Source organism: Elephantulus edwardii, unplaced genomic scaffold (genome assembly GCF_000299155.1).
Source record: "Elephantulus edwardii isolate Elephantulus edwardi_28Jun2011 unplaced genomic scaffold, EleEdw1.0 scaffold00003, whole genome shotgun sequence".
In the NCBI taxonomy this organism is placed as follows: domain Eukaryota; kingdom Metazoa; phylum Chordata; class Mammalia; order Macroscelidea; family Macroscelididae; genus Elephantulus; species Elephantulus edwardii.
The window spans coordinates 21,483,273-21,545,108 of record NW_006399753.1 but is presented as its reverse complement, the minus strand read 5'-3'; the positions used below and the strand labels follow the sequence as shown (position 1 = coordinate 21,545,108).

General features: G+C 41.8%; 1 protein-coding gene across 1 annotated transcript; it reads left to right on the top strand.

Annotated features, from left to right (window-relative positions):
- The first annotated feature begins 9,952 nt into the window (after positions 1-9,952).
- Positions 9,953-17,917, top strand: NOV (nephroblastoma overexpressed). Its single transcript, XM_006879476.1, has 5 exons — positions 9,953-10,036; positions 10,147-10,372; positions 11,435-11,686; positions 14,589-14,803; positions 17,621-17,917. Exons 1-5 carry the CDS (start codon positions 9,953-9,955, stop codon positions 17,915-17,917), a joined length of 1,074 nt encoding a protein of 357 aa, XP_006879538.1.
- Positions 17,918-61,836: the final 43,919 nt, after the last annotated feature.

The following is a 61,836-nucleotide window of genomic DNA, read 5'->3' as shown; positions in this document are numbered from 1 at the left end:
TATTTCTATTTCCAACTTTTTGAGAAAGCTCCATACTGCCTTCCACGTGGTTGCACCATTTTACACTCCCACCAACAGAGAATAAGGGTTCCAGTTTCTCCACTACCTCGCCAGCATTTGTTGCTTTCTGTTCTGTTAAATTTTGCTATTCTTACTGGGGTGAGATGGTATCTCATCGTTGTTTTGATTTGCATCTCTCTTGGAGGTATTTTCTGCTTCCTTGTTTGTGTTACTCTTTGCTGCTAATCCAAAAGTCGTGCCTCTCTGCTAGCGCAAATGGACAAGTGGTTCCACAGGTGAATATGGGCAGTCTCCTCCCGTGAGTTTTACGCTTTTGGAAATCTTCTGGAGGATCATCTGTGGGAAAGAGTTTTACCCAAACGCATGCCTCTATGAACGTTCAAACCCACCAGTGACTCCAACGGTGAAAGATGGGCAGTCTCTTCCTGTGTAATTTACAGACTCAGAAACCTGCTGGTACCAATGGAGTTGATTCAGGCTCAAAGCAAGATTAAATCATTGACAATTCCAATAATTTCTCTCTATATTATGATGTTGCCCATTGTCCTAGTGGTGAGAAACTTTATTTTCTTGATTTTGAGATGTAATCCATATTGTAGGCTGTAGGATTTGATCTTCTGCAACAAGTATTTAAAATCCTCTTCAATGTTTAACAAGCAAGGCTGTTGTCATTTGCATAATGAAGATTGTTGATAAGTTTTCCTCCAATACGAATACCGCATCCTTCTTCATAAAGCCCAGCTTCCTGGATGATTTGCTCAGCATAGTGATTGAACAGATATGGGGAGAGGATACAGCCTTGATGCGTGCCTTCCATGCATTGTTCCCTTGTTCTGTTCAAATAACAGCTTCTTGGTCTAAGTACAAGTTTCACATAAGACAATTAATTGTTTTGCAATTCCTATTTTCCTCAGTGTTAGCCATAGTTAATGATCCACAAAATCTAATGCTTTTGCATGGTCAATAAAACACAAATAGACATTCTCCTTGTATTCTCTGTTGTCAGCCAAGACTCATCTGTTATGAGATCTTAAATGTTGTTGTTGATTGCCTTTGAGTCAAGCACAACTCGTAGTGATCCTATGAAAAAAAGGCCTGAGCAAATAATCCGAGAAGGTGGGCTCTGTGAAGAAGAGTATGGCATTAGGATCGGAGGGAGAGTCATCAATAATCTGCATTATGCAAATGATACAACCTTACTTGCTGAAAGTGAGGAAGACTTGAAGCACTTGTTGTAGAAGATCAAGGAATGCAGCCTTCAGTATGGTTTGTGTCTCAGTATCAAGAAAACAAAGATTCTTATGACTGGACCGATAGGCAGTGTCATGATGGATGGAGAGGAGATTGAAACTGTCAACAGCTTTATCTTGCTTGGATCCACAATCAATACCTCCTCTTATTATCAAGCCTAATTCCTAGAGAATATTTTATAAATATAGCTCTGTTCAATTCCTTTCTGCAAGATAAATAGATAAAATTTTGAAATAACAACTGAACACTGGTTTGACATTTAGAATCTTTCAAACTTTGGCAGCTGAAGTCTCATTTTCCAAACTTGCTTTTCTCTGTTCCAGATAAATGAAACCACTCAATACTCTTCAAGTTCTGGGTTGACTCATTCTTGTGTGTTTGTTCACACTGTCCTATTGCCCTGAAAAATCCTCTGCACACTCCTTACTGCTATAATGCAAAGTTGTCGTGATGCTTGATCCAACTCAGTGCCATTTGGTCTTCAAGGTAATGTGGTTAAAGAAAAACAAATAAGCAAACATGGAATTATTCTTTTATTTCCCCAACACTCATTCTCATCCCTCATATTCACTCACAATCTCAAGGCAGAGAAGTTAACTGTACCCTTTACTGGTGGATGGCTCATAACAACAACAACAACAACAACTGGTGGCTTAGTAAGTCGGGACTTGTACTGCCAACCTCAGGGCAGGCAGTTTGAACCCACTAGCTGATCCACAGGAGAAAGACGGTCAATTTACAGACTCTGAAAACCCTCTGGAGAAACTCTGGAGAGTCAGTTCTAACTTGATGACAGTGACTTGAGTTTGCTGTGGTCTCGAGGAAACACTTTTGGTGGAGTCCACAGGAAGTTGCACTGTTAACTCAAAGGCCACTCTCTCTAAATCCATCAGCAACAAGGTAGGAGAAAGATGGGCAATCTCCTTCCATTTACCATCTCTGAAATCCAATGGGGGATCAACTAGAAGCTGGTAATGTCTTAACAGTAATGTCTACAGGACCATGATTATTTTGCTTATGTATCTTTATAGGAATTATCACATTCTACCTTATACTATAAGTGGAACAGATTATCCGGGAGGCTGGGCTCTATGAGGAGAATTGTGGCATCAGGATTGTAGGTAGACCCATCAACAATATGCATTATGCAGACAACGTAACCCTGCTTGTTGAAACTGAGGAGGATCTGAAGCACTTGTTGCAGAAGGTCAAGGACTGCAGCCTGCAATGTGGATTGAAGCTCAACATCAAGAAAACAAAGATTCTCACCACTGGGCTGATTGGCAGCATCCTGATAGATGGTGAAGAGATTGAGATTGTTGACAGCTTCAATTTGCTTGACTCTACAATCAACACTCTTGGTACCAGCAGCCAGGAAATTAGAAGACAAATTGCATTGGGAAAGTCTGCTGTCAGAAACCTATCCAAAGTACTGAAGAGCAACGATGTCAGTCTGGAGACTAATGTGTGTCTGATACAGACCATGGTCTTTGCAATTACTTGCTATGCATCAGAGAGCTGGACAATGACTAGGGATGATAGAAGAAGAATTGATGCCTTTGAGCTGTGGTGCAGGAGAAGGGTATGGAATATACCATGGACTGCTAAAAGAACAAATAAGTTCATCCTGCAGAGGGTGAAGTCAGGATGCTCCTTGGAGGCAAGGATTCTGAAGCTTCATCTGACATACTTAGGATATGTTGCAAGGTAGGAAGCAGTCCTTGGAGAGGGACGTCATGCTTGGGAGGGTGGAGGGACAGCACAAGAGAAGAAGACCCTCAGTGAGATAGATTGATTCAGTCACTGGGGTAATGAGGATAGGAATGTCAGAGACAATAAGATTGGCAAGGGATAGAGCAGGTTTTAGGGCTGTTGTACATAGGGTCGCTATCAGTTGCAGGTGACTCAACGGCACATAACAACAACCACCTTATACTGTAGTTCTTTTTCATTTCACTTCCCTGCATAATTTCCAAGCAGTTTCAGGGCACAAAACATCCTATCACTAGGTAAAAAATAGTTACCAGGAATTGGACACAGATCTATGACCATGCTTCTCCTAAAAATTTTATCACTGCTGAGAATAGAGAAAGTATGTGGGAATTGAAGCTCGTGGAAATCCTTGGAGAATAGCGATGCTCTCAAGAAACTAGCTTATTGCTTGTTTGTTTGTTTGTTTTTTCTTTCTCCAGGCACCATAATCTGAAGTTATTCAGGACGATGACTGTAATCAAGAGAGAGTGTGTTTCAGTAACAGTAATCTATTCTCTGTACTTACTTGACCAGCATTCGTGAGCTGGTCCACTCTCTTCTACTGTGGAGCACTCAGAGAGGCTGTCGACCAGCCTAACATCAATCCATACGGATTTTGGTTTGTTTCTGGCACCACTCCAGAGTCTAAAGGGTTCTGCTCAGGGAAGCAGCTTTCTGTTCCCCTCTTCTCAGCTGTTAGAAGCCATAGACAATTGACCTAGAAATAACAGCTCAGCTGTAATCGTCATCAGCTGCAGGTGGGGGTGGAGAGTGCCTGAAATTTGGGATCTGGTGTGTTGGTGCATTTAAACTTTATCAACTCCATTCTAGCCCAGAAAACCTTATAAAAATTAGCTGACTCCCCCCAAGTCCATTCCCCTGTGCAGCCTTCATTCTGGACTCCTGTCATAACAATAATAATTAAAAAGTTTTTCTTTTACTTTTCAAGGAGAAGAGTAAATTTGGGGGGAGGGGGTTGGCAGGGCAAAAAGTGCAAAAATGAATGATTGGAAACCCTAAGTCTCTCTAAACTTTCATTAAAATTAATAAAAAAAAAGAAATTAGCCGACTTTCCAGATCTCATTTACCCACAAGGAGGCCATGTAATAGTAAGGAATAAAACAGCTTATTTCTCAAATTTGTAGTTCAGTCTCATACTGAATGTCTTCTCACTTAATCCTCCAAATGTTTAAACATGATAGTACAATGTTTAAGTATGATAGTACTATGTCTCTAAAGAAGATAACATTAAACATATGCATTTAAATGGTACCACCCATACCACTTCTCTCTGCTTCATGGTTTCTGGGATCTGTCAGTGGGTGTGACTGAAACTGGCCACATTACTTAGACTCTATGGAGGGCTGGTCTGCCTAGTGTGTGTAAGAATTACCTTGTGCTCTACCAACTTCCCACGGCCCCAGAAAAGGGGCGTATGAAAGAAATTCAGAAAGGAGCAACAAAATTATTAAGGAGCTGTGAGGTTGATTTATGAGGCACATTACAAGAGCTCAGTGCATGTGGCTTGGCTAAACAATGACTGAATGAAGACGTGGTGGATGTCTATGGGTTTATAGAGAACATGATCACTGTGGAACGCAGAGGGATAGAGGTGTTTTTAGAAGCGATAACATCATAGTCACTATTTTGTCCTTTTTTTAATATGAAAGACTAGTGTTTATATTTTAACTGACTTCAAAGTTAATATTAATTTTTTAAAATCCCTTCTGAATAGCAATGAAGACATTGTAGCATTTTACCTTTATAAAAGCTAGGAATGTTTCTAAGCACACTATGATAGGAGTATTGGTTGGTATATATTGGTAGCATATAAATTAACAATATTATAAATTAACAGACTACTTAAAGACAGAAAAGTGCCTCCTGGCTACCCCTGAGTGGAAAAATGAGAAGAGAGAAACTAAGAGGGTAGAGTGATTTCACCAGAATCCTTGCACTCTGTAATCTCATGGGTTTGCCATCTGGGTTAACAAACAAGCCCAGTAAGGCCTGAAAATTCTTCAACAAATTCTCTTCTGATTGCACTAGAGATCACAGCTAGTAAAAGTGTTATGAAGCAAGAGATTATCATCCTGTAGTCTATCCTTAGGGAGCTCTGCAAGCCTGAAGGCACATTGTTCGAGGCCACCAGCTGTTCTGTAGAAAGACGGGCAATCTCTTCCAGAACAATTAATTGCCTCTGAAAATCCCTGGAGAGTGAGCAATGGGTCAGTTCTGACTCTATGGTACACAACAACAAACAAGTCTATCTTTAAAGCGATTAAGATATATTATATGATTGATACAGTAACTGGATTAAAGAGATAACAAGTAAATGGCATAACGTGTCAAAGACAGCCAGATTGGCTCAGGATAGAGCAGAATCCAGAGCTATCATGCATAAGGTTACTATGAGTCTTAGTCGACCTGACGACACATAACAACAATAATGTGCTTTAAGCTATGCTTCTAACCCCAAAGTTGGTGGTTCAAAAATCTACCAACTGCTTCAAAGAAGAAAGATGGAGAATCTCCTCTTATCAAAAGTTATAGCCTAGAAAACCTGATGGAGGGTCCCTAAGAACAAGAATTACTATGGACTCACCAGCACTGAGTTTGGTTTTTTGTTCTTTAATCTATCCATTAGTCCATGGTGTCAGCAAAAATTGAGAAAAGGTGGCTATCAGTGACAGATGAATGGTGAGTGACAGAACTAATTCGACATTGCCAACACTGTAAACAGGAGGTCTGGGGATCCAGAGGGCAAGGAGTTGCACTGCCAATCCAAAAGGACAGCATTAGAATCCACCAATTGCTCCAAGGTAGAAAGATGGGCAGTCTCCTCCTGTGCAATTTACAGCTTGTGAAAACCCACTATAAGGTCAACTCTGAGTTAATTCCAACATCACTACAATAAGAGACAGAGACAGAGCAAAAACATACAACCTACAAATCTTCTTACTTAATCATCCACAGAGCAATGACAAGTTCAAAGGAAGGTTTCCAGGGTCTCAGAGGGTCCAAGAAGAGTTGTCCATATCCCCCCGCCCCTTTGAAGTCAGTGCTGGGGATTTTATGGTGATTGTGGAATGCTCCTCCCCTCCTAGCAGGAGGAGATGACCACAAAACAGACACATCACTACCATGTAGAGAGCTGAACAGAAAGATGATAAGACAGTAGACAGTAGGCCTTCACAGAGCCTGAAAATCTATCTTGTATTGTTGTTATTAAGTGCCATTGAGTCAAGTATGAGTCATAGCAATCCTATGAACAACAAATCTGAACCCTGGCCTATCCTGTACCGTCTTCGCACTTCCTGGCACACAGGAGCCCATTGTAGCAGTCACCATGTCAATCCACCTGCTGAAGGGTCTTCCTCTACTTTGCCAATTCAAAGAATAGTCCCTCCTAGCAACATGCCCAAAGTATGTAAGACAAAGCCTCATCATCCTTGCTTCCAAACAGCACTCTGCTGCACCGTCTCCAAGACGTTTGTTGTTCTTTTAGCTATCCATGGCATGTTCAGTCTCTTCTCCAACACCGCGGCTCAAAGGCACCAATTCTTTTTCTGTCATCCTAATTCATTGTCCAGTTTTCAGATGCATAGCAAGTGATTTGAAACATCATGGCTTGAATCAGATGCACCTGAGTCCTCAAACTGACACCATTACTCCTCAATAATTTGGAGAGTTCCTTAAAAGCAGACTTCCTCAGTCCTAGCTTAGAGGAATTATGGGCAAGCTTGCTGGAGAAAGCAAAACCTAACAACATGGTTATAAGAAGGGTCTTCACTTTCTATTTCCAAGTGATTTCATGCATATACTTAACTAGAGCCATTTCTAGCAGATGTTAGAGTGGCTATTTCTTGTTTTGCCTGCCAACCTTGCTTTCTTCTAAAAGAATCAATCCTTCTTTCCTGGGAATAATTACCTTTCAATGCTCCATTCCAAAGATGTGGTTTACCTAGTTCTTATAATTCATTGATGGATCCAAAGTGAGTCCATCCAGCTTCTTGCTCAGAACTTTGAAAAATGGGTCTAATAAAGAAGGACACTTGTTTTATAATGTTAAAGTCAGAATATAAGAGGCTTGGGGTCATTTAAGGATGATATTCATATGGAAGATGCTGGTCTTTGGTTGGGTGGATTAATGCTAACACACCAAGGAACACAGTGACATAGAAAAGGATATGGAATTTGGTAGTATTTAAGACTCTGATTAGTGAGTCCTAATTATAATTAGTCCTGTGAGGCATAGTTATAATATTCTATGCATCAGAGATCTGGGCAATGAATAAGAACAACAAAAGAAGAATCCCTTCAAGTTGTGGTGCTGGAGAAGAGTATTGAACATACCATGGACTTCAAAGAAAACAAACAGATCTGTGCTGGAGAGGGTGAAACCAAGCTGCTCCTTGGAGGTAAAGACTTTGAAGCTCCTTCTCATATACTTTGTGGCCAGGAAGGATCTGTCCTTGGAAAAGGACAACATGCTTGGAAAGGTGGAGGGACAGCACAGAAGAGGAAGACACCAGATGAGATGGATTGGCAAAGTAACTGGGGTAATGAAGGTAGATGTATCAGAAACAGTGAGATTGGCTCAGGATAGGACAAGATTCAGAACTATTGTACAAAGGGTCACTATGAGTCACAAGCAACGCAACAGCACATAACAACAATTCCATTACTATGTGAAATGCTATAGTAATTTTCCAGTAAGTCCTTTTTCACTAAAACTAGTGAAGTTCTGTTTCTGTCAGTTGTAACCAAGAGTCTACCTCACAATAGCAGTGACTTCTTAATATTTCATCCTTAAAATGACATACTCTCCCTTCATGAGAAGACTACTCAACTTCAATAAGATTCCAGTTGCTTCTTATTCTGTCTCACTGTTGAAAGCATGGCCAATGCTCTTTCATCTGCATTAACTACGTTTCTAATCTGCTCCATAACCATTATTGTTAGGCACCGTCAGTAGATTCTGACTCATGGCAACCTTACAAATAACAGAAAAACACACTGCCCAGTGCTCTCTCTTCATGACCATGCAGTTTGGGTTCACTGCGGTGACTACTGTATAAATACATTTCGTGGAGTGGTCCTTCATTTTTACGGGTCCTCTTCTTTCCTAAGCTCCGTAAGAGCCAGTCTTCATTTGAAAGTACATTAAAATGCTGTCTAGTAAGAGTTACCTCCAGAGAATCCAAATGGGTGGCTTGTATTGAGTGGAGTTGAGTTGAGTTGAGTTGGGCTGAGCTGGTATCTACGAATCTGTTTTCTCAATGTATAAATAACCTGGTTGGTTCTAATGCATACCTGGGTGATGGCATCCCTATTTACTAGATGACTTCTAACATCCATCAGCCCAAAGTTTAAGGGCCAAAATTAACTACTCAATCTCTACCCAATGCCAGAACACCCTTCAGTATAGGTGTTTTTTTTTTCCTTTGGTTTTTTTTTTAAAAAAAAAGGCAGAATTTAGGGAGCATGGCAGTGCACCATGGCATCTTCAAGCTGCTCATACAACTACATAGATTACTTCATCACCCCAGCAGGCGTTTCCTGGGAAGGTCTGCCCCTTTCACAAGCTGCCTTTCCTTCCTGCTGGAGAGGGCAGTTGGAGAGGTAATTAATTTCCTTATAGTCTAGGGTTACATCACTGGCCTGTATAACTTTTCCTATAAAGCATCTTTCAAAAAGCAGCTAAACTGGAAGGAGTTGAGCATGGTAACCTCAGTGGTAGAAATGGAGTTTAATTGCAGGGGTTTTTTAGTTTGGTTTGTGGTCGTCTCCCCCCCCCCCCAAATCCATCAAATAAAGTCACTTTGAAGTAATAAAACAGCTCTCTAGTCTACTGAGAAGGGACAAGCATCTGAAAGCAGCTATTTTCTGAAGGTGTGTGCCAGGTAGGAGAGGGAATTTGGGGGTTGGAGGATGAGTCAAATATAGTAACCTCCTTCTTGACACTTGTCCTCTTCAGTCACAAAGGTTTCCGCAGTGGCTGAGGGGGGCCCATGTAGAAAATGTTCAAAGACTCTGGGATATCTTAATTGTAATTTGAATGAAAATTTACAAAACCGGTTGGTTCTTGGATTTTTAGAGTGCTGTCTCACATTTGGCATAGGACAGAAGTTGCCTCAAGCCATTACCATAAACGAACATTTATGCACTCAAAGTGGAATGTTATGATATTTTCTTTTCCTTGAGCTGTGGAATATGGGTGAGCAACTCAGAGAGTCGTCGAACGATTTGGATAAAAAGAACTTGGGCTTTTGCCAAGAGCACCCCGCATTCTAACACTGAGTTGCTGTTTCTGTGTCTTCTGTTTCCATCCTCCCTTCTATCCATGCATCCATTCCCCAACCCTTTTCAATGAGTGCCCTAAATGGTGACAAACTCGCATGTGCTTCTCTTATGACTAAGCTCCTGGGCCTCTCGCCAACCCCGCACAGATGGCCCCCAACTCTGAGTGCCCTGTGAAGAGCCCGCGGCCGCAGGCCTGGTGGGAACCGCCTGGGCGGAGGAGTGTGCAGGGAGTGGTGGTGTCTCTGTCCTGGGGGAAGGCAAAGCCGCTTCCAGGAGGAAACGGGCGTTTCCTTCCCACGCGCTCGAGCGGGCCCTGGGGCCGGCCCCGGGACTCCACCCAGCCCCTCCCCGAGCCCTGGGAAAAGCCATCGCCACACACAGGCACACACAGGCCCCAGTGCCGCGCCCCTAGGAGAGCAGCACCCAGGCCAATTGCCATGGTAACCCCGAGGCCCGTTCCACTTCCCCACCCCGCCGATCCCCCTCCTCCTGGCGCCGCAGCCAACCGGCTTGTGCGCGTCCCTGGAGCGCGCTATAAAACTTGCGCTGTGGCGCTGGCGGAGCTGCAGGGACACCGGCGCCCTGGGTCCGGTTTCTGTAAGAGCGCACAGAGATCGCGAGCATGCCGAGCGGGCAGAGCCCGAGCCCCGGGCAGAGTCAGCAGCGCCTCTGCCTGGCCTTCCTGCTCCTCCAACTCCTGGGCCAGGTAAGGCACGCGCCCCAGGACCCGGGTCCTTCCTCCAGGCACATCCCCTGGTGCCTCCACCCTCTGTGGTCCCAACGAGTGTGGCTCATTCTCATCCTGCCCGCCCACAGGTAGCCTCGGCTCAGCAGTGTCCCTCACCGTGCCCGGCCCGGTGCCCCTCTGCGCCGCCGTCCTGCGCCCCCGGGGTGCCCGCGGTGCTGGACGGCTGCTCATGCTGTCTGGTGTGCGCCCGCCAGCGCGGGGAGAGCTGCTCGGAGCTGGAGCCCTGTGAGGAGAGCAGCGGCCTCTACTGCGACCGCAGCGCTGATCCCCGCACCCAAACTGGCATCTGCATGGGTAAAGCAGCCCCCTGGACATCTGGCCCCTTCTCCCGGGGCGCACTTGCCAGGGCTGCCTCTCTTCACCTCTGACCCCCACAGCCCAGCGAGTGAACAAGTGAACAGTGATAGTGGGTGATGGCTTTGGAGCTGGGCAGAGTTTGGGGGTGCACAAAGCTTTGGGGAGTGCCACGAGTGAGAGAAGAAACGTATCCAAAGAGGTCAAAAGCATTCAACACTGGCCTTCCAAGAGGAGAATCTAGATGCATGGGGAGCGAAGCCCAGTTAAGCGCAAGTGAAGTCATTTCCTTTGGTATTTCCAGGGACACATTTAGGGGGATGGAAGAGCAGGCTTGCTCATACCCACACAGCGCCCCAGTGCTGTCCAGCGAATTTGTTTTCACACCTGTAATCGCCCCGTTTGAGCCAAAGAATCGCTAGTTCACTGCACTGGGACAACCTTGTAATCCTTGCCGGAATGGCAGTGAGTAGAGGGGGAAATGCAGGCGGCTGGTTAATGTAGCTAGGCTGCTGAATTTCAATCGGTCAGAGGTGAAGTGTCCACCGGTGTTCTCACTGAGGGTAAGGAGCTGGCCCTACCTCTGCCCGTGGGGCTTGGGAAAGCCCTTACTTTTTCATTTCAGCCAGTATTGATTTATTTACTCCAATTGGATGCCAAGGAATCCCAATAATCTTCCCAATGTGAGCAGCTAACCTATTCGGCGACTGGAAAGCATAACACCTCACCTCCCTTTTTCATTCTGTGCTCTGGAGCAGGAATAGAAAAAGGTTCTTGCAACATGGCTTTCTGACCAGAAAGGATAGTTATGAAGCTTTGGCATCTCACTTTGTCACCTGTAAAATGCCAGTTAGGGTACGGTGGTCAGGAAGGTTTCTTCAGACTGCAAAGCGCCCCCATGAACACAGCTCTATTGGAGAAGGATAAGAAACCTGGCCATTTGAGCTGGGAAAGAGGGACTCAGTGTGAACTTCTCTGCCAATCCTACCCAGCCTCCTTAATGCACCATATCCCTCTTACCTCCCTCTCCCTCCTCTCCCCTCTGCTTCTCCAATACTCTAGTGCTAGAAGGAGACAATTGTGTGTTCGATGGGGTCATTTACCGCAGTGGGGAGACCTTCCAGCCCAGTTGCAAATATCAGTGCACCTGCAGAGACGGGCAGATCGGCTGTGTGCCTCGCTGCAACCACGACCTGCTGCTGCCCCGGCCTGACTGCCCAGCGCCAAGGAAAGTGGAGGTGCCCGGGGAATGCTGCGAAAAGTGGATCTGTGACCCGGATGAGGAAGAGGGCTTGGGAGGCCTTGCCCTACCAGGTGAGAGAGAAACTCCCTTGTCCAGGGAGTTGGTCACAGCACGGGGACTTCCTCCCAAAGGCCCTTCTCCCCTTAGGGATTTGAGTAAGAACATTTGCCTCCAGTTTCTGGTCATTCCAGATTGCCCACTGAGAATGAGAGAAGTTATTAAAGTACAAACACAAGTCCTTCTAAAGTTGTTGTCATTAGTCCAGTCAGCTCAAAGTCAACCTGTATGTAACAGAGTGCAGCATTGCCCTGTCCTCTGAACCTTCGTTGCCATCAGTGCATTTGAGCCTATTGTTTTGACTGTTCCTTCTAAAGAGGATCTTCCTAATGGAGCAGTGAGACTGTACTTGTCTTATTGGACAACTATTATCTGATTTTTTAAATCAATAACCAATCCATGTTGACTCTTAGAAGTATTGCAGCGACAAGAGTGAAAACTGCCTTGTATTTACTAATTGCATATATGACCCAAAGGAGCCTTGGTGGCTGAGTGATGAAGCACTAGGCCACTAACCAAAAGGTCATCAGTTCAAATACACTACTACATCCTCACAAACTCAGCTTCCAGAAGGATGTCACGCACCCTGACAGGATGTCACTCACCCAAACAGGTGTCACAGAGGAATGGCACTCTTCCAGATCTGGCAGGAAGAGACAACAGTTTTTGGTTTTCTTTCTAATAATAATATTAAGGAATAATATCCAGATATTTTGGAACATGGGAAATTGTCTAGCTTGAAATGAACTCACCATCAGGTCTCAACTTTCCTTCAGACAATAGACATGCTATGCTTAATAGGAGGTGAACCACCACCGCCCCAGGAAGCATGCACTCCTTAGAACAATCAACCATACGTAACAAAAGGGGAGCATTTACCCAGGGAGAAAGCTCAAAATGCAGGTGGGAGGGGAACGAAGGAGAAATGGGAACAGTAAACACAGAGAAGAAGGTGAAGGGTACTATTACCTAGCAGCAATCACCATCAGTGTCACAAAATAAAATTGTGCAAACCTGTTGAACAGAAAACCAGTTTGCTTTGTAAATTTTCACCCAGATCATAATTTTTAAAAAAAATAAATCCTCAGGAGTTGATCTGCCAATGAGAAGCCAATGATCAGTCAGATCACTTATGCTGTCTATGAGTTGTGTTTATTTCCTGGTTAAATCCTTAGCCGATAACCAAAAGGTTGGCAGTTCAACTCCATGGGGAAGTGCCTCAGAAGAAAAGCCTGGTAATCTATTTATGAAATATCACAGCACTGGAACCTGGCGGAGCACTGATGTGCTATGATTCACATGGGGTCACCAGCAGTCAGTCAAACCTGCTGGAGTACATTCTCCTCTGGCTCACATAGGGTCAACCTACTGCATAATTACTGGGGATGCTTTGTTTGAATTACTCAACTTCCATAGATTTTCTGCCATCAGAAATTATTAATCTGGCCTTAAAAGATAAGAAATACTACCTTAAATAAAATATCTTCATATATCTTATATATTCGATATATTAATATATTGAATATATAATAATATTAATATAATCAATATTTAATAAATATATTAAATATTATATATCTTAAAATATAAGAAATACTACCTTAAAATACAGCCTTAAAAAATAAAAAATACAAAACCAAAAAATAAAAATTTAAAAGAGAAAAAAGTATGAAATAGAGCCTTAAAAAAATAGGAAATACCACCACTCCTTGCAGACAAGGAGATGTATTCCAGATCATGCCTATTAGGTATGACAACAGACCCTTTTGCAAGGTCCAGGTCTCCATCTCCTGAAGTAAATGACCACTTCTACTGCCTAAAAGCGAAGTACAGTTTTTGTCACAAACTTGAAATTTTACCATAATCCATTTTATGTATAAACTGTTGTTTAAAGGGTAGTTCTTGGATACTTTAATGTCCCCTATTCTTAAAACCAGGAGACTTCTTAAAGATAGGTTCTTTTAAGCTTCCTAATGATATGTTGGCAGCTCTTGTGGCCTAGTGGTAAGAAGCTGCACTGTCCACTCAAAGGCATGCTGTTTAAATCCACCAGGTGCTCTGCAGGAGAAGGATGGACAGTCTCCGCCCATGCAGTTCACTGCGTCTGTAAACCCACTGGAGGGTCAGCTGTTGTGTCGGTTTTGACTCAATGTTACATGACAATGATATGTTGTACAGTCCAGGCACTAAGATTTCCTGAAAGCCTACAGTGGGTCAGGGCTGTGACACCTGCTGGTGGCATTTTTTATTGCTGTTAAGTCCACTCTGACTTACGGCTACAACAGAATAAAATCTTGCCCTGGGGAGCAACAACATCATTGAGTCTTCTCCCCTAACCTGTTACCACTGAGCTGCTTCCTGTTCATAGCCATGCAATAACTAACAACTGCAGTACTTTCTCCAGCCCAGAACTCGATGGTCATCTGCTTTCCATTCTCGGAGCAAGTTGGCTTAAGTCCATTGCTGTGGCCACTGTGTGTTTTGAGAGCCTACTGACCTGTGGAGCTCACCATGCACTGCTGTAGTGGACAATATGCTGGTAGAATTCATAGCTCTGTCCCTGGCTAATCTTTGGACATCAATCACTAGTTCTTTCTTTCAAAGTCTGTCTTAGCCCGGAAGCTTTCCTGAAACTCTGTCCACCATGAGTGACCCTGCCAGTATTTGAAACACTGGTGGCATCACTTCCAGGGCCATAACAATACACAACCCCAAACAAAGCACAAACTCCCAGGTCAGTCTTTGTTACCTGATATGGCTTGGTAAAGAAAGAGGTCCAGTTCGACCCTCCTGGAAGGTCCTACTTAGCAGGTACAGGAACAGGATAAAACTTCCTTTCTAACAAAGATTAAAAGGACCACGTTGTGATGGCTATGTTTCATTCACTAGAGCTGTCTTAACTTCTGCATCCCACAGCCTACAGGCCAGAAGCCACCCTTGGAGTTGAAGTCTCTGACTCAAGTATCAACTGCATTGAACAGACCACAGAGTGGAGCGCTTGCTCCCGGAGCTGCGGCATGGGCTTTTCCACTCGGGTCACCAACAGGAATCGGCAATGTGAAATGGTGAAGGAGACCCAGCTCTGTATGGTGCGGCCCTGCGAACAAGAGCCAGAGCCCCCCACGGAGAAGGTAGGGGCCCTACACAGAGACATCACCCGCAGAGGGGGAAGGGCCCCCTACACAGAGGCTTCACCCGCAGAGGGGATAGGGCCCCCTACACAGAGGCTTCACCCGCAGAGGGGATAGGGCACCCTACACAGAGGTTTCACCCACAGAGAAGGTAGGGCACCCTCAGAAGCCCAGCATCACAGGGCACTTGGTTTACATCATTGGGCCTGGGCTTCAGAACATCATCGTGATGGTGGCTTTTTCAGAGGTCACCTGTGGCAGGGAATTCAATTCACCCCAGAGAGAAAGCACAGAGAACTCGCCTCCAGCCTGAGCAAATTTACGCCATGTTTCCCTTTAATGCTTTGTAATGTATTCACTCATACCATCCAGAAGCGATAGAAGCCATACAACTAGAACGCCCATTGCCATTGAATTGATAACTTCAAAACCATCCCATACAGCCGTTATACTTTGTCCAATTCAGAACTCTCCAGACATCCCCATTGCATTCCTGCAGTTGGCTACAGAGCCGTCACATACAAATGATTTCAGAACGGCCAGCTCTGAGCTCAGTTCCCCTGACTCTTCAGGGTTCATTCCTGTAGAGAACAACAGGATTTCGACCATGGCTGTCCGCTCCACCCTTCACTATCCTACAACCTACCCAGTACACCCTGGTGCTTGACAAACAAATGTTGGTGAATGAAAATCTGGGAATTCATTTCAGGACTTTTAGAGGCCTAGAGGAAACAGTACATTTGCCAGGATAAAGCTCTCTGGGCCAAATTAAACACTGTGTTTCTTTTCTTGTTAGATGGCATTTTATCAGTTCTGTTAATGCTGAGTATAAGACATGCTGATCAGAAGCACTAATTGGCTCTTGATGATATCACCAACTTTGTTACCAGAGTCCCATGTCACATAAATGCAGCATCCAAGAAGAACTGTAATGTGCACCCTTGCATAAGCCTAAGCTTCAAAATAAAGCAGACTCCAGCCATAAAGCACTTACATATCTCTAGACTGAGGCAATACCATCTAATGCTTAAGGGTGCAAACTCTGGAGTCAGACAGGCTGGCTACAAATCCGGGTTTAACCTCTGGGCCTCAATTCCGTCCTCTGGGTAATAGCTCCGTTGCTAGTCTCTAACCCAAGGTGGTTGTGAGGATTAAGTGGAATGAATTTGCAAGATACTCGGCATGTACTCAGCACTTGTTAGCATTAGCTAGCCTTACGGTTTCTACCTATTAGTGAAATGAAAGACATCTCTGCTAGTTGTGCTAATCAGATCACTGCTGAGCTGTACTTGGGAAGGTAAAGGACAATAGAAATCTGTGGCAAATTTGCAGATGAAGAAACAATTCTTTCTTTCGTCAATTCTCAATAATGGATTTCTTCATTATTAATGTTGCTGTGTACCGTCAAGTCAGAACCTACCCCTAGCTCACCCTCCAGTGAATTTTCAGAGGCAGTTAATCACACACGAAGAGATTGCCCATCTTTCTCTCATGAAGCAGCTGATGGATTCAAACTTCGCGCCTTTGGGGTTGCACCACCACTTCTTACCACTAGGCCACAAGAGCTATCTTGTTAGTAGTAGAAACTTTAATAAATCCCAGATTTGCTTCCCCTTTATAGAAAACAGCCCTGCATCTCATCATTTCCTGTAGTGCTGCAGTCAGATAACTTCAAAGACTAGGTACTTGCTTATCCCTTTAGCCTTTTAAGCTTCCGTTCCTTCATTTGTAAAACTTGGCCAGTAATCCTATACTGAGGGTGGGCAGAGATGGCCCTCTGATCAGCCCCCATGTGCGTCCCTAACCTCATGCCTGCTGCTTGGTGTCTCGACCTGCTTGAGTCCCTATTCCCCCACCAAATCTCCACAGCTTCAGAACGGGGATCATACCTGCTTTCATCTTCAGCACCTGGTACAGGGCTTGCATGGTAATTGTTCTTGGATGAGTGAATACTGTTAATAAGGATGGAGAAGGTTGCTGTCAGGAAGTATTTGAGACATTGCAGGTCTGCTACAACTATTGTTGTTGTTATGTGCCATCAAGTTGCTTGAGACTCATACAATAGCTTGGAACCCTGCTCTATCCTGTACCAACCATATCATCTCTGGCACACCTGTGTCCGTTACCCAAGTCACTAAGTCATTCCATCTCAGTGAGGGTCTTCCTCTCCTGCACTGTCTTCCAAGGCTTACATTCTCTTTCTCTGTATAACACCTAAGGGTACACTTGGCTAAAAAGAACACCAAAACACTTGAGAATAATTTTTCAAATGATAGAATTTCTTTATCACCCTCATGTCTGTCACCTTGAGGTCCAAAGATGGCCGTGGCATCATCACCTCATGTGGTCGCAGCAGGTGTGGTGTCCACAGTCCAAGCAGAAAGGAAGCAGATGCAGGAAGCACACATGAACTTGTAGGAAAGACAGAGGAGTTCCAAGAATCCATTAGTTTACTGGCTAGAGCTTTGTCACAAGGCTGTCCCAAGTTCACAGATAATCAGGGGAAACAAATGCTTTGAACTGAACACATTTACCAAATTTTGCATTCTGTTAGCAAAGAGGAGCAGTGGGAACTGGATAGGCATCTAGAAGGTGTTTGCATGCTCCCAGATTATTCCTTAGGGAGTGCTGGTGACCTTGTTATGCTGCCAACGCAAAGGCAGCTGGTTCGAATACATCAGTTTCTCCAAGGAAGTAAGATGGTCAGATTGCCACCATGCAACTCGTAGCCCCTGAAAACCTACTGGAGGGTCAGCTATGAGTCAGTTCCTTCCAAAAACAGTAGACGTTCCACGTTTGCTCTTGTTTCTTTCCTAGAAAGGGAAGAAGTGTCTCCGCACCAAGAAGTCGCTCAAAGCCGTCCACCTGCAGTTCAAGAACTGCACCAGCCTGCACACCTACAAGCCCAGGTTCTGCGGGGTCTGCAGCGATGGCCGGTGCTGCACCCCCCACAACACCAAAACCATCCAGGTGGAGTTCCGGTGCTCCCCAGGACAAATCGTCAGGAAACCAGTGATGGTCATCGGGACCTGTGCCTGTCACACCAACTGTCCACAGAACAACGAAGCTTTCCTCCAGGATCTAGAGCCCAACACCAGCAGAGGAGAGATGTAACAAGCGTCCCTGCGAAGTCCACCTGCAGAGGCCAAGTGTAGCTACTGCGTGGCCCACCACCACATGATCAGAGGGAAAAGAATCAAGTCTTGGTTTCATCCCCGAGTCTTATGCATCATGTTTTCCGCAGTTCATTTGAGGTCATTTATACCTGTGTTTTGGGGTCCTTCTGATCTAAGAGATGATTAACTGTAAACTTAGAAGTAAGCTCAGGATATAGTTTCGGAATGACTTCCACGTAGGTGGTAATTTTTACAAATGCAAATGTCTATGAATTTAAGAAAACCAGATATATGTTTTACTTTCTAGAGTATATCACATTACACTCATCTTATATCATGTAGACTAGTTTGATCCCAAGCAAATATCACTGTAGTGGATGGCACAGCGGAGGTGAAGGTCACACTGACCATACTTGCATATGACTGTTTCACCTCATGTTATAGTTCATTGATTGGAGGGTTCTCGATTGAGAGATTCAGATTCCACATGGTTAGCTCATCTCTGAACTTTCAAGTTCAAGATCTTCAACTTGAAATCCAAAGACTATGATGTGTTTTGTATACTAACAATTATACTGTATCTGCAGTAAAGAAGTATTTCATAATTAAGTGGACTGATGTCACAAACTACAAAATTGACACCTTTCCAACAGAAAGAAGCAGAGAGATCTCCTACATACAGAAATGATAGCACCCTAGCATTCTCTGTCTTGGAGGTGCTGGGATTTACTTGGTTTGGTTTTGGTTTTGGTTGGTTGGTTGTTTAAATTCTGCAGACAATACAAACTCAACCCTCTGCCAACTGAGTAGATTCTGACTCATAGTGACCCTCTATCCAATTTTCAAGGCTGTGAGTGGAAACTGCCCAACTTTCTCAAGGGGCATCTGGTAGAGTCAAACTGATGACCTTTCGTTTGCAATGAAACTGCTACATTACCAGAGCTCCTTTATGCAATAGAAGCATAGCATGTCAGCAGGAATCTTTTCAATTTTCTGATGAGTAAACTGAAGCCCAAAGCTCTTCAAAGAATAAATATTTTAAGCTGTAATGACTTCTAATTATGTGTTCTAGTGAACTTTTGAATAAGAACAAAAATCAGCAATTAGAGTAAAAATAGCACAAATTTGATGGAAATTTAGAATCATCATAGACATGCCCAAAACTCAGCTGTGGGTCATAGTTACAAAAACTCACAAACATGATATATGTGTATAGAGACACGTATCTAATTTGTCAGGACACAGCATAGACCGCAGAATTGCATCTGTACATTTTTTTAATGTCATCGTGAATATATTTATGTAAATTAAATTGTACATTTTGTAAAATACTCTTTTTCATTTCACTTACCTGTCAGACAGCACCAAATAAACTTGATGTTATTCGTGTAAAACTCAGCTATGGCTTTGTGCTACTAAGTTTTACATTATATTTTATAGAAAATAAAGAATCACATGTTAAATCGGATAGCAGTCAATGTTGAGTAGAAGCAAAATGATGAGATTTCTCTTACTCATTGCCTTCAAGTTGAAACCGACTCATAACTGACTCTCCAACAGATTTTCCAAGGCCCATCTCTCTTGCATGGAGGGGCTGGTGGACAGGAGTACTGAATATCCTATGGACTACCAAAAGAATAAACAAGAATGTCTGGAGAAAGTGTCACCAGGGTATTCCTTAGAAGGGAAGATAACAAAACTTCTCACATACTTTGGGCATGTTGCTAAGAAGGGCCAGTCCCTAGAAATGGACATCATGCTTGGTAGGCTGTAGGGTCAAGGCACCTCAGCCTAGACTTGAACTTCCAACTTTTCACTTAGCAGCCACATGTAGTAACCATCTGTGCCACACAGGGATATCTGACTAAACACTTCTGTTTATTAAAAGTTTTGTGTTTTGGTTTTTTTTTTAACTTACCGATCAAAGCCAAACTGACCTCCTTGGTTTCCTTTACTCATTCAAGAGCTTTCCATCTTTCCAATCATACAGTTTAAACCATCAGCATCTTGACTAGCCTTCTCTTGCTACTTGCTCAGAAAAGCGTATTTCTGTGGATGATACAGGAAAGAGAGTGTCCGAGCAGTTGTTGTTATGTGTCCTTGAGTCAAATATGACTCATAGCGACTCTTTAAACAGATCTGATTACTGTCCTGTCCCGTGCCATCCTCAATCTCTGACACACTTGAGCCCAATGCTGCAGCTACTGTGTCAATCCACCTGGCTGACGGTCTTCACCTCTTTCGCTGTCCCTCCACCTTCCCAGGCTTCATGTCTCTTTCCAAATAGTCTCTCCTAGAAACATGCCAAAGTATGTGAGATAAAGCTTTATCATCTTTGATTCCAAGGAGCACTCTAGCTGCATCTTCTCCAAGACATAATTGTTCTTTGAGCAGTTTAGAACTCTTCTCCAACACCACAGTTCACAGACGTCAATTCTTCTGTCACCCCTACTCATTTTCCAGCTCTCAGATGCATAGCAAATGATTGAGAAGAACGTGGTCTGAATCAGGCACAGCTTAGTCTTCAAACTAATATCATTACTCCTCAATAATTTGGAGAGAGTCCTGACTACAGACTTCCGCAGTACAATACATCTCCTGATGTCCTGACTGCTGTTTCCAAGTGTATTGATTGTAGATCTAAGTAAGGTGATGTTGTTGACAATTTCAATCTTTTCTCCATCTGAATATTAGAGTCTTAATTAATATCAGTTCAGTTCTGAAGGCTGGGTTGACTGACTTAGTGTGGGTTTAAAGTGTTATTAAAAAGGAAAAAGCTTTCTGTTCCAACCTTCACTCCCTCTGCAACCTCATTCCGTTCCATCTCTCTTTATTTCATTTCTGTCTATCCTTTAAGGAAGCCCAGAAAGCAAATTTTCCTCCCAGGGATTTAATACCAAGGAAACTCTTAAGACTGGCTGACATTCTTCACATACTTCCTTTGCCCTGAGCATACTACCTGCAGGATATTGTTTCATTTTCACAGTATCCTCGGAAGGAGGCACTCCTCGTGCTCTCATTTCTAAAATGAGGGAGCTAGTTCTAAATGAGAATCTTAAAGAGTAAAAAGAACATGGTGAATCTAAAATGTAACCATTTTTGCTTCTTCCTTTAAGCTACTCCATGGACTTGTGCAAGGGTCATGCACTGCCTGACTCAATGTTGTGCATAATTGTCAAACATTCAAATTGTTCAAGGTCCAAAAATAAGTTGTTGCTATTCTTAGCTCCTGACCCAAGTCAGGTAGTGTTATATTGTTAGATCCCCATACTGGGGTGTGTGTATAGATAAATATAGGGTCCTGATGGCAACAAGGAGTTACACTGCTAACCTAACATCAGGTGTTCAAATCCACCAGCTATACCACAGGAGAAAGAGGGGCAATTTCCTCCTGTGCAGTTTTCTTCCTCTAAAAAACCTGCAGGCAGGTCATTTATGACTTGATTCCAATTCAATGGTTTATAATCATAACAACATACATACATACATACATAAACATACCCTAAGTTTTCTACACTGACATTTACAAAGTTTATAGACAGAAGGGAAAATAAGACTGAATACAATTACCTCTTCAAGAATGACTCTTCTCCTGCCCCTACCCACACATACTAAGTTAACTGTTCCTTCTAGGACCTGGAACATTTATTTAATGCATCCATCTACTTTGTCTATTTAGCAGACGTGTACCAACTGCCCCCGTGTTTCTAGCCTTGTTTTATGTCCTGAGAATGCAGGTGGGAAGAAAACAAAGGGCCTGTTCTCCCTCGAAGTTACACTCTGTTAGCAAAGGCAGGAAAAAGCAATAAACAAACAAAACAGATAAATATCATCAGGAATAAGCAAACACTCTGAAGATCATCAACACAAGGGAATATAGTAGAGATTTTTTTTTTTCTGGGTCCCTAACATAGCATGAAGTGCCCAGGAAGGTTGTTCCAAGGAGGTGGCATTTTAGTTTAAATCTGAATGACAAAGATTAGGAGAATCAGGCTGCCAGACAGAGGGAGTGCGATAAAAAAAAACCCAGTGTTGGAAATAGACTTGAATCAGTGTGGCTGGAAGCAAGGGGTGCTGGAAGGTGAGAAGTGATTCGCTGGCAGGGGCTGGAGCAGGAGGCTTTGCCTCCAGCATTGTCGTTCCCACACTATTTTAAACTGTTTCTGCAGACTTACTTTACCCAGAGCATCTTGGGGTCATTGTTGAAGTCTCTGTTCTTTCTGTGCAGCTGCCACAGCCCCTGGTGTTAGGTAGGACCTAACTCTATACCTGTTGAATGAATGAAACAACTGTACCTTGACAAAGGGTGGAACATTCTTTCAAATAAATGTCAGACTTTTACACGCTCCTTTGGTTACATCTTTGGAACAACCCCCACCCTGAGACATACATAAACACGCACTCATGCATTCCTGAAATTGTAATTCAAGAAAGTTGGAAAAATATGAGCTGATGAATAAATATTTGCTACGTCCAGAACTTTCTGTAATTCCGCAAGAGAAGCAACATTCACTGAGCAGCTTAGGACAGAGGAAAACACACAGGGTTTAGAGTTTGTTGAAATTAAGTTTGAATATCAGGCCTACTCATATCAGCTGCGACGCGGCAGGCTGGTCACACACACCCCCTGTGAGTCTCAATCTCCACACAGGCGAGCCTGAAACCGATAGGCTGATCCACTGCCCTGATTTGCTCTCAGCTGAGGAGGTCTCTGAGATGAGGGGCTTTCCATTTTAAAACAAAAACAATCCCAGGCAGGGGAGCTAGTGGGTTGTTTTGCTCACCCAAAGGCTTCTCTGTCACTTTGAATTCACCCTCAGAAAAAAAGGTAGTCTCTTCCTCTTGCAATTTACAGCCTCAGAAATGAAGTGAGGGTACTATGTGTCTGAACCGACTGCAGCGAGTGTACTATGAGTCTGAACCGACAGGATGGCAGTGTTTTGACTCCTCAACAAACCACGTTGAACTGATGACCCTAAATTCCAGCCTCATAGTGTTGTCAGGTAATATATGTCTCTGTACTTGACTGCCCTGCACACAGTTCAAGAGGTCTGGTAGCCGAGACCATAGGCAACCCAACATGGTGTCTCCAGCAGTTCGAATCCACCAGCAGCACTGCAGGAGCGAGATGGATAATCTCTTCCAGTGCAATTTACAGAATTTGAAAAAAACACTAGAACATCAGTGAGGAGTCTGTTCTGATTCCACGGCAATGGCTGAGTGAGTGACTGCACCAAACAGACAGACCCACAAATAACGTGAGCATCTAGCAGAGATACCTTATAAATCTCTTTTATGAGGGAAGTAAAAAGACAAGGCAGTAAGACACCAGAGCTCCTTCAAAAAAGATGAAGGAGCCATTTTTTTTTCTAAAAAATCTTTTCACTTTAGTTTATTTGAACGCCTATGTAAGTACCTTGTTTATAACTTGACACAAACAAAAATAGTTAAGTAAACAGCACAAGTTTGTTTGTTGTTTTTATTTTAATGAACTTTTACAGACATTTTGGATTTCCATTCACCCATTGTTGTCTTTTTCTCCCTGCCCAGCACCCCCTCCCCAGTTCGCTCTTCTCTTTGAAAAGTTAAAGAAAAATTCCTTCATTGGTGTACAATTCCCCCGACTATGAAGGCACGATTAAAGAAGGGAAAACCCAACAGCGACCGGTTGAGTCATTCCCAGCATGGTGGCCCCATGTATGCCGAAATAAAACAGTGCCATGTCAGGGTTACAATGATTAATCTTTCAAAAGTAGAACAACAGACTTTTCTTACAAGTCATTTCTGGGTGGACTCAGACCTCCAACCTTTCCGTCAGCAGCCGAGAGCACTGTTAGCATCACTAGGGGACTCCCGATGGCCTATGAAGGGCACAGTCGATGAAGGATTCAAACTCAGGGTCCGCTGGAGCTCCGAGTCAGAGCTCTTTGCACAAAACGGCAGTCGCTGAGGTCAAGTATATTTTCAGGAACCAAAACAATTCCACCAGTGTTCATTTTTGCACTGTTTTCTCAAACTCTAAATGTTCTCCTTTAGAAACGTCCTTGTGAGTTTGCTGAGCGGATTCTGTGCAAACTGTTTGCTGAACCTGCAGAGAACGAGCTTAGCTGTTGATGTAATAAGGCACATTTCCCTGAAAAGGCTTGGGGGGATTTTTCTTTCTCCACTGGATGATTCAATTCAGTAGTGGGGCAAAAACATCTTTAACTACACGAGCAGTTAATTTGTCATACAAAAGTTCTAAGGACCCATGCTTGATGAGATGATCAACAAAGCTATTTTTTTTTATTGTATTATTTTTACGTGTACCGTCAAATCAGCTCTGACTGGTACAGGAGGAGATTGCCCCCTCCTTCTCCAGTAGAGCATCTGGTGGATTTGAACTGCATACCTCTGGGACTGCAGTACAGCGCCTTGCCAATTATTATGTGTGTACCATCAGATCAGATCTGATTGGTACAGGAGGAGATTGTCCCTCCTTCTTCAGCAGAGCATCTAGTGGATTTGAACTACACACCGCTGGAATTGCAGTGCAGCTTCTTGCCACTAGGCCACCAGAGCTTGCCACACAAAGCTATTATTGGTATACGTTTCTGGGTAGTTACGTTTCTCCCCCAATATCTTTCTTCTAGGTACATATTGCCATGCTTCCAAACCGGTTCCACTACCAAGTGCTCAATATCATAAGTCAAATTATCAAAACAGTATGTCCTTTTGGCTGTGTGTTCTCAGGCTCTGTTTGAAGATTCATTATGGCAGGGAACATATTCCTTCTAACCACACCACACGGTTTTTGCAGGTATTACTATGCTGTCTTGACCACAGAAGGTTCACAAAATTCAATTACCACTTCAATAACACTGCTGGCACTTGCTGAACTCTCAATAATAAAGAACGCTCTGCAGTAATCCAGCTGAGGACTGTGAATTACTCTTACATTAAGCCAGCTATTCTGGAGATAATCAGGAGGTGGAGAGAGTGAATATGGAGAGGTGGTACCATTCTTCATAAAAGATGTGTGTCTCTCTCCTTAGGACCAGAGATGAAGGTCTGAATTACAGCCTGGGGAGCACCACAAAAGCATATTCAACTGCACTCAACTGGCAGGGATTTCCCAAAATGAATAGCACACTCATTCCATCAGAAACAGCATGGCTATAAAGGTTTCATTCTCCATAAAGATGCTGCTGCTTGGGCTTTCACTTCACTGGTGAAATCTGAGAAGACTCTGCTTGTAGCCGAGATTCAAAAGTTTGGAAGAGGTTATTCTGAGCTTGGCTTAAAGAATGGCGTGCTTAAGGTGACCTAGATTTGTGCTGTGAAGGAAAGGCCCTCGCAAGACCCTTGCAAGATCCTGACAGAGCAGACTCAGGAGTTCTCATGCTTCTAAAAGGTCAGGGGTGAGCATCTTCCTCAATGATCGACAGCTATCTCCTCCCAACCCTAGAAAAGAGAGTGAAAACTTCAAGGATAAGGGTACTCAGGTCATCTCTCCAAAGTCCAAACATTGTTGAAGAATAACTTGGAAGTTCAATTGTAAATTCGTCTATTCTAAGGAAATGTCTTGATTACTCTCTTGCTGCAACTTCCCATTTTGTGCGCAAACTCTCCTTGTAACAGTTGCCATCCAGGCATATAAAACATCATTTGTTTTTAGGTCTGTCTTCCACTATTCTCTAAGCTCCTTAAGAGCAGAGACCTAGTCGGGTGTTTTCATTACTGTTTGACATAAAGTTTCTCAAATGTTCCCATCACCACACCCTGAACACCTAAGCATCCAAAACTCCCCTACCACAATTCCCACTGAGCATGTAGGACAGGGGAGAACAGCTCAGGGGGTCCCTGAGGCTGGACGTCTTTAGAGAAGTGGATTGTCTCCTATTTGTCACAAAGAGCAACTAACAAGTTCAAACCTTCAGCCTTTGATTTAGCAGCCAAATACATCAACCACAGCACCACCAGAGCTCCACCGCTGAGCACAATGAATCTACAACCTATGGACTCATTTCTTCTGCTATATTGGCCATATCCTCAGTTACATGTAACCCAGTTGGAGAAGCTTCATATCACATGCTTTGGACTTGTTGCTAGGAGAGGTTATTACTTAAAGAGTGACATCATGCTTGGAGAAGTGGAGGTTCAACAAAAGAGAAGATACTCAACCAGATGATTGACACTGTGACCAGCAAAGAGCTGAGAGGTGCCAGATTGTCAGGACAGCACAGGATAGGACAAGGTTTAGATCTGTTCATCCGAGGGCTGCTGTGAGTCATACTTGACTCCACTGCACCTGTCAACAACAAATAACAAGTTGGAGAAGAAGGGAGTGAGTGCTCAGGAAAACCAACTGGATAAATACCACAGAGTTTGAGGAATTTTGTGTTCTTTGCTTTAGTAGCACCTAAAGAATCATCTCAACAGAAGGTGTGTAGGAAAGTGTACCGGTCTTTGCCAAGAAAATTACTGACTTTGGGTCACAACTCTAAGATCAAGAACTCAAGCATGGTCAGGACTATAGTCTTGAGCTTTTCTTCCAGTCATTGGGATTAAGATAACTAATCAATTGCTGTCTTAATTAATGGATAAATTAAGACAATAAAATACTTTGACCATCTATTAAATTTCTTATAACATCCTAGAACCAATAATGAAACAGCAAACAAGGCAAGTATTGTCTCTGTCTTTATGAAACTTCAAGTTTGGTGGATTGAATGAATTTTTCCATAGACTCTGATTCCTCAGAATAAAATACCAAGCTTTTTAGATTTCCCTCTGCTACTTATGATTTTAAATAAGTCAACCCCCAGATTCCAGAGGAGATCCACAGAAAGTGCCCTAGATCACACAGTCGAAAGTCCTCTAAAAAAAGACTCCCATTCTTATAGAGGACAGCTCTTCACTGAATCTTCCTCTGATACAAATTTCTGTTGGAAAGAGTACCAACTTACACAGGTACCTCTACAACAACAAAGAGGAAAGGAGTCTCTCATAGCTCCTAAACACATACCTGGAAGAGTCCAAAAGTACAGAGAAGCGATGGTTTCAGACTCTTCAATCTTCATTCATTAACAAAAACATCAGTTTCACAACAGTGGCCCTAAGTCTCTGTAAACTTTCATTAAAATTAATTTAAAAAAACATCACTATAGAACAGCCAATGGATCAAATAATAAATTGTAGTGGAAATGAGAAAACACTTAGAAGGAACAAGAAAAGAAAATGAACATGTCATCCTAAAACTCCAGGCTTCAGTGGGGACAGTGCTCTGAGGGCTACTTAAAACAGAGGCATCATTGGTCCTCATCTTCACTTCTCCTCAAGCTTCTTTGCCTCTGTACACTTACTGTTATTATTACATTTCTGAAATGCCCCAGCTCCTTCAACTTACTTTGTGAAATCAACTCTATTCCTCAAAGCGCACTCAACTGATGACTCTTATTGCTGCCCAGTTGGACTAGACTCATAGCTAACCCTCCAGTGGGTTTTCAGAGGCTGTAAATTGGACTAGTCCACCTGAGCTTCTCAACCAGATTAAGTTGTTTTTGTTGTTGTTACATGCCATGGAGTTGACTGTGAATTCATAGCAACCCTATGAACAATGGCTCTGAACCTTGCACTACCATGATCCACCCTCACCACTTCTGACATACCTGACTCCAGTGCCACAGTCACTGTGTCAGTCCATCTCATCCAGGGTCTTCCTCTGCTGAGCTGACCCTCCACCCATCCAAGCATGATGTCCTTTGCCAAGAACTGCTTCCACTTAACAATATGTCCAAAGTATGTGAGACAAAACTTCAAAATCCTTGCCTCCAAGAAGCAACCTTGTTGCACTTTCTCCAGGACTCCATCCTTCTTCTGTCATCTTTATTATTTGTCCACCTCTCGCATAGCAGAGCAAGCAACTGAGAAGATCATGGTCTGAATCAGGTGCAAATTAGTTTCTAGACTGACATCATTGCTCTTTATCATTCTGGAGTGGTCCTTGACAGAAGATTTTCCCAATGCAACTTGTCTTTTGATTTCCTGACCATTGGTGCCAAGGGTATTTGTGGTGGATTCAAGCGAGATAAAATTATTAACATTTTCGATGTTTTCTCCATCTATCATAATGCTGCCTCTCAACCTAGTGGTGAAGATCTTTGCTTTCTTGAGGATAGTATCCATTAAATTCTTCAAAGCATGATAGTCTTTTCCAAGGACTTACTCTAATAACATGCGTAAAGTATAGATCTTGTATATAAGAATAACTCTGTTTGCACTTCTTACAAGACAAATTTGTTTGTTCTAAGGCAATCTACAGTATATTCAATATTCTTCACCTACACCAAAATTCAAAGATGTCACTTCTTCTTTGGTTTTCCTTATTCGTTTTCCAACTTTGGCATGCATATGAAGCAGTTGAAAATACCATGGCTTGAGTCAGGTGCACTTTAATCCTTAAACTGATATCATTCTTCTTCAGCACTTTAAAGAGATTCCTGACAGCAGACTTGCTACTGATGAGATACGTCATTTGATTTTTTTAACTGCTTCTTCCATGGCTATGTATTGTGGATGGTGAGAGAAAGAGAAGAAAACCTTCATGGATTGCCATAGTGACTACAACAATTTTCTGATGCAGAGTGGAGAGGGCAAGGATGGGGTAGACTCAAATAGGATTTTGTTCTATTGTATACCAGGTTGTTATGCACTGGAGTCAACTCTACAACACCTAATGGTGTTTTTTAAATCTCTGCCATGTCCCTTCAACCAAGACAAAAAGAGAGCAGCAGCAGAACATATTGGGACTTACTGAACTTTGAATTACACACAGAACCATGTATTGCTTGACTTTTGGGATTCCATGACTACAAAATGACCATGTTTCACTTGACAATGTCTTTGGTACCGTTTATGTTAACACTATGGAGTATCTATTATGTGCCATGACTTTACAATTCCTACTTCATTGTCTATTTTTTTTCCTCACAAGTACTTGCAAGATGAATATCAGGGCTTGATTTTCTAGATGAGTCTAGTAAGTACTCAAACCCAGGGACACTTGGCTTTAGAGCCTGGATTCCACACCACACTGCACTCCAAGGAGTTATGAAGTCCTTTCTTCTTCCTTTCTTTTGGCCTTTCACAACAAAAGCTGAGCTCATCACAGTAGATGCCACTCTGGTTTGGGATCAGAAAATCATCACCATAGCCTCCAGATTTCTTTTAATCTCTTTATGCACCATGGTGATGAGATCAGCAATGAAAACATCAAGGAAAATTGCAACTATGCAACATCCCAAGAACTTGTAGAGCTAGGAATAGTCGTTTAAAAAGCCAGATGTTAAAATAAAATCTCATCAATCAAAGATTTGACTTCTCCTTTTATGAGACCCCCCTGCCCTGCTTCATCACTCAAATGAGATATCAAGCGTGTCCTTTGAGAGCAGGTTTTTAGACTGATACATCAAATTGATCGATTATTTTTTTTTTTTGCAAAAGATCTATGTCAAACAACTGGATTGTAATGTACATTACTAAGTAGCTAATGTCAAATCAATCTATTAAGAACAATTTATCCATTTAGTAAAGCTTCAGTAACATTTCAAAATGATCCTGAACTATAAGTCAAAGAGGAGCCCTGGTGGCCTAGTAGTAAGAAGCTGGCTGTAATCCCAAAGGCATGTGTTCTGAATCCACCAGTTACTTTGTGGGAGAAGGTTGGGCAGTCTCCTCCCATACAATTAACTGCCTCTGAAAATCTGCTGGCAGGTCAGCTACGAGTTGATTTCGATTTTATGGTACACAACACCACATAGTAAAGAGGCATTAACTTGTTAATACTCTTACTCAATCAAAACTTGGAATTTCCTCAGAACTGAGCACATATCTCTTGTCATATTAGATTGATCCTCACAGACAAATTCTTAAAATGTTGGAAACAAGTTCTTTAACAAAGACTTGAGCTTCAATCCACACCAAGATGCTTAATGCAACACAGATTACTCACACTTGGAACAAATGTAAAGTTCAAGTATTGTTTTCTATGATCCTCCTTAACAAAACAAAGTCCTTCCTTCTAGTGGACATTTCTAATCGCCAATTTCATATCAATTTACATATTTCTTCCTTTTACATAAATTGTAGAGTTATAAGGTCCTGAGATAACATATTTTACTCAGCTATCCTTTGTCCATTACTAATTGCTGACCGGGATGTTTAGAGGTAGTTTTGTGTTTATGTGGTTTTTGTTTTGGGGGTTTTTTGTGGGGATTTTTATTTTGTTTTGTTTTGTTTTAGGAATAGCTTTTAAAATGTCCAGAGAATGTATCCTATTTTGTGCTTGAAAGTGGTATTGAGGGATGGCATTATTTGCCTTGGGTGTGCCCTGAACTTCACACTCTGACTCTGAATAATATAGTAAAAGTCCTGGCTCCCTGATTTCTGCTAAAAGCCCCCTGCTAGCCATGTGTATACATCACTTTATACTCAGGAATGAGGCCCAGAGACAAATGTGCTTTTATTGGTCCTGTAGAGTTTTTATAGGCACTTGGCCAATTTTTAAATTACTCATAATTTGTGTCTTCAGGGAAAAAAATGCGTCCATTTACATGTCTCTATTTCAGGGTCCCCTGCTAGTTAGATGATTCACTGTTAAGGGCTTGTTAACAATACACCACAACTCACCAGGAACCACCTAGAGCAGCATTCCAAGGGTGTTGCTTTTGTTTCCCAGCATTTCATGCCTGCCTTGTCGACTTTTCTTTCTCTTCAGCTTATCAACGCCTTGCTTTCTTTTGGAAAATATAATCAGTCTCAGATCCATTGGTCAGTGGGGAAGGCATAGTTTGAGTTGTGATATGTACTTTATTCCTGCTGATAGCCTATTTTTAAAACCAAAACACAAAAGTGCCTTCATCAAATTTAGGAAATAATCTTTAGAACCATTCCTAAATTTAAGAGACGGGAAACACATACGGTAGAAAGCTCCAGATTAGCACGAACAAGAACATCTTCCCACATTGATTATAGAGAATTTTCAGCAGCTTCATGATCAGTTGCCATTGGTAATACTTGAGGTCAGAGCTAAACCATTTTTTAGCTTTGATTCATTCTCCTTAATTCTCTACATAATGTTAGACAACATTGTACACAAATGTTGGGTAAAATAATAAATAAATGAAAAGACTAATGGAGATTCAAAGATGAATAAAGGAATTGATTGATGAGGGGGAAAAAACAAGGAATGGTACTTTATAACTATTGTCCCCTGAACTCAGATGAGATGTATGGGCTTGGTGACTACAACAGTGGGTTCAAGTGCATCGTAGATGATGAAGATGGCACAGGGCAGGGCAGGGCTCATCTCTGTTGTTCATAGTCGCTACGAATCAAACTCGAATAGATGGCCCCTAGCAAGAATAACCCCTTTATGAGGAGCAGGGATGGCTTAGTGGTAAGGAGCTGCACTATCAACCTGAAGGTATGTGGTTCTTTGTGGGAGAAAGATGAGTAATCTCTATCCATGTAATTTACTGCCTCTGAAAACCTGCTGCAGGGTCAGTTATGGGCAGGTTCTAATTCAATGGCCAACAACAATATCCCCTGGTAAGGTTCTGGCAGAGCAGTCCACAGAGAGCTAACTCAAAGGTCGTGCCTTTCCAATGGTCAAATCCACCAATGACTACAGAGAAAGACGGACAATCCCCTCCCCTATGGTTCACAGCTTCCAAAACCTACTGGAGAGTCAGCTGTGAGTACATTCCAGCTCCGGAACAATGAGTTCTGGGGTTCTTAATCCCTTTATTAAAAAAGAAAATCGGTGTCTTTACAAACTGATGCAAGAAACTTAGAAAAGTTTTAAAAGTGTTCATCTCACAGCTCAGACCCACCAGCAGCCCATGTGAGTGCTCCGTTCCCTTTCTTGCTTCTCTGCTTCTTTTCACTCTGTGTCTCATAGTACATTGCAATGATTGGTTCCTATTTTTAGTCTTCACATAACCAGCTGTACAAAGTCCAATTTCCAATATATGTCCCAATTGCAAACATAAAGCATTAGTCATAATCTCTTCACATTTCCCCCTCCTCTCTTTGTGAATAATATATATAGTCAGTTTGGTGGGTCTTTTCTTTCTGAATCTCTCCTTCAGGATATGCGGTTGGTGTGTCCCTTCACGTCAGGACTTCTTTATAGCTGTCCCTCCAGCAGATTTTCAGAGACTGTAAATCAGGAGGCCTGTCTTTCTCCCACAGAGCAGCTAGTGGTTTTGAACCACCTGCATTTGACCTGACAGAGCAACTCCTTAGCCACTGGGCCACCTGAACTCCCTCAATCAAGATACAGGGATAGTATCCTTTGATTTTTAAACTTCAAACAGACATTATTTTAATTTATATTTTAAACTACCTTTGACAGTGCCTGAAGAGCAAACACCCCTAAAATACAACAGTGTTAAGTTTATGGAAGACACTGTCCTTTCTTGCCACAAGGTCCTCAATTTTGTTCATGTATCGACAGCACCTAACAACAACAACAACACAGAGAGAGCTCTGTTGGCCTAGTGGATGAAAAGTGATGCTACCAAGCCAACAAAGCTGGGTGATTTTAATCTGTGGCCCTCAGGCCTGGTTTTAATTGTTTTGGTCTAACATTCTCCTAGGTGGCATAGCACTTGTCTGTCCATTTGCTGTACAGAGGTAACTTGTGGTTGCAGTGATGCTGAACACTGTGACACTCATGTGTCAAATGTGATAATGGTTCCCCACAGTGGACAGTGTTTGGTGGAGCTCCCAGATAAAACAAGCTTGGAAGCAGGAGTGGCATCCACTTCCGAAACAACTTGCCTCCGGAAAATCTATCAAAGTAGAGAAACGCTGAAAGTTATATGTGTTCAGGTCTTTCATTCATAGGGTTGCTATGAGTCATCTATGACTCAACAGCACCTAACAACAACAACATCAAGTCACAGCAATTTAAGGAATACGAACCTTTCTAATTCTTAGATGGACATAAAAGGAATGAACAAATTCTAAAGCCCTGTTTGAAGTAAGTGACTATTAGGAACAATTAGTTGTCTACCCAGAGCCAAGACATTTGACTAGAACTTCAAAGTATTAATCATCCAGATGTTTGATATTTGGAAATGTCTATCTGGCTGTCTTGTTCCAAATCTCCGGGTGATTAATAGGGCAATAAGCAGCAAAAGTCAATGTTTGACGTCTTGTGGACATTTTTTCTCTAAAGCTTAACTATACTTCATGTGCAGAGGGAAGAAAAAAAATTGTATCTAGAGTATTAAAAATGTGATTACATTAAAAAAGACAAAGCAATGTAAGTCATTTAGTGAAATGAATGAAATGTGGCAGACAATAAAATTGTCTTGATTTTGGAAATGTTTCTGTTCTTTGTAGAATAGAATACCAAAATGATTCCCAGTGTAACTCCAGTCTCAAGTGATTTTACGATCCTAACATAATCAAATGTAACCCCGGTGGCATAATTCATGAGGAATCATGATGCTAATACAAAGGTGGCCCCTTTTTGGCAGTTTGGATGAGCCAGGGGATCCAGTGGAGAAAGATGGGAATTCCTCTCCTGTGAAATTTACAGCCTCTAAAATCTCACTGGATTTTTAGAGCTATGAGCTAGTTTCAACTTGACAGCAAGGAGCTTGAATTAGAGTCTACAGAGGGATGAAGGCTAAGGCTGGCAACGTTTATCCTCCAAATTATCTCATCACAAGAGTCCTCAGTGGGGCTTGGATACTGACTAATATTCTCTCTTCCTTGAGAATCATCTTGCTTTTTATTTCCACATGCCAAATATCTACTGCATTATGAGGGGTGCATGTGGACTGGAAGATAAATGAGGAATCTCAAAATAACAATACCAGGAAGAAGAAAGCTGATTTTATCTACTACTCTTTCCTTTGTCTTACAAAAGAGATTCCCTTGAAAGAAGGAAACACAAATGAATTTTCTACATTTCCTTAATTTTAGCTCTTTTTGCCCCCACATAACTCTTTTAAGTCCTTTACAGTGTCCAATCTGTTTCTTCAAATAGCTATTAACCCCTCTATCGTTACTTAATTTGATAAGCGTAAGTCCTCTAAGCTTACATCTAAAGCTAATGGAAGGTCTAATCTACCTGGTCCTGTTTGACATATGAGGACAAGGCCAGATCAGAGCCCTGTGTATGACGTGGAGAGGGAATGTTTTGAGTACTATCCTCTGTCATTAGTTGTTGTTGTTGTTGTGTGCCATCTAGTTCTTTGCGACTCATAGCGACCCTATGTACAACAGCCCTAAACTCTGTTCTGTCCTGCACTGTCTCCGATACACCCATCCCGATTACCCCAGTCACTGAATCAATCCACCTCATAGAGGGCCTTCCCCTCCTGCGCTGTCCCTCCACCCTCCCAAGCATGATGTCCTTCTCCAAGTACCGGTCTCTCCTTACAATATGTCATTAGTAACTTCAGCTAATTAAATGAAGTTAACAAATTAACCTAATGATGGGAGAATTTGTCAGAACAGACTGATTTTTCCTCAGAAACAAAAACTTTGAGCTTAATTTTTCCTTCATTCATTGTGGAAATAACTACTCTAAAATTATAAAAGGAGGGGGTTTTGACCACTTTTCAGGTCTGATTTATACTCTTTCCCAACTTAATGGGGAAACTCCAGCTCTGTTTAGATTGATATAATTCCAGATACCCTTACACACATTACTCATTCAATGCTTGGAACAATTCACTAAGATGGATTTCTGTTGTTGTTGTTGTTGTTGTTGTTGTCATTTAAAATTTCATAGTGTCTGTATTTTTGGCTAATTATCTTGGCATGGGGGGGGGAATAGGCAATCTGTAAGCACAAAAGCTGTAATTTATAATAAGTTCATTTAAACCATCAGCTATGTATCCTACAAACAGCTCTACTCTTTAATTGCCTGACCTTTCCAAAGAAATTGTCAGATTCCCCATTGGTTTTGTGGTCTTAGACTTTTCTTGAAAGCTCTTCACGAATCTCTACAACAAAAATTTTAAGAACATCTTCTGTAAATGAACTTCATCACATCATTGCTAGCACTCACTCTTATAGGGATTTTACAGACTCCTTTTGCTGGTGTCTGATTGACCCTGGGAAAATGAAGAAAAGGGGATGAGATTGCAATTTTCTCCAAGTCATGTTTTGCTCTAATTTTCCTCAATATCAGAGAAGGATAACTGATCTTATATAGATGAGCTCATTTAAACATGTCAAACTCTTTCCACAAAGATTAATTAGAATATGTCATGTATGCCAGGGGCAAAGCCATCTTGTTCAAACCTCCAAGAAGTAATATACAAAGTGGGATTCCAACTGCTCCCTCTTAAGCATGACATACGTAAAAGCACTATTTCACGTTCCTTAGGGAGTTACAGCCCAACATGCTGCCTGTGAATCATCAGCATGACCTCAACCAGCCCCTCCTGTCCAATGAGAGAAATGGGATTACTCAGCCTTCCAGAAGGACTCAAAGACTGAGCAGTTTGCAGGGCTGTGGACAGCATGATGGTTTTCTAGAAGACAAATGTCAGATGGAGTTGTTTCCTAGATGCCATGCCATAATCAGTCCCAGCTGCTCCAAACTCAGAGAGCCTAGCTCACTCACTGGAAAGGTTTCAGGGTGAGCACAGCCGGGCATGTTCAGAGATACTCCTGAATGACTCCACACGGTCCACAAAATCGTGCCTAGAGGGGCTTCTGAACACCTCCCACAAAAACCCCCAAACCCCCCTGCTATTGAATCGATTCAGACTCATAGCTGTCTGACTCAGTGTGACTCCTATAAAGCAACTCTACAGGACAGGGTACAAGTGTCCACAGAGCTGTCACGACTGAATCCTTACCGAGGCGCACTGCCACATCGTTCTGCCATGAGGACTCTAGTGAGTTCCAACTGCCAACCATCCAGTAAACAGCTTCACACTGTGCCACCAGGGCTCCTCTGTTCAGAAAAGGACCCCAAAATTTCCTCTGTGTCATCTTTGATCAATCTAAAATAAAGACTTTTCTACTGATATTCCCAAAGCAACCTCACAATCTCTGCTGCCTTTAAGTCCATTGGTTCCATCACTGTGTCGTTCGATCTTGTCCAGTGTCTTCCTCTCTCTCATTGACCTTCTACCTTCCCAAGCACGATGCCGTTCTCCAGGGAGCAGACACTCCTGATAACATCCCCTGAGGATGTAAGGTGAGGCATCTCCATGCATGTTTCCAAAGACCACTCTGGTCGTACTTAGTCCAACACAGATTTCTTTGCTCTTTTGGTAGCCCATAGGATATTTAACACTCTTTGTTATTATCACAATTCAAGGCATCAATTCTACTTAGTATGTTTCAGAGACAACCTAAGGAAGATATAATAAACTCTGATGACTTGATGTCTGCTTTTTTGTGCTGTTAACTGAAAGCTAAGCAGATGGGACCCACCAGCCCCTCACAAGAGAAAGATGAGCAATCTTCTCCCATAAAGACGTGCAGTCTCTCAGAGCCAATGGAGGATCACTGTTAATCAGAAACAAGTCAGCATAAGTGAGTTTAAGGAAGATACGGCTTGGGTTTTCTGAGAACAGCTCTTTTCAACAAGAGGTGATTTTGCTCTTCAGGGAACATTTGTGAATGTTTCAAGTCTTTTACTTTCTTTTTTTTTTTTAAGTAATTTTAACAATGAGGAAACAATGGGGAAGCTACTCCTGGAATCTAGTCAGTAGTGGCCAGGAATGCTTCTAAACATACTGTAATGCACAACAACCACATCTCCACAATAAAGAATTATCTGGTCTGAAATGTCAATAATAAAACTTCTGAGAAATTATATACGAGCATATTGGCAAAGCCAAGATTGTTGTTGTCATATGCTGTTGAGTTGCTTGGGACTTATAGTGACCCTATGTATAACAGTTCTGAATCCTGCTCTATCTTGAGCAAGTTTCATTGTCTCTGATACACCCAACCTCATTATCCTAGTCACTAAGTCAATCCATCTCATCCAAGGTCTTCCTCTCTTGCCTGTCTTTTCACCCTTCCAAACATGACATCCTTCTCCAAGACTGGTCCCTCCTGGCAATATGCCCAAAATATGTCAGACAGAGCTTCAGAATCCTTGCCTCCAAGGAGCAGCCTGGTTTCACCTTCTCCAGGATGAACCTGTTTTTATCTTAGCGGTACATGGTATATCCAATACTCTTCTCCAGCACCACAACTCCAAGGTATCAAGTCTTCTTCTATCATCCTTAGTCATTGATCAGCTCTCTAATCCATAGCAAGTAATTGTGAAGACTGTGGCCTGGATCAGGCAAACCTTTATCTCTAGATCGACTTCCTTGCTTTTCAATTCTCTGAAGAAGTCCCTGACAGCAGATTTCCCCAGTACAATTCATCTTGTGATTTTCTGGATGTCGTTGACCAGGGTGTTGATTGTGGAATCAAACAAACTGAAGCTGTTAACAATTTCAATCTCTTCTCCATCTATCATGATGCTGCCAGTTTGCCCAGTGGTGAGAATCTTTGTTTTCTTAATGTTGCACTTCAAACCATAATGAAGACTACAGTCCTTGACCTTTTGCTGCAAATGCCTCAAGTACTCCTCAATTTCAGCAAGCAAGGTTGTGTCATCTACATGACGTAGGTTGTTGATGAGTCTTCCTCCAATCCTGATGCTACATTCCTCCTCATAAAGTCCAGCCTTCCAGGTGATCTGTTCTGCACATAGATTGAATACTATGGAGACAGGATGCATTCCTGATAGATATCTTTCCTGATTTTGAACCATGCAGTGTTCCCTTGCTCTGTTTTGATGACTGCTTCCTGGTCTGATTATAGATTTCACATAAGCACAATCAAGTGTTCTGGGACTCCCATTCCTCTCAAGGTTAACTACAACTTGTGATCCACACAGTCAATTGCCTTTACATAGTCAATGAAACACAAATGGACATTCCTCTGGTACTCTCTGCTTTCAGCTATGATCCATCTAACATTGGCTATAACATATACCTAGTGCCACATTCTCTTTTAAACCCAGCCTACACCTCTGGTAGTTCTCTATTGATGTACTGGTCCAGTAGTTTTTGAATAATCATCAACAGGATTTTGCTTGCATGTGATATTAACGATATTGTTTGATAATTTCCACACTGTGTCAGAAGCTAAGCTTAGCCCTAGTCAAGCAATTCAAATCCATCAGTTGCTTCTCAGGACGAAGATGGGCAACCTCCTGTGTGATTTACAGCTTCTGAAAACCTGCTGGAAGGTTGACTGTGAGTCATTTCCTACTCAACAGCACATAACGAGAACAATCATATGTAATCACGAAAGACCTCAGACTCACTAGCATTGAGTGGGTTCCGATTCATAGCAACCATCCATCAGGTTTCCAAGACTGTAAATGCCAACGCTAGGAAACTGTCCAACTGTTTCCCTCTGAGCCCCTGATAGATTCGAACCAGCAGTGGTTTTAGCAGCATAACTCTCTGTGACCTAAATCACCAAAGCCCCCACAGGAGAGACCAACCTCTGAAAAAGGGCAGTGTTGATGGGAAAGTAGAAAGTCAGCACAAAATAAGGAAGAGCCTCAATAAGACAGATTGCCACGATGTCTGTAGCAATGGCCTCAGATGTGGCAAGGACCAAGGGCCTGGTCCAGACCCAGGCCGTATTTCATTCTGCTGTCCACAGGGTCACCATGAGTCACAACAGACTGGACGGCACCTACCAACAACTTATTACAGGAAGCAAAGGAAAAGACAGCAACATTATTCCAGTGTTTAATAATGGGAAAGTACTGAAAGGAAATGTGACAAAGAATCCTTTTGTGACAAGATCAGGCAAGGGGGGAAAAAAGAAACCAAACCCAAAAACCAAAACATGTGGCCTTACAGTTGGCCCTCAGGGTAAAATCTGGGAAAGTAGATTCCACGAACAACTGGAAAAAACCAACTGACACTCAAGTAGATTCCCCCATTGTGACATATTTTATTTGACAGAAGAACCCTCAAATCCCCAAAGTGTTCATTTCCAAAAAACTGAAAGAAGAGGCTAGAAAGGTTTAGATAAACATCAGCTAACGGTTGTTCTTCAACAGCAGTTGAAGAGATCATGAAATATATTTTTCATTCATTTTCTCTCTGTGTCTCTCTCCTGTGTGAGAACCATGGCATGCACAATTGGCGCCTATATTATTCTCTGGCCAATACTTTATCCCAGTTGCCTTAGCAACTGTCAATATTTGTCTGGAAATTCACAGTCCCAGTTGGCTAATGTGTGATTCAACAACTTGTAATGTTTAGGGAAGAGAGACACCCAGTGGTCTGTATTAACTGATGGATGGAAACTACCTCCTGTTTCATTTTCACTTAGAAAATGTTTATTAATGTTAAATCTCCTTTTTTTTTTAAATTGGAAGTGTCTGGTGGCACAGTGATTAAGCACTCAGCTGCTAGCAGAAAAGTCAAGGGTTTGAAATCATCAGCGGCTCTGAGAGGAAGAAGTAAGTGGCCTCCTGCTTCTGTAAAGTTGCAGCAACAGAGAACCGGGATGGATAACATTGCATTTTTATTTCTTTTTTTTTCTGTAAAGGGGCAAATAGCAAATAGTTTTATTTGAGGTCTTCTCAATTCAGTCGTTGTTACAAGAAAGTTGCCATAGGTAGTATCTTAACAAGTGAGTGTGACTATATTCCAATAAAAGTAGGCAGTGAATTATTTATGACCCACCAGCAATAGCTTGTCATGCACTGCAGAAGACAGACTCTTTGCATGCTTTTAAATCTTTCAGTGTAGCTTTCCCTTCCAGATCTGGAAACTTCCTGACAATTTCTGAGATCTTGGAAGATTCACTGCACAAAGGAGTAAACATCAACACTCAATTAACAGCATGTAATTATTTACTGTGCACTTCTAAGTCCCAGGCACTGCTCTAAGTACCACTGCGGAGTTGATACTTATGTTATTGTTGTTGTTAAGTGCCATCACGTCAAGTATGACTTGTAGTGAACCTACGAACAACAGATCTAAACCCTGCCTGTCCTGCACCTTCCTAATCAGCTCTGATATACTTGCTCCCACCACAGAAGCCACTGTGTCAGATCATCACACTGAGGGTCTTTCACTCCTTCCTCTTCGAGCATGATGTCTTTTGCCAAGGACTAGCCTCTCTTAATAACATGGCCAAAGTAGGTGAGACAAAGCTTCACCAGCCTTGTCCCGAAGGAGTTCTCTGGCTGCCGTGACACAGTTGTAGTCGGTAATAACAACAACAACGACAACAACAAAACAAAACAAAAGACACCAACTCACTGTCATTGAGTCAAATGCCAAGTGGCAGTACAGTAAAGCACAGAGTAGAACTTCTCCATAAAGTTTCCAAGGTGGTAAATCTTTAAAGACGCAGACTGCCACCTCTTTATCCCACAGAGAAGCTGGTGTATTTGAACCTTTTGACTACCAGCTAATCACCTTAACCTTTGTGCCACCAGAGCTACCTAGAGTCTGTAATAGAGAAATAAAATGGTGCAACCACTATTGAAGGCAGTATGGTGCTTTCTCAAAAAGTTGGAAATAGAAATATCATTTGATCCAGCAAATCCCACTACTGAGAATAAACCTTAAAGTAACCAGAACTGCCACCCAAGTAGATATATGCACACCCACGTTTATTGCTGCTTTGTTCACAATAGCAAAGAGTTGGAAACAACCCAAGTGCCCATCAACAAATGAATGGATAGAGAAACTGTGGTATATTCACACAATGGAATACTATGCTGCATTGAAAAACAAGGAACTCATGAAATATTATACAAAATGGGTGTCTCTGGAGGACTTTATGTTGAGTGAAATAACTCAGTCACAAAAGGAAAAATACTGCATGGTGTTAACTGTTGTAAAGCAGGACTGACATTGGGGTTGGGGGAAAACTAAGAAAAGAGGGCATAAATAATGTATACTGCATTGAAATGGATGAGGGAGAGAACTATTTAGGAGGGATATATGATTAGGTATTATTTTCATGACAAGAGTCCAGAATGAAAGCAGCACAGTGGAATCCACTGGGGGAGGGGCAGGCAGGGACACTGTATAACAATGAAAGAATTTTTTTTCTTACTTTTCAAATAGAAAAGTGAACTGCGGGGAGGGATGGGCAGGGAGAAAAGTACAATAATGAATGAATGGAAATCCAAAGTCTCTGTAAATGTTCATTAAAATTAATAAAAAATGAGCAATTAAAAAAATATGAAGTTCAACATCAAGAAAACAAAGATTCTTACCACTGGGCTGATTGTCAGCATCAGGATAGATGGTGAAGAGACTGAGATTATTAACAGCTTTAGTTTTCTTAGCTCTATAATCTGGTACCAGCAGCCAGAAAATTAAAAGACAAATTGCATTGGGAAAGACAGCTGTCAGGGACCTCTCCAGAGTGCTGAGGAGAAACAATATCAGTCTAGAGACTAAGGTGTGCCTGATCCAGACCACAGGCTTCACAATTGCTTGCTCTGTGTCAGAGAGCCGGATAATAACTAGGGATGATAGAGAATTGATGCCTTTGAGCTGTGGTGCTGGAGAAGAGTATACCATGGAATATACCATAGACTGCTATGAGAACAAACAGGTTCAACCTGGAGAGGGTGAAACAAGGCTGCTCCTTGAAGGTAAGAATTCTGAGGCTTCATTTGACATACTTTGGGCATGTTGAAAGAAGAGACCAGACCTTGGAAAGGGACATCAAACTTGGAAGGGTGGAGAGGCAGAAAAAGAGAGAAAGACCCTTAATGAGATAGATTGATTCAATGACTAGGTTAATAAGGGCAGGTGTGTCAGAGACAGTAAAATTGGCACAGGATAGAGCGAGCACATTTCAGGGCCATTGTACATAGGGCATTATGAGTCACAAGCGACTCAACAGCACATACCAACAACAAGTTTGATGTTACTAAGTGTTATGAGAAAAACTGAAGAGTGAAATGAGAACAGGGAATTGAGACTCCGTGAAGAGTGGGAATTATGTTCAACTGTGGGAAGAATAGGAAGGGAAGGCATCACTGAGAAAAGGGAAGTGATTTAGCCAGAGAGGGACAGCACATTTTGCTTTACCCAAAGAAGCCTGATCTCTGCTTCTCATCCTGGAATAAGCTCTCACGTTTGTCATAAAAAGCTTTTTAAGAGTCATCTCAAGGTTGAAAGAGAGCTTCAATGTTGTAGATATTGCAATCAATACACACCAAAAGAAAAAAGTATGTATAAATTGTTGAATGGAACACTAATTTGTTCTATAAACATTAGCCAACACACGATAAAAAGGGGTTAAAAAAAGTCATCTCAGGGGTGTGATGAAGCGATTGCTTAAAGGGATTCAATAGAGAATGAATAGAGAGTAATTGGAGCTAATGATTCCTGATTCCTGAGCTAGTTATTGCTCTTATAAGCAAGAAACTGCTGCACTCCTGAAAGCATGTGGTTCAAATCCACCAGCTGCTTCATGGAAGAAGGAGGGAAAATCTCCTCCTGTGCAATTAACTGCCTCTGAAAACCCACCAGAGGATCAGCTATGGGTCGGTTCCAGTTTGACGGTACTCAACAACAACGACAAGATACAAAGAATTTCTGCTTCCTTTAATAAAAATTGTAGAATTGAAGACATTTTTGAGTTAACCGGAATGATCTAAGTAGAGGAGGGAAAGTAGCATGAATCCGAGGCAAAACAGACTCTCTAGAGCAATAGGACTTAGGACACAGATGGAGGACCGTCCTCGGGTCTGCACTAGACATTTATCCAGAAGAGCTGGAAGCCAGGCAGAGAAAACATGCGCAGATGTGTGTGGACAGATAGTGCTGCGAGGGGAACACAGCTTTCTTCCCTCATTACCTGTAACTTCCCACCCAGCAGAAGGGAGTGAGTTGATGCTGGGGTTGAGTGGATGGACCAGAAGAACAGAAGACAATTTCTAGGCCGCACAAGGACTGGTTGGATTGGATCGGTCACAATGTCCCTGCCATCATTTGTGTTGTAACCAACACAAATTAAAGCAATGTATGGATAACATGTGAGGGAGAAGGGGTTTCCCAAGGAATATCCGAATTGAGGTACATCCAGATGAAGGGATGAGGGTGGAATGTTCGGAAGGCAACTCGATAAGCCATGGTCCCCAGGCCTTGTGGTTTCACCTATTCACTCACTGACTTTGACCCACTCACCTCTCATATACAAAATGCAGATCACAACACCTGTCTCCTTGTATTTCTGAGAGAATTGAATGAGATAATGAAGACTGTTTTCAATAAAATCTTTTCAATATCATTATTTACTCTAGAAGATTACCTACCTTTTTTGCTTATTAATCATGAGGATTATTATATGTCCAGAAATAGCTGGCCACTGTCAGATAATGGAGGAAAACTTGTTTATGAAAATTTACATTCTGTAAGCTGAATTTTTAAGTAAACATGGAATATCATTTTTTATAATCATTCTGAGACAGAATGAGAGGAAATGCCTGTCATTCATGCCAGAAGTGTGTCACATTTCAGCCAGAGGGTTAAGGCATGACCTCTAAGAGTCCTTCCAATCTAATCTGCTATAGTCAAGTCTACTCAGGTTTCCTGAGATCAATGCTTATCAGTTCTGCACAAATTACTGACTAGATCCAGCACCGCCAAACCTCAAGGTTAGCACATCCTCCTTTTTACTAATAGAAATGAAACGACCTTTACTCTGTAATCCAAAATCCTTGTTTATGACCTCTGCCTTCATTTGTAAGATTTCCCTCTCTTATCCTTCCAGCTCCTTTGGAAATCCCTCTTTCAAACATTTCAGGAATCCTCCAAAATTAAATGTTCACATATGCTCTCAATTCAGACTGTTAGTTACTGTCACCACGCGAAAATCCTCTATATTATTCCTCTCTGACTCTGATTTCCCCGAGTCAATACTTGCCCATAAATTTGCTTTAAGATAGGATTTTCCTTGTCATTGTTGACCACTCATGCTGAGCTTGCCAACAGAGTATCCAAGAGAGCTGTCTGTAGAAGCTGTCGGAGCTGGCCAAGCTTGAACAGTCAGAGGTGCTGGGTTCTGAGCAAAGGTGGGGAGAAGGGCCAAGACTGTCATCGCCTGATGCATGTATTGATTCAACACTAATTGAACAACTGCTGTCTACCTCAGTGGAGCGTAAGATTAAAGGTAAGGACTTTGATGTTGTGCTGCAATACAGGAGGTTAATTATGGTGCAGACTAAGAGTGAGATATGTGTAAACCTTCTTCTATCTTTACTACTTCTCTGGAAATCTAAACTCTTATAAAATGAATCTTTACTTAAAGATGGGGGGATGAAAAGACTTTGTACTCAAACAGATCACCTCTAAGATCCTGCTCTGCTATGTATATGCTTTGTGATATTGGACAAGACCCGTAATTGTGCTTAAGTCTTTGTTTATATTTTTGTAAAATGAGAATCATACAGAGATTTGACCAAGGTATAAGATTTAAGCGAAATAATACACTTCGCCTTAAATAAATAAAACTCTTTACATTGCTTCCTAGATCAAAATACAGCAGATTTTTTTTTCCTTGCCAATGTTCCAGACTCTAAGTTGAACCTGAGGAGGTAAATATGCACAAAATTAGCTGCATTTTGACTGTTTTAGACACATTTATCATACCCACTAATGGACAAGATAAAAATCACAGAGTATAGAGTTCTCTTTGAGAACCACACAGGAACAATGTACTTTCTAGCTGCTTCAAACTGTTTACACACTGACTTGCAAAGATTTTTATTTTTCCTTGTTTAGCTTCACTCATTGGTATTATTGCACTCTTGTCTCAGTCACAGGCAAGTTTTATCTAGATTCCCTGAAAAAGTTTCCAGCCTTTATAAAAGAGGGCAGCAGAGTGGAGGAACCTATGAGAAGGCATAGGAGGTGAGGAGAAAATGTCGATTTTGTAAATTTACACAGATCCTTCAAACCAGGTCATACCTGAGGAGGCCTTATCTTCTCTCCATTGATAATCCTTCCTTGTCCTTTTCTTCATCCTCAACAAGATTTATTTTGCTTCAGATGAGCACACAGGAAGTCTCCTGGCTTGAGCGCTCTCCTCTACAGACTTCAAGTCTCTCGAGTCTGTACATGACCATTCTCTTGCCAATACCCTCAGCTCCTCCGTTCGTTCCTTTATTCGCCCTCTCAGTCTTTTTTTATTTCTTTTTAAAATTTTTTTAAATTATTATTTGTTTTGCATGTACCGTCAAATCGGATCTAACTGGTACTGGAGGAGATTGCCCCTCCATCTCCAGCAGAGCATCTGGGGATTCGAACCACGTACCTCTGGTCCCTCTCAGTCTTGTAGATAAGTGTTTTTCCTCTGCCCATGTTTCCTAAAGACTGATAACCCTTCTCTAGTTTGCTCTGGGCGCTATCATTTTCTTACCTCTTAGCACCCTTTCTTTTCCTTTGTGTACCACTAACTCCTGAGCAAATGAAAGAAATAATCTGTAAAATGTACACATTCCCAATGTTTAAGTGGTGTACAAAGTCAGAGCGTCTGGAAACCTCCCCACCCTCTACAGCCCAGGCACGTCTTTGGGGATCAGTTTGAAATGTGTTCATTCCAGCACACCCAATCATGCCACTCTTTTATTCTCTCATAACACATCATGGCCCCCGCACATGTCCCCTCCCTCTGGAACCTTTCCGAGTGCCTAGTAAAATCCCTCCCCATCTGTGTTGTAGATGTCTCATGCAGAACCTACCCCCAGATGAATTAGCTTTATTCATTGTTCTCCCCCTTACTGAGTCTTCTCATCATCTTACATCTTTTCTTTTATTTTACAGTGTTTTATGCAAACAGATAGGGGGTACCATTTACTTCCTGTTCCTCTAGACTCCCGCATTCAGTTTGTCACGAAGTCTGTTCACTGTATCAGGCGAAATGTCCGAGATTAGTCTCCCATTTGTCATGGCTACGGATACAGCCAGGATGGGCCTCTAGGGAATTCTTTCCAGGACTTGCAGTTGTTGTTATGTGCCGTTGACTATGAGTCACAGCAACCCTGTGAAGAACAGCTCTGAACCCTGCCCCATCCTGAGCCAACCTCACCATCTCAGACACACCCAACTCCATTGCTACAGTCACTGTGTCAGTCCATCTCATCCACGGTCTTTCTCTTCCGTGCTGACCCTGCATCCTCCCAAACATGATGTTCTTCCCTAAGGACTGGTCTCTCCTGGCAACATGCCCAAAGTATGTGAGCTGGAGCTTCAAAATCCTTGCTTCCAAGGAGCAAACTGCATTCACCCTCTCCAGAACAGACCTGTTTGTTCTCTTGGTAGACCGTGATATGTTCAATACTCTTCCCCAGCACTACAAGTCAAAAGCATCCATTCTTCTCCTGTCTTCTTTATTCACTGCCCAGCTCTCAGATACACAGCAAGCAATTGAGAAGACCATGGCTTGAATCAGGCACACTTTAGTCTCTAGGCTGACATCATTGCTCTTTAGCACTCTGGAGAGGTCCCTGACAGCAGATTATAATTGTATTACTAATGGTTCCTGCAGTCCTCTCCTCCATCCTAATGCCTGAGATCTCTAAGTACATAGGCAAAAGCCAATCACTGTCCAAATTAAAAAGCTCTTTATCATCACCCATATCCAATAAACAGTCTGAAATCCCTTCACATTGTACCTAATGGCTTCTCATTGTCCACTTCAACTGCATATCTCTCTCTAATATTAGAGTGCCAAGACCACTCTGCACAACCTGTGTTGATGGCACAAAGGCTGTATGCAGGTTGCACAGCAGATCATACTTTTCACCCTCGCTGCTTCTGCAGCACTCTCTGCTTCCTCCTGGGATGCGTCACTCCCGAGTCTCCCTGACAGATGTGTATCCACACCGTAACATTTACAACAAACCTCTTCTTTCCACCAGCCCTGTCTTTCCTGCTCTCCTCCTTTGGCTTTCCTATGAACCCATAGTCTTGAATGTATCATAATGAGTAATAATAGATCCCGTGTATCTATTTTCCATACTAGTCTAAGTTCTTTGATAATGGGGGACATTAGTAACGTGACTTCATAACTGGCAGACAGCAGCTGTTACTATGTCTACTCAACTCACCAGTGTGAAGTTGGAACAGACTCACACTTGACCCTCCAGCATGGTTTCTGGGTGGAGAAGAGACTGCCAATCTTTTTCCCAAAGAGCAGCTTGTGGATTCAAATCACCAGACAGTTGCTACCTTTTTGGTTATCAGCACAAATCCCTCCAGTCTAGGCCCCCAGCACCTCCCGTGTCAACGTGGAAGAGGGAAAGAGAAAAGGATTTGCATGCATGTTTGGGGTTTTTTTAAGGAAGTAGATTTTTTTTTTTTAATTAATAGTGCACATTTTATTTGTTACTGAAATACTTTCTGGGGATTTTTTAAAAATTTCTTAGTGAGAAACTTTAATTTTAAAGCATTAAAATTAAATTTTGTATTTCAAGATACCACCCATTAATGGAATGTTGTTGTTGTTGTTGTTGTTGTTGTTGTTTGTTGTGTGTCTGTGGCTCATAGCGACACTATGTACCCTGCCCTATCCAGAGCCAATCTCATTGTCTCCAGCACACAACAGTTGAACACCATCTCAAAACTGTTCTTAGCACTAGCAAAAAAATGTCCACAAGGAGGCATCATAGTTACATCTATTTCTTTGTACAATTTTTTTAAGATTTCCTTTAAGGGTAAAAAAAAAATATCTCTTATGGTCTACATTTGTTTAACTTGTGATTTTCAAGGTAAATTAGCATGTGTATGTGAACTTACCCTCTCCATTCTTTATACTCCTGACTGACTCCTTCCTACTAACAAACCTACCTGGAATGCTTCCACAAAGGAAAACTAAATCTCTTGTCTTCACATAGAAACTCATAAATAAATACCTCATTAAAAAAAAATATATTGTCTAAGCCATTGTTGTTGTTGTTTGGCACTGTAGAGTCAGAACCAACCCACAGCTGACCCTCTGGTGGGTTTTCAGAGGCAATAAATCTCATGGGAGGAGATTGGCCATCCTTCTCCCACAAAGCAGCTGGCAGTGGCCTGGACCCATGTGCCTTTGAGATTGCAGTACAGCTTCTTGCCACTAGGCTACGAAAGCCCCCTAGATTTAAAAAAAAAAAAGTTGATAGGAAATATGGGAAACAGAAAATGTTAAACCAACATTTGGTTGGGTTTTTCAGATGCCATTGGATTGACTCTGACTCATAATCCTGCCCGATCCTGGCTCATAATCTTTGCCATATCCAAACCCATTATCACAGTCATTGGGTCAGTTCCTCCCATTGAGGGCCTGCCTTTAATTCACTGACCCTCAACTTCCCCAAACATGATACCTTTTCCCAAAGGCTGCTCTCTCCTGATAGCCTGCCCTCGTCTTTTTGTGATGAAGTCTTGTCACCCTTGCTCTAAGGAATATCCTGGCTCAACTTCCTCCACAACAGACCTGTTTGTTGTTTTTTTTTTCTTTTGAGAATTCCTGATATGTTTAATAACCTTCAACAACACTGCAACTCATGTTGTTGTTGATTGCCGTTAAGTCAGGCAGGACTCACTGCTGTTGTTGTTGTTATGTGCCGTCGAGTCGCTTGCGACTCATAGCAACACTATGTACAACAGCTCTAAACTCTGCTCTGTCCTGTGCCAATTTCACTGCCTCCGACACACTCATCCCAATTGCTCCAGTCACCAGATCAATCCATCTCCCAGAGGGCCTCCCCCTCCTGCGCCTGCCGTCCACCCTCCCAAGCATGATGACCCTCTCCAAGGACCGGTCTTTCCTTACAACTGACCGAAGTATGTCAGACGAAGCCTCAGAATCCTTGCCTCCTGGCACACAGGACTCACAGGCCCCAGCTCCCAGCTGGAAACAAAGGAGGACGTTTCAATGATTTAGATCCTCCCAGAAGAGCTGTGGGTGAGCATTAACATTACTGGTAAGTATATTCATTTTCTCCTGGACACAGAGCCTACTAATTGGCCCTAAAAGCCTTCTGAGGTCCCAACTCTTTTCATCATTTCTTAGTTGTTGGAATGCACAGAAAACCTCATAAGCAGTTCCTTACTTCACCTCTACCTTGCATGCAAACTTCCGAGTTGTAAAACAACCCAGTGGTAGACGGAATTTGCTCCAGGAACCATAAATGACATAGCTGAGCCTCTACATCTTGTGGTTCCTAACCTCTACACTATAATAGACAAAGTGCTAGTCTATAGGCCTTTTATTGTAAGAACCATCTTCCCTCTGTAACTTGATTTGTGCCACTATTAGAACCTCTACTTGGAATATTATTGCTTTTTAATTTTTGACTCATGTAATTTTAACTTGTTAGTTAAATTTGCATCTTCTAGGCTGCAACACTTCCATGATACATCTTCAGGGATATGAACATGTACGGCTAAGCACAATTGATAACAGTGCATCTAAATTCCAAAATCAATCTCCATAATAGTCTATGTGTTTCCTACTGCCAAAGGGGCCCTTTAGAGTAGTGAGAGAAGATCTTCACCCTGAGACCCACAGCATCCCTTTTCAGCAGGAAGTAGCTAAGAGAATACGCCATCCCCTTTTCCTTATGAATCAGGGTGAAGTCTCTCTCAGGGAGGAGTGATAGGTAATGGCAAAGGACACACTGACAAAGGAGATTAATCAGAACTGGCTTAGACAAGCACTGTGGCAATTGGACAATTAAAATAGACATTGGGGGGGAAGAAGAATGAACTGGGGAGGAGGGTAGAGAAAACAGTGCAACAATGAATGAATGAAAACCCAAAATCTCATAAATGTTCATTAAAACTAATAAAATTTAATAATGATTTAAAAAGAAAAAAAAAAGAATCCTTGCCTCCAAGGAGCAGCCCGGTTTAACCCTCTCCAGGATGAATCTGTTTGTTCTCTTAGCAGTCCATGGCACCTTCAGCACTCTTTTCCAACACCAAAGCTCAAAGGCATCAATTCTCCTTCTATCCTTCTTGGTCATTGTCCAGCTCTCTGATGAACAACAAGTGATTGCAAAGACCATGACCTGTACCAGACGCACCTTTGTCTCCAGAGACACACTGTTGCTCTTGAGTACTTTAGAGAGGTCCCTAACAGCAGACTTTCCCATGGCAATGTGCCTTTTAATTTCCTGACTGCTGGTGCCAAGAGTGTTGATTGTAGAGCTAAGCAAACTAAAGCTGTGTACAATCTCAATCTCTTCACCATCCATCCTGATGCTGCCAATTGGCCCAGTGGTGAGAATCTTTGTCTTCTTGACATTGAGCCTCAATCCATATTGACAGGACTCATAGCGACCCTTTATCAATGTTCATGGAGTTTCTAGAGGCATGTTGTTCAGGAAGTGGATGCTGAGGTCGTAACCTTCCATGTAAGTGCTAAGACAAGCTTTGAATCCATAAGAGAGTGGAGGAGAAGGTCCATAAACTCCTCATTTTACCAAGAACTGTGATAGGGTGACAAACAAACTCTGGTGACACAGAGCTCAAAGTCCGGCTGCTAATCAAAAGGTTGGTGGTTGGAACCAACCATCTGCTCCACAGGAGAGGGATAAGGCAGTTTGTTAATCTGTAGTGCCTCATAGCCTCAGGAACACCAAGGTGGTTCCACTCTGTCCTACAGGGTCCTTATGAGTAGAAATTGGCTCAATGACAGCGGTTCGGTTTTAGTCTTGGGGTAGAAAGGGAATAATGGGACTCTAAACGAGCTTCCTCAGCTCCACAATCAACACTCTTAGCACCAGGAAATCAAAAGACGAACTACATTTGGAAAGTCGGCTGTCAGGGACCTCTCCCGAGTACTGAAAAACAATGATGTCAGTCTAGAGACTAAGGCGTGCCTAATCCAGTCCATAGTCTTCGCAACTACTTGTTATGCATCAAAGAGCTGGACAATGACTAAGGATGACAGAAGAAGCAATGCCTTTGAGTTATGGTGCTGGAGAAGAGTCTTGAACAGACCATGGACTGGCAAGAAAGCAAATAGGTCTGTCTTGGAGAGAGTGAAACCACGTTTCTCCTTGGAGGCTAGGATTTTGAAGCTCCACCTCACATACTTTGGACATGTGGCCAGGAGACACAGATACTTGGAAAAGGACATTGTATTCAGAAGGGTGGAGGGACAGTGCAAAAGAGGAAGACCCCGGAGGAGATGGATTGATACAGTCATTGGGGCAATGAGGGTTGGTGTGTCAGAATTAGTGAGACTGGCTCAGGGGAGCGCACGGTTCAGAGCTGCCGTACATAAGGTCACAAGCAATTCAACAGAACATAACAGCAACAACAAGCTGGAAAGCATCTCTGCAAGTTACTAGGAAGCAATAATGTCCATTTAAAGACCAAGATGCCCCTGATTCAAGCATGACCTTTTCAATTACTTGCTGTGTATCTGAAAGTCGAACAATGACTGAGGATGGCAGAACAAAAATCAATGCCTTTAGGTTGTGGTGTCAAAGAATACTGAATGTCCAGTGGACTGACAAAGAACAAACAAATACATCTTGGAAAAGGTGCAGCCTGAGTGCTCTTTAGAGACAAGCATGATGACACTTCATCTCACATACTCTGTGTGTTGCTTGGAAAAGTACATCATGCTTGGAAAGGAGGATAGTCAGCGAACTCAATGAGATGACTGACACTGTGTCAGTAGTAATGGGCATAAGTATATCAGGGAAGAAGAGAATGGCACAGAACAGGGCAAGGTTCAAGTTCATTGTTCACAGGATTACTGTGAGTCCTATTCTACTTAAAGGCACCTAATCACAACAATATCAAGAAAATGGAAATGATCCTGACTTCACAGAGAAGCAAACACAGTTCAAATTTTCTCTGAATATTTGCATCCTTAATTTAGACCTTGCAAATGCCACAAATAAAATTAGCCAAATATGAATTCACAATAAAGCAAATGTTGACAATTATGCAACAAACCAACATGATAGAAAGTCACCAGAAGCAATAATAAACACCTGGTGGCACAGGCATTAAGCATTCAGTTGCTAACCAGGAGGAGGTCTAGCCCCTTGGAGAAAGGTCAGCTTCTGAAGCCCTGGAAATCCTGCAGGGCAGTGCTGCTCTGTCCTACACTGTAACCGAGTCACCTATGACTCAAGGATGAGGAGTTTGACTTCTTTTGTTTTCTTGAAGATTAAACATATTAGAATTTTCAGACACAAAATGAATTCCCAGATATAAGCTGCTTGAATAACTTAAAACTGGAACAAAAATTAGATAAACTATAATGATTAACAAGCAAATAAATTGTTTAAATTCACCAAAAAGAACTTTTAGTAAGGAAAGGGTAATATTGAAATACGAAGCTCTGTGTGAATATTAAAGTGCAGAATAGACTCATCTGACATGAACTCAAAAATAAAGTTGATGAAAGTATGAAGAATGCAGCACAAGATGATAAGAAAATATAGACTGAAATTAGCAAACACAGTCTAAGTAAAGATTCTAGAAAAGCAGCATGGAGGAAAAATAGAGATATGACCATACCATTAGAGACAAAGATGTATTTAAAGAGACCTTTCTAGGACAATTTCAAGTCAGATTGTAAATATCAAAGCACAATGTTTCAAGCAAGATAAAGAAATGCTTCTCAAGGTCCTGTATGTGTTCCATCAAGTTGGACCTGACTCATAGCTGACCCTCCCGTAGGCTTTCAGAGGCAGTAAATTGCAGGCGATTGCCTCTCTTTCTCCCACAGAGCAGCTGGTGAACTTGAACTGCATGCTTCTTTTTGAGTTGGCAACACATTATCACTAAGCCACCAGAGCTCCCACTGTAACGAATGTATAGACAAGGGAATTGCAATAAAGAAACCACAAATAATAGCAAATTCAGGAAGATAAAGTCTTATTCTTTCTCATAGTATAATCCAGAGGCAAGTAGATAATCCAAGGTGGTTAGGCAACTCTGTTTCTCAAGGTGATGAAGCTCTGCCAACCTTCAACTTGACTTCCACTCTGACTCCAAGACAGCTGAGCTGCTCTACTTGTCATTAATCCCCAGCTGGAAAGAAGGGGAAAGAGAAAAAGAAAGTCTCTAGGTCTTTTTTTAAGAATACGACACAGATGTTGCACATATCACTTCAAGAAGAAACCAGTCAAACTTTCAACAACCCTGGGGGCTGGCATGTCAGATTTGAAAATGGAGGAGTTCCAGATGCAAAGATAATCTGTTCCATCAAGTGATTGCCTCACATGGGAATTTTGCTCAATAAGCAAAGACTAGGGGTGGGACTAGAGAGGAAAAGAGCTTTCCTGGTTTCTGTATTTTACTTTTCCTTTCTCATTTCTCAGCTTCATGGAATCACAGCCTTAAGGTATGGAAGTCCGAGTTTAGATCTTCTGGTTTCATTTTAAGATCTTGTAGTAAAAGTAGTATTTCTCCTCAGTTTTTTATAAAGGTTTGACAAAATATTATTGCCATCAAAAGGCCAGCAATTTTTAAAAAATCAATTTAAGCAATATCCTTCTAAAATTTATATGGAAAAGAAAAGTAGGTAGAATACATTTTAAAAGTAGGAATAAACCAATAAATAGAATGGAAGGAGGAATCATGCTACTCAATTTCAAGACTTATTGCATGATTACAATAAGCAAGCCTATTTGGTATTGGAGAAAGGGTACATACAGAGACCACTGAACAAAACAAAGGATTCAGACTCAAACCTATGTATAACAAAAGCGTGAAAGCAGTTTCATGAAGGAAAAACAATTGTCTTTTCAACAAATGTTGTTGGAGCAAGTAAATAACAGTATACCAAAAAAAAGTCTTTATTGGGGGTTTTTTTATACCTTACCTTCTGGGACTTCGTCTGACATATTTTGGACATGTTGTAAGGAGGGACGGGTCCTTGGAGAGGGACATCATGCTGGGTAGGGTGGAGGGACAGCGCAGGAGAGGAAGACCCTCTATGAGGTGGATTGATTCAGTGACTGGGATAATCGGGATGGGTGTGTCAGAGGCAGTGCGATTGGCACAGGACAGAGCAGAGTTTAGGGCTGTTGTACATAGGGTCGCTATGAGTCGCAAACGACTCGACGGCACATAACAACAACAACAACCTTTTATATAAAAATTGATTCCAACTTGATCACAGACTGAAACGTAGACATAATACTATAAATTTTCAGGGAGCAATCTTACAAGATCTAAAATTAAATGAAGAGCTTATAGAGTTGATCTCCTAAGTCTATGATATGATGCTGCGTTACCTCTGTGTTGCTCTCTCTGAAAATTCAAAACTTCAGCCCCATCTGGAGCCAACATCATTTAAAACCCAGTTGAGGGTCATTTTACAAAGGACCTCATCAGTATTTTGGAAACGCCAAGGTTATTAAAGACAAGCAAAGATTGAGGAACAGTCATAGTTGCAAAGAGACTAAAGAGACAGAAGCCAAGAGTGCCTGACACAAACCTCTGTCTCTTCCATCACCTCATCTGCTCTAAAGGAACTGGCCTATAAAAGAACAAAAGAAATGATGCATTTAAATCGCAGTGCTGGTGAGGAATATTGAACAGACGGTGGACCGCCAGAAAAAGAAACAAATCGTGAAGGGTATCTTTAGTTTCCTCCCTTTGAACATTCATTAGAAAAGACCTATTGCTACAAAAGGACATCATGTCTGATAAAATAAAGGGTCAGTGAAAATAAAGACAGTCTTCAATGAGATAGGTTAAGTCAATGGCCACAACAACGGACTCCAGGGTGCTAATAATTAAAAATATGGCAAAAGACCAGGAATCATTTTGATTTGTTATGCAAGTAGTTGAAAGAGTTTTTCATTCAGATGACTCCTATAGTCAAGCCTGGTGGTATTTGAACATTTCATTTTCTTTTCCTTTTCTTTTTTTCATTTTCATTCATATTGTCTTTTATTATCCATACCTTTTAAAATCTAATATTTCTTTGTCTTTGAGGGTTGGAAGCACACTAACTTACAGATATATTCTAATGCATGCATGTATATAAATCATTTCTAAAGTTTAGTCCCATGTAACTTAAATATGTTATAAATCAGAACTATTTGTATATAGGTCATCACAAGTTGAAGCCAACTCAACAGAAACTAACAATGGTAAAAGAGACATGACAATCAAATGTGTAGCATAGCATCTTGACTTTATCCTGAGACTGCAAAAGAAGGGTATTAGTGGGAAAATAGGAAATTTTAATAAAACCCATAGTTTAGTTGCTAATATGTCATCAAGGTTTAATTCTTAGTTTTGATAGTTGTAGCACAGTTACAAGGTGTTAGCATAAAGAAAGTGTTATGCTTCTTCAGTTTAAAAGCGATATATGATAGGGTATTATGATTATGACAAGAGTCTAGAAGGAAGGTTGCATAGTGGAGTGTACTTGGGGCTGGGGGTGGGAGGGAGAATTGTATACCAATGAAGGAATTTTTCTTTTACTTTTCAAAGAGAAGAGCGAACTGTTGGGGAGGGGTGGGCAGGGAGAAAAGTGCAACAATGAATGAATGGAAATCCAAAATCTCTGTAAGTGTTCATTAAAATTAAGAAAATATTTTTTTAAAAAGTGTTATGCTTCTTAAGGTATTATTAGCACAAGAAGTAGCTAAGTGAAAGGTTCATGGGACTTTCTGTACTTCTGTAACTTTTCTATAAAATGAATTTGAAATCCTGTGCACTTAAAAGGGAGCTCTGGTGGTCACTTGTTGAGGTCATCAAGTTGGGGCCCATCCACAGCTGACCCTCTAGAGGGTTTTCAGAGGCTGTCAAATTGCATTGGAGGAGACTTATCCTTCTATCATGGAGCAATTGGTGGATTCAAACCATGTAGCTTCAGGATTGCAATGCAGTCTCTTACCACTTGGCCACTAGAGCTGTACTTGGTGGTAAGGAATTGTGCTATAAATGCAAAAGCACACAATTCAAATCCACCAGCTCCCCCCATGGGACAAAGATGGACAATCTCCTCCTGTGTGATTTATTACTTCTGAAAAACCGCTGGGGGGTTAGCTATGAATTGGTTCCAATTCCAAAGCACACAGCAACAATAACAACATGCACTTACAATGAAGTAAATGATATTAAAATGAGGAAAATCATAACCGTGCACTACTAGCAGATGCAAAAATATGAGTGAATCTTCAAATATTAGGCTAAGCAAAAGAGGGCATTAAAAAATGTACATGTTGTTCATTTTCCTATCTGTGAAGGTCTTGAGACAAGAGAAAGTAATAGTGATCAAGATAGTGTCAATGAGAAATCTAGGAAATGAAGAGGTTAATTGTAAAATAATATGAGGAAACATGTTTTGAGTAATGGAAATATTCTGTATCTTAACTGGGATAGTTTTATGTATTCACTTGGTAAAAACATCATTGAACTGTAAACTTTTAAAGACATACCTACAGTATGCAAATTATGCCTCAGTGGAATTCTGATGACCCAGTCCATAAGGAGTTATGCCAAAGAATCCCATTAATTTTATGCTATTAACCCAAAGACTGTGTGCTTCTCCGGTGGTTCAAATCCACCAGTATTTAGGCAATCTCCTCCCACACAATATACAGCTTCAGAAAACCTATTGAGGGTTGAGTGGTATCAGCCATGAGTTCTAACTTAACAATAATGAGTTTAAGGGTATTTTTTTTTTTATTGTCGTCATCATTAAGTGCCATCAAATGGCAGGTGACTCATAGCGACCCTGTGAAGGAGAGTCCTCAACACTTGTACATCTCTCATCCTCTCCCTGGGTTCACAGGGTTTCCAGAAGCAAGCTATTATGGAAGTGGATGGCACTCCTCCTTCCAAGCTTGTTTTAATCGGGGAGCTCCACCCCACTCTCTGTCTGCATTGGGTAACCAACCATTAATGCATTTGACACATCAGTGTCACAGTGTTCAGCCTCACAGCAACCACAAGTGACCGCTGTACAGCAACTTGTACACCAGGGCTATACAACCTAGAGGAATGTCTGAACAAAAACAATGAAAGACAGGCCCGAGGGCTGCAGATTAAAAGTCACCCATCTTTGGCTAGATAACATCACTTTCTGTCCACTGGGCCAGCTGATCTCTCTCTCTATGTTGATGTTATTGTTGTTAAGTGCCGTCGAGTCGCAGGCAACTCTAGTGACCCTATGAAGGAGAGTCCTCAACCCTTCTGTGACTCTCATCCTCTCTCCAGGTTCATAGGGTTTCCGGAGGCAAACTATTATGGAAGTGAATGCTGCTCCTCCTTCCAAGCTTGTTTTAATTGGAGAGTTTCACCCAACACTCAATAATTGACTTTAAAGAAATGAATATGAAAACAACTATGAGATATCATCTCACCCCAGTCAGAATAGCAAAATTTAACAGAACAGTAAGCAACCAATGCTAGTGAGGTTGTGGAGAAACTGGAACACTTATTCACTGTTGGTGGGAGTGTAAAATGGTACAACCACTGTGAAGGTGGTGTGGCACTTTCTCAAAAAGTTGCAAATAGAGATACCATTTGACCCAACAATTCCACTGCTGGGAATATGCCCCAAAGAGACCATAACTGTCACTCAAGCAGATATATGCACACCCATGTTTATCATGGCTTTGTTCACAATAGCAAAGAGATGGAAACAACCTAAGTACCCATCAACAAATGAATGAATAGAGAAGCTGTGGTATATTCACACAATGGAATACTACACCGCATTGAAAAACAAGGAACTATGCAATATTATTCTAAATGGGTTACCTGGAGGACATTATGCTGAGTGAAATATCTTGGTCACACAGGGACAAATACTGCATAGTGCCACTGTTGTAAAATGGGACTGACATCAGGGTTGGGGGAAGACTGAGAAAGATGGGATAAATAATGTATATTGCATTGAATCAGATGAGGGAGAAAACTGTTTAAAACAGGATTCCAAAACGAAGGCTGCATAGTGGAGTGGACTTGGGGGGAGGGATTGTAAAACAATGGGGGAACTTTTCATTTTCAAAGAGAAGAGTGTACTGGGGAGGGAGGGGTGGACAGGGAGAAAAGTGCAACACTGAATGAATAGAAATCCAAAGTCTCTGTAAATTTTCATTAAAATTCATAAAAAAATGATAAAAAAGAAATGAATATGAAAGAAATATCATGATATGTTCTAAAACACTAGGGACAGGGACAAAACAACACTAACTTGATCAGAGAAAAGCCCTAAGAAAAGGCTCAAATCTGCTTGACAGCTTGAAAATAACAATCATAACCTCCAAGTTGACCCTAACCTTCTAAGCAAGGAAGTCCGAAAATGTTCTCAATTTCCAGGATATAAGGGGTGAAAATAGGCAGTTCCCACACCTCTGTCTATTTCTGGCCTCCATGTATATTTCAAATTAATTTCCAACTCATAAATCACTAATGAATGATCAGAAAGCATGGTGCCAGGCAATGTCTCCCTTTGAAGTTCATGCCAATCCCTTTCTCTGCTTGGAAGTACTCGAGGTCAGAGACTGCCATGGCATCCAAAGAACCCGTGAAGAGGCCCTGAAAATAAGACTGGGCAGCACATCCAAAGAGTAAATAAACACACTCCAGATTCACGCGCACCTCCAGTCCCAAACAAGGATCCCTAGGGAGACAGCCAAGTCCCGTACGCCATTGACATAGAGGATAAAGCGACAGGGATCATAGACAAAGTTGACTTTGAGACTTTTTTCTGGGGTCATTAGCTATATAGACTTGGGGCTGAGGAAGAGATGACTCTGACATAGAGAAGTGAATCTGGACTTTGGTGTCAGAGAGACCACAAATCTGGTAAATGCATTCCTGAGAAACTTATTTCAATCTTATGAAGTTAAGTTACTCTTTTGAAAACAATGAACGTATGTATTCATGCCACAAAGAGAACACTTATTGTATTAGCAATCTTCTCACGAAAAACCTAAGCAAGGGGTTGGGATACCTCCTAATCCAGTTGGATTTATTGTTGTTTTATTGGTTTTACCTGCCATTGAGTCAGCAAGATGACTGGGGTGACCATAAACCATAGATGAACTAGGCACAAAAGGGTCATCCAAGTTTCCATGCCTTGGGCTTCGCAGTTGATCTGTTATCGGTTCATCAGCATTTTAACTCACTTGTGTTGACTCTTTCTCATCAACATACAAAAACTTCTAAGATTCCAGCTCTAAAAACCACGTTTTACAGTCTTTTCATTATGACTCTAACTCTAATTCTTTTCATAGTCAAACTCCTCTAAAAAAGAACATTCAATACTCATTGTGTAAGCCAAAGCTGGAAATGTAAGTCAGAAAAAGTGTTGATGCATTCAACTTGTAGTGTTGGAGATAACTACAGAATGCCTTCAGAACAAATAGATTATTCTTAGAAGAAATACAACTTGGATGCTTCTTAGAAAGAAGGAAGCAAAACTTCAACTTGCTTATTCTGGCCACATCATCAATCCTAATGGCTAGGAGAGGGTAATACAGAGGATCAGGAGAAATGAGGGAAACTTGTCAGTTGCATTGATGCAATAACCACAACAGTGGATTTACGCATACCACAGTCAGGAAGACGGTCCAGAACTTTGTATTCTAAGTAAGGCTACCAGGAGTCAAAGTCAACTTGATGGCAGCTAACAATAATAAGTATTGTGTACACTTACTCAATTTCATCACTCATTTGTCAGATAAGAGTCAATTTCTCTTCTGGTCATTGCCAAAAGCAACTATGAACATTCTTTTGCTCAACCCGATAGACAAATATCTATAAATCCTTTTGTATTAGCCTTTCCATAGTTTGTGACTCCATATGTCACTTCTTCATTAACCCTCCCTGTAGTTTCTTTGCACCTGATTTGCCTGCTACTTCCCTATCTCCTCCATTTTCGTTGTCTCCACATTCACCTCCCAACCTTGTAAATCTGGCTTATGATTTCCCCTTGTAGCCTTTAATCAGCCAAGGTACTATTGAGTCCCTTCTTACCAGCTTTTTAAGCCGTATTTATCACTCACATGTCAGTTGTGGCTTGCATGATACCGTGATGTGAGAAGCTACGCCACCAGTCTACAAATAACTGCAGGGCCACTCATGGTGGACAAGTTTCAGCAATTTCCAGGTTGAAATAGACAAAGAAGAAAGATCTGGCAATTTACTACTAAAAAAAAAATTCAACCAGGGAAAACCTTATAAATACCAACAGAACACTCTTTAATACAGTGGGAGCGGCTGACTCCTTCTCCCTGTTAGAAGGCATTTAAAATGCTTCTGGGGAAGAGCTGTCTCCTCAGAGCACACTTGACCTTAGTAACAGCGATGGAGTGTAATATTCAGGATTCCCATTTGCTGATGTGGCAAAACACAATAGAAGAACAGCTGCAAACAAGCATCCAGTAACAATCAGAATGTAGCAAGTGAGAAGTCTAAGTCTAGGAAAATTGGAAATTGTTGCAATGACATGAAGAGTTTAAAGATTGACTTGATGGGCATTTAGTGAGCTGCTATTGACTTGTAGTTGACCATTTTCAATTGCACCATTTTGAAGGCGAATAATGTACTAGGAGAAGAACGACAATTTGAAGAGCAATCACAGCACATTCATTGTCAAACAGAACATATTCAAGATCGATCCTGAAAGTCTGTCATTGATAAGATAATATACACATTTCTATAAGCATATTAGTTGGTACAGTTATGACTCAAGTTCACAGAACCACCACTAATGCTAAAGAAACTGAAGATTTCACCAACATCTGCTGTCTAAGAGTAATCAAACATGCAATCAGGATTCAATGAGAATTACCGGTGATTGGAATGTGAAGGCTGAAAACAAAGACGTTTAAATAGTTGGAAAATATGCCCCTAATCATAGAAATTATGCCAGAGATTATAGAATATTGCAAGATTATGGACTTACTCATTGCAAATACTTTTTTCGGCAACATTAACAGCAATGATGTACAGTGACCTTTCCAGATGGAAGACAGGAATCAAATCGCCAGTGTGGCTGTGGAAAAGACAATGGAGAAACTCAGTATCACCAATCAGACCAAAACCAGATGTCGACTGCAGAGCAAAGCCTCAATTGCTGATAATATTTTTGTGAAGTGGTGTAGAGTCCGTTCCAACTCATAGTGACTTAAACGTGGAACCCTGCCTGTTCCTGCACCAGCCTCACAATCTCCTCTGGGCCTTGGCCCACTGTTGCAATTGCTGTGAGTCAATCTGTTTAATCAGGGGTCTTCATCTCCTTCACTGACCCTCTACTTTTCCAAGCATGCTGATCTTTTCCATGTCGTAGCCATTCCTGATAACACGCACAAGGTTTATGAAACGAAGTCTCACCATCCTTGCCTCGAAGGAACACTGTGGCTACATTTCTTTGAGATGTAACTGTTTATTCTTTTGACAGTCTATGGTATAGTCAACAATCTTTACCATCAAAATTTAAATCTCCTTTGATCTTTCTTATTTATTGTCAATTTTCACATGTGTATGAAGTGAGAGAAAGTGCTGCGGCTTGGATCCTGCACATCTTAGTTTTTAAACTGATATCCCTGCTCTTCAGCTCCTTCTTCCCTCATTGTACAGTGATTGCTCATGACCCCTCATCCCCCAGAAGTTACATAATATCTTGGAATTTCAGTCCATTTAGGCAGTGCACCTATGTCTGCATTATTTGGTTTTCTTATTCACTTTAGGGAATACATTGATTCCAGGGAAGATTATCATGACCCTGAAGACTATGAATTAGACATCCAGGAGTTCTTCTAGAGAAGGTTAGAGACCTAGACGGTGTACTGATTCATAAAACATGAGAGACCTGGACAATTCACTGAAGGGCTTACTTCTAAGAGCCTCCACCTAAAGGAGTCAGGTTATGATTTGCCATGTGAGCAGGTCTTACAGG

Coding starts and splice junctions, on each gene's coding strand:
- NOV (XM_006879476.1), top strand. CDS start 9,953: ATGCCGAGCGGGCAGAGCCCGAGCCCCGGGCAGAGTCAGCAGCGCCTC. Junction 10,037..10,146: donor TCCTCCAACTCCTGGGCCAG/GTAAGGCACGCG, acceptor GCCCGCCCACAG/GTAGCCTCGGCTCAGCAGTG. Junction 14,804..17,620: donor CAGAGCCCCCCACGGAGAAG/GTAGGGGCCCTA, acceptor TTTCTTTCCTAG/AAAGGGAAGAAGTGTCTCCG.